This window comes from Sceloporus occidentalis, unplaced genomic scaffold (genome assembly GCF_023333645.1).
Source record: "Sceloporus occidentalis isolate IW3139 unplaced genomic scaffold, rSceOcc1.0.p SCAF_96, whole genome shotgun sequence".
In the NCBI taxonomy this organism is placed as follows: Eukaryota; Metazoa; Chordata; class Lepidosauria; order Squamata; family Phrynosomatidae; genus Sceloporus; species Sceloporus occidentalis.
This window is the reverse complement of record NW_028317076.1, coordinates 2,815,169-2,881,439: the sequence shown is the minus strand read 5'-3', so window position 1 is coordinate 2,881,439 and position 66,271 is coordinate 2,815,169. Positions and strand designations below refer to the sequence as shown.

The following is a 66,271-nucleotide window of genomic DNA, read 5'->3' as shown; positions in this document are numbered from 1 at the left end:
TATTTTTGCATACGATCGTTTAGTAATTACAATGAGGTGACCAAGGCATGAGTACCGGTAGAACATATATTGATCAAATTTTTCCTTTTTCTTTTCGGGCAGAGACAGCGAGTGCATACAGAGGGAGGCTTGCTTACATCAGTTTTGTAAACCCTTTGTATACAAAGAAACTGTCATTTAAACCATGCCTACATATTATATAAATATTATTAATCAATAATAATAAATATAAATAATAAGTAGCTCTCCAGTTGGTATAGAGCTATAAATTATTTGATGTATGGCAAACTGAGCATCACTTAAATTGCCATAGGACTAGGACGGCTACTTATATGGCTAGATCACCTTATTTGTAGGTGCCTTTCTTCTTGAAAATGTTCTCTTTTCATATAATGTCAAATTTTTACAAAAAGTTTGAAATTTTACGTCACTACTACTTTCAGTAACATTGTATACATACATAAAATAGGGCTTAGATATAATAAAGTTGTTGTAGTGGAGTCACCATAGTAACAAATAAAAAGCTCTTGCAGACTGCTCTACTTTCCCTTGATTTCCACTACAATTGTGTTTCTATACAGAGCCCCCACTGTGCATGTAAGACCTCCAGAGAAAGTGGTGACATGACACATGCCATTTATAAAATGGTGTTTTTGTGGTGCACTACCTATCCTTTTTCTCCACTCCTTATGTTTCTAGTCTTCCTATTCTCTCTGGATTGTAAGCGTGTGAGCAGGGCCCTCTCTACCTGATGTATCAGTTTTGTTATAGTCTGTCAATTCTCGTCTTGTCATACCCCTTGAATATACACACTGTAAAAAGGGCTAAGTAAATTGTTGTCGCTATATAAATAAAAAAAATAATAATACAGCAGGACAATCAGGCTCAATGCAAGCTTGGTTGGCAGGATCCAGAGGACAGCAGATCAACTATCTAACTGGCATTCATTTAACCAGGGAATAGAGACCAGTGCATCTTCCAACAAGGCTCACTAATAATTAGATCCTTCACGCTGCCAACAATTGTCCTGTTTGAAGAACTGCAAGGGAGTGAATTGTTGGGGTCTGCGCTGGCAGATAAATGCTTCTATATGTAAATACTGAGAGAAGTGGGCACTGAGAACTGCCTCTGGTCAGGCATTGGACAGCTCAGTAGATTAATATATCACTGGCTACACAATTCAGCTTGTAACATGGCTTGGATTACTCTCTAGATCAGGGGTGGGCAATTAATTTTCCCATGGGGCCACATGAGAAATTGGAATGGTTTTAGAGGGCCAGACCTCTACAAACTACAAACTCCGAAGCCTTGTCCATTTTGTTAAGTTATGTGCTGTTTAATAAAGTTATTCAAGCCTACGTCATTGGTAGAGGTGCTTGAATAAGTAAGGCCTGAATAACTATTAGCACAGCACAGAAGTGAACAAAATGAACAAGGCTTCGGAGTGCATACCGTATTTTTCGCTCTATAAGACGCACCTGCTGATAAGACGCACCTAGATTTTAGAGGAGAAAAAAAAGGAAAAAATATTTTGAGCTAAAAAATGGGCTAAAATATTTATTACAATAACTGAATAAGCTATGAACACAGTAAGACACACGCAGTAAGACACACACAGACACAGTGAGACACACACAGACACAGTGAGACACACACAGACACAGTGAGACACACACAGACACAGTGAGACACACACAGACACAGTAAGATACACACAGACACAGTGAGACACAGTAAGACACACACAGACACAGTGAGACACACACAGACACAGTGAGACACACACAGACACAGTAAGACACACACAGACACAGTGAGACACACACAGACACAGTAAGATACACACACACACAGTAAGACACACACACACAGTAAGACCTCCCTCCCTAGACAAACGCTTCCAAAACAGGAGTTTAAGGTAAGTGACCGGGGCGGGGGGGGACACCGGACTCATTGGTGAGTCACCAGGACACTCTTTGCGGGCCGGTCCGAGCTATTCAGCGGGCCGGATGTGGCCCGCGGGCCGTGCTTTGCCCAGGTCTGCTCTAGATGCACTGGTGGGGTTGACCAAGGTGGATGACAGACGTTGGACAGTGTCACACAACTACTAAGACTAACCACACGTGGCCAGAAAGCTCAAAAGATTTAAACACGTCACAAACCTGAACTTTCAACTTTACACTGTACTGAACCATGTAAGGGTTATGTATGAAAACAATTCTGGTAAATGGGTTGAAAAGTGATCTTACTGGGAGCAATCAATCTTCAGCTCTTCATGTATTAAACCCTATATATACACACACTACTGTTAAAATGCTTGAGGTCACTTAGAAAGCTTTCTCAATCAAAATAGCATTAGATGGATCCGATGTTCTAGACATTAATGTTGTAAATTACTATTGTAGCTGGAAATGGCTGATTGTTGAACAGTAGCGTGGCATACAAAATTCTAGCAATAAACTGAAAAATCTCCCAAATCCAAATAACCGAAACAAACAAAATGACAAATTTTTACACTTTAGCGCAGTCAACACTCAACTATTACTAGGCATTCCGATACATTGTATGCCGTTACCCGAGTGTCATTGACATTCCTGTAACTAAATATTCAGTGAACAAATCCAAAGGTAAAAGCCTCCTGACGCTGCTTTGATGCCCTTGACATTGGAGCTCATCGCACGACCACTACTAGAACCAGCCAAGGATCATAAAAGCTAAACAGGCTACTATTTTTCAGGGAAGGTGATTCAAGAATGCAGGCTTCGGTGAAATCTAAAGACACTTTTGAAAGCAATAATCAATCAAACTGAATGGGAGGAGCGTGAACATCTTTAGATGATCGACCAAATCATGCCGAGATCAGTCCAAATGTCCTGTCCTGTAAATGAAATAATTCCGAGGGACCAAAAGTCTAATCTGAAGTATGCTGATGATACGCAACACAGCAATTTTACCTTATTCTACCGCCTTTCAGCTTGCAACAATTTTATTAATACACCTAAAGGGCTGTCCAGTAGTTTATGTGTGTGTCAGAAAAGACACAATAACCTAACATAAAAACTTTATTATGAGTGTATTATGGAAAAGTACGACATAAATGCATTGATATGTAAATAAATATACATAAATATATATATATAAAAAAATAGTGATTATTGTACTCTTAAAGATCGTCACACCTACGTCGCCACAAAAGCATGATAAAACACACTTGCAGAAAGCAAACAGTGAGAGCCTATGAATATACCATACCCTGTGGCTAAATACAAACAACGCACAGTGGAATGTTAAAGGTCTTTATATATCGCCATTCACTACCTGACAGATCGGTGTAAGACTACCTTCCGTCCTGCTCACTCGTGCCCTGTCACCACCAGGACCTAAAGGAAGTGAAGCCGTAAGACGAAGAACAAAAAGTTCATAAAGCAATAAAGCTTTACTTGTTCAAATGATTAAAAAAAGGCCGCCTTCGTCTTTAGCTTAGGCCGTTCTAAACCTAGTTCTAAACACCCGAGTTACAAACTACTAGGTTTATTTAGGAGTCCCTTTCTCTTGAGAAGAGCACGCACCGGAGAATCGGTGCTCTGGGCTCCAAAGCAGTATATGTGCCGTTATTACCGCACCCAAATGGTCCCTTTAGAGCAATATCGATATTAGGATGTTTCTTGTAACGTGGGAGAGGATCTCTTTGTCTTACCACAGGCTAAATCTAATTGGTGGAAAGTAAAGACTATTTATCAATGACGGCGAAGCTTCAGGATCTGATAGAGCGATGTTTGTGATCTGCTAGAAAGCCTCAGACACTATCAGTCTTCAAATGTACAATATGCCTGAAGTCGAGGCCTAGCTAGTCTTATATGCTTGCAATCCAGTGGAACAGCAGCTTTGATAGTTTTTAACCTGTGTGTAAAGTTGGTAGCTTTGGACAATGGTCTCAAACGCTCTAAAGAGATAGTTGTGGTTCCATCTCCTGTAATTCACTATTCCCAATCCTTATGAAGAGCCATCCCTAACAAATGTTTCCAGCATGAAGGACTGAGCTGGCCCTCTATAATGCACAATGACATCAAGTCATTATAATGTACCGTATAATGACACCAAGGAGTTAAAATCACAACTCTCCTTTTAGTGAATCGGCCACATAGAAAAATGAATGGGTATTAAACAGTATTAAAAACGTTTAGTTCTATCCTCTGATTTACCTTGTGAAGCTCCATAAGTTTTTTTTTAATTATATTTTTTTTTGAATCTACTGTGGATTTTCTACACTTTCTTCTTGGCTGCACTTTGGTAGTTTCTTTGTTTCCAATTGAAATTACCCGTATTTAGCTATTATTGTAATAATATAGTTAGCAACGTTTTTTCAGTCATGGTGTGTGGTCTGGTGAGCCACCATCTTATAATAGTCAAAAGAAATGTAAACAGCCATTATCACAGTTCTGCCGTTACAACCTGACATTATGCCATGTCCGGTTACTTGTATATAATCATAAGATATACAGAGCTATGCAGCCCTGCTGCCGCAGAATGGATATTAACCCCTTAACAACCCTATGGAGGTAGTCTTACATCTGCCAAAAACTAGTGATGATGACCCTTTAGTAATATCAGTGCATCTACACTTTTTGGAGTGGCAGGGGGTTTTCTTACAGCTGCATGGGAGATCAGGCTGTCAGGATCCCTGTCTCGGATGGCTGCTGGGTGTAAAAGTGCTCCTTCACCATTCTAGAAGGTGAACCTCACCGGTGTCTCCAAGATATAAAAGAAGTAGAGGGGTGTACCAGGGCCCCACTCTTTTACGCCAATGGGAAGCTGATGGCACTGCTGGACATCTACTGATTACAAAGCATTACGTGTCTTATTTGCTTTCGTTGGCTGACCGCTGCATCAGTGGTCCTCTAAATTGCCTGTTTCTTCTTCAAAAGAGCTTAGACGGAATATCTGGAACTGCTTGTCTGCCATAAAATTTCTGCCTGGGAGAGACCTTGCTGATGCAGTATAACTACTGTGCTCAGTGTTGGTATATGGCTTTTGCCATTAAACTGTCTTCGAAAGCATTCTCGCTTTACAGCATTTCACACCTGCCTAAAACCTTTGCACAGTACTGTATGTGATATTTATGTAATAAGTAAATGTTGCTAAACGCGAATTGGGTTATTTTTCAAAAGCAGCATGTACACCATAGAAAAAAATAAAGAAAAACACATTTGCAAATACGTTTCTTTTCCCAAATTTAGCATATGTTTTAAATAAATCAATAAAAATAATAGTACTAATAATTCTTGCAACATAGAAAAAGAGAATTACGGAACTATGGTAAAAAAAAAAGTGGCCTTTAGGGTAGGTTAAAATACTTTAATATGCATTCTACAACCTGTAAGAAAAATAAATACATACATAAATAAATCACGTTTAGGAGAAGCAGACCACCTCCCTCCATGGTCCTATTTTTCACGTCACTGTTGGCAGTTTGAAGCAGGCAATCGGCATTGGGAAAGCACTCCCATTGAAATCAATGGTATACCCTTCTGCACATGGTCAAGGGGCATGTCCTCGGACCACCTGGAACTTATCACCTACAAACAAAAGAAGATGGGGGCTTGGAAAGAGGCGAATGCGTATGGTGAGATTCTGCAGAATCCCTCCATGCATTTGCAAGGGACTGCTCAGCATTACATTGAAAAGACAGGATTACTATATTACTAATTACGTCACTCTACAATGATTATTGCCCCAAACAGAAATATGAATTCACTTTAACACGCATCATGACTTTGTTTAAAAAAAAAAAAAAAGCCACTTACCTGGTATGGTAACTAACAAGGCATTGTGCCTTGTTAGACCCCCTAATAATCGCAAAAGAGCCAGATCTGAAGCTGGCTGGTGGTACCCTGCGCATGCACACGCCTGAGCAAGAGATGTATTTAAGGGAACACATTGCCTCCTAGGCAAATAGCAGGGCGTGCAGCGAGAAAGTAAACGCAGAGAGGGGATTTTGATGAATTCATCTATGAATTTTCATTTAAAAATGTTAATGTCATGGTTACGCTATTATAGGCATTAATGTGCCCATTAGGACTGGAGTGTATCTTTACATGCGCTCTTCGACTCTAATACAGGGAATGTTACAGTTACCTCTAAGTACATTGCTTTAACCCCTTCATGTCTTTATGACAGGTTAACTCGTCATATGTGTCTCGACGTTAAGTGGGAGCAGAGTTCTTGGACCCAAACAGTAAACATGGAGTCAGCTGATTGCTGTGATTAACCAATCACAGCGATCGCTGACGCTCACATGACAAAGTCAATGTTTTCTCTACCTCTCACACAGATCGTGAGGTACAGAAAGTGAAAAACACAATCTATTAAAATTGCTGATCACAGTAATGTAAACTCTTCTTTACTTTGTGGCGCTCGTTTTTTTTTTTTTACTTCCCCTTTTATTTTTTTACATTTAAAAGGATTTTTTTTTTTTGCTAATTTAATTTAACTCTTGCAGCCCTGTTCTATTGCTCAGATCTGTTTTTCTTTTACTGTAGGAATCTGGTTTGTTTTATTTTATTTGCTAGTTATGTGGGCAAGTGGTTGGGTTAAGTGGGTTAGTGTTATAGTTGGAGGAGGCTTACATCAATTCAGGCACTGCATTTGAAATAGCTTGGGTTGTCTAGTTTTCAAGAATATATGTTTTGATGGGGGTAAATTGAATTGGCCGGCTTCATGGACGTCCCAAATAGGATGAATTCTTGTCAAAATTCGTCATTGTTCCAGGAAAGGTCCGGGTCCTTAAGGGGTTAATTACAAACAATCAACATTTTGTCTGCTGTGTGTGGGGTCTTCCCATAATACACAAGATATAATTTAGAACTAAAATCATCAGGCTCATTACTGTTTTATGGGTAGATTAAGCTTTGAATTTGGAAAATGCGTCCACAGGCAGGCCTATAATTTTCTCATGAGAAAGGTGTTTGCAAAGGGAACATAAATTTAAAGGGACCAGACAACCATCATATAAATTGAAGTACTGGAGTGTCCCTTCAATAAAGCGAGGGAATTTTAACATTTTTGGGATAGCCATGGGGCTACCATGACTATAAAATAAGACCAAGGACCTAAAGGTGTTGAAGAAATCCTAAATGAAATTCCAAAAAATATCAAGAGAACATTTTATCTGAGCCTTCCTCCTCTGAATGTTTCTCCAGACTTTTTTTTCATTAGTGATCTCATTATTTTCCTTTTCTTGCGCAAAATCATCAATCTATATAAGATGTCAACATGACTAGGAGTCTGGAAGATAAAACAGGCTTTCGGAAGAACAGCTACAGCTAGATGTGAAGAACAGGTTCATATCTCAGAACCATCGTTCACTTAATGAAGTTTAAAGGTAACATTATGATTAATAGTCATTTTAATTGTAAAGCCTCCCTTCTGCATTAGCACCGGCTGTTGAAAGTGCTGCAGGTGTCATTGCTTTCATTATTCAATTTCCTTAGCTTTAACTCATTTACTCTTGTTGTTTCTATGGTGGCTTATTCTCTGAGGGGCTAACATGTTTGTACTGCTGGTAGAAGAGGGTAATGGAGATAAGAGAGGAGGGCTAGCTTCAATAGGGGAAGAGAGTGGGTTGAACCCAAGAAGTGGTCACAGCTGAACACTGCTCTCGTACATGTAGATTAAATATACTGTCCCGAAGGCCCAGTAATCAACTTTATTGGAGTATTTTGGGCAACATCTGGAGAGTTTTAATGTATGCCGATCAATACAGCACTGCATTATATTTTGCTGCCCACAATTCTCTGGGTTTGACCAGGAATCTCTTGGTCACTGCTTCCCCGGGTCACACTGCTCCTTCTCTGGGACAGGGGAGTGGGCATAGGCACAGTGATTAGACCTATCCCTCGAGGGGCTAGACCCACCCTTGTGAGTGGATAGCCACACCCACTTGCAAAGCCACTCCCCCATAAGATGGGGCGCTCTAGGTATCTTGCCGTCTGAAGGTCCTGTGTATGACTATAGTATTTCCCTCCAGCATGTGGGATATATAAACTCATAGAAGGAAATCAAGTAGCCCTCGTCAGTCCACCAGCCCAACCAGCATCTGCCCGGCGTGCCAGATGGCCAGTCCAGGCTTAGTGTTTCGCAGATTGCTAGTCAAGTCCTGCTTATATACATACATGCACTTACATATACATGCATAACTTACAATATACTTTTTTTGTACGCCCTTCTCATAATTGTTGTGCATCGGACTCATATCTAGAGATGGGAAGGCCTGGGGGAAAAAAAAGGAAACATTGGGGGGAAAAGGGTTTTTTGGTTGTTTTTTTCGTAAAAATTTGGAGTGTTGAATTTGTTCTTTTACAATGATAAATGATGTGTTTATGAAATGGTATTCAAACCTTTATAACAGGAAGACCTTCTCAAATCATTGCTTCTGTCACCTGAAGACAAGCAAATCCTGGAATACAATTCAAATATAGAATGCAATTCTCAAGTAAGAGCAATATGCGTTTCTGTCTCTAGGGGCGCTGCAGGGAAAAGGTTAAGTTTGTTTGTGGTCGGACTCCATCTTGTTGGTACACAGAAGCTGATAACTTTGTGACCTTTATCTAAATGAATGTATGGTTGACATGTTCTTAACATATACAGACCTTGTTCCATATGTAACAAAAAATGAAGTTTTAAAAAGCAAATTTAGTTTATTATTTACTGAATAAGCTGTACTTTTATCTCAAGCATAATACTTTTATATACACTGCATTTCATGTTCTCAGTGTAACAAAATGATTTTCCATTTGTAAAACTACTCCGCTCTGCATTTTTCTGAAATTTTCTGGGGAAAAATAGCAGCAGAAAAATAGTTGAAATTGATTTAACATATCCTGGAGAAGTCACTAGTTGAGCTGCCCCACAACAGGTTGCCTTCACCGGCAGATGTAGTTTTACTCCCCCTGCTATTGCTGTTTGCAGCCTTTACTACCGTTATATTTCATTACAGGACACGACACAGTTCTAGAACAGAGTTTTCCAGGACATGGGACAGCTCCCTTGATTTAGGGACTGCCTCAGACAATCAACGAGATGTGGTCACCCTAGTTTACCCATGCTTACCTTGGCTGGGGTTCCAGGCTTAGCCTATTTTCAGCCCCAATGCCCAAAATTCCCTGCTCAGGCAGAAATTATTGCAGTAACCCTTCCCATATTCAGTCTCAGGTTTCAAATCTGTTTGTATTGCAGAGCTAATATTTTGTCAGTCCATCTCAGGATTATACAGGACTGGTCCTGGGATTTGCTGGGTCAGATGATTTGTGGGAATTTTTTTATATTTGACTTCTTTTCCAAATCCCTAGATCCATAGACTCCAGGGTCCCGTCTTGAAACTAGTATAACCTCAAGCGGTTTGCTTTGAGTATTATTTATTTCTAATTTATTTAAAAATAATTATTTTGGGATTTTTGTTTTTTTTGTTTATCCTTTTTTTTTTTACTTTGTTTCCCTGGTCTTCTCACTATTAACCTCTCTGCTTGCTTATTAGATATTTAAATAAACTGACATTCCATTAAATTATCTGGGGAATGGTAAATATGGAAAAATATGGAAAAATACATAAATAAGCAGTTTTTTTAAGACTTTTCTAATTTTTTTTTTAATAACCAATCACTTTTTAGTCCTTAAGTGTAAAAAAGGAAAAATAGCCTTAGTCCTTAAGTTAAAAAAGAGGGACAAAATAATATTAAATATAAAAAATAGTAAAAACAAAATGTACAATAAAATGATAAATACATGTATTTACCAAACCTAAATCTGTTGAAGTAAAATTCCAAAAAAGAGTTGTTTTTTTTTACTCATAATAGTGTAAAAGAAAAGCCCTATTCCTTGAAAAGGAATAATGATCGAACAAACGGTAAAAATGGCAAAAACAAAACCTCTGGTAACTAGGTTGTGGAAAAAAAGCATAGCCCTGAGGTGGTAATTGTTTACTGTTTGGGGAAAAACCTTTTTGTTTAGATTTTTTCATTTCAGACAAAATATGCCAGTTGGATTAACCCCTTAACGTCCATTGCCGGGTCAGGCACGTCATGCAAAACGGTCACTTAACGACCTATGACGTGCCTGACACGTCATCAGACTTAAACAAGCTTAGAAAGTGATCAATGATCACTTTCTAAGCTTAAACGGTGTTGCTGTAATGCCTCGATGTCGAGGCATTCAGCAACACCGAGATCGGCATGATGGGCCATGTCTGGCCCCTCCCCGGGGCGTCAACAGCCGCCATACATTGTATGGCGGCGGACGCCCGTTTTAAAAGCGTTTAGGAGGCGATCAACGATCACCTCCTAAACTTCAATGGTGTCGCTGGAATGCCTCGATCAGGAGGCATCCAGCGACACCAAACACTTACCTCTTGATGGACTGTGACCGCTCCGGAGAGCGGTCACAGCCGCAGCTGCACGCAGTCTTCACCATCCGCAAGATGGCGGCGGCCCGGGAAAAAAAATAATAAAGTTGAAAAAGTTCGCTAGACGGTCTCCTGACCTTCTAGAGAACTCTGGCTCCACTTGCTGGTTGAATACAGGTACTGCATTCAACCATACAAGTCAATGGAGGCCAGCTTTCTAATCACTATGTGATTAGTAAAATATTTAAAAAAAAAATAAAAAAATTAAAAAAAAAATTAAAAAAGAAAAAGCTTAAAAAAAACATGGTAACATTTAAAAATTATTATGCTTTAGAGGAACTATCCAGTTCCAGCAAAATGTAAAAAAAAAGTCCAAAAAGAGTAAAATAAATAAAATTAAAAAATAAAGTTTATTATTATGAGCAAGTGCTAAAATTAGCGCTGTATCTTCCCAAAAATCCTGACGTGGAAAAATTTAAATAAAAGCATTTCAAATACCCAAGGGGTGTCTAATTTAAAAAAATGAATGGTTTGATGGGGTAAATTGGAGTGGCCGGGCTCAAAGATAGGGCATAGGCACAGACTGACCGAAATGGGGGGAAAAAAAAGCGCACTTCCAAAATGTGGCATTTTAACCTCAAACACCAGACAAACCCATACATGTGGGGTATGACTGAACTCGGGAGATGTTCCTGAACGCATATTAGGGTGTTGTTTGATAGTGACGTATACCTGAAGCTATAAATTTATACCCAAAATACAATTTGTGTGAAAAAAAAATTAAAAAAAAATACTACCACAAAGTGTGGCAAAGGCTGGTGGTAGAATCTGATGCATGGAAAGGGTTAAATACTACCATTTTAAGTACCTTGGGGTGTCTAGTTTTCAAAAATATATGGTTTTATGAGATAAATTGTAGTGGCCAGGCTCAAAGATAGGGCATAGGCACAGACTGACCAAAATAGGGGAAAAAAAGCGCACTTCCCAAATGTGGCCTTTTAACCCCAAACAGCAGTCAAACCCATGCATGGGTGGTATCACTGTACTCGAGAGATGTTATTGAACACATATTAGGGTGTTGTTTGATAGTGACGTATACCTGGAGCTATAAATGTATACCCAAAGTACAATTTGTGTAAAAAAAAATACCAAAAAAATACTAACACAAAGTGTGGCAAAGGCTGGTGGTAGAATCTCATGCATGGAAAGGGTTAAAATACTAGCATTTGAAATACCTTGGGGTGTCTAGTTTTCAAAAATATATGATTTGATGGGGTAAATTGCATTGGCCGGCTTCAAAGATACCCGAAATGGCACATGGGGGGAAGAATTACCAGATTTGGAAAAAATGGTTTTGAAATAGCAAAACGCTACCTGTACTTAATGCTCCATAACGTGCAGAAAAAAGCAAAAAAACATAAAAACATTGGGTATTTCTAAACTCAGGACAAATAGTAGAATATATTTAGTAGGGTTTTTCATTAGCTTTTTTGGATGAGTAAAAGATTTTTGGGGTAAAAGTCAGAAAATGTGGGTTTTTTTTACATTTTTCATCATATTTTATTACTTTTTTTATGGGAAATTAGATAATATGATTAAAACAATGGTATCTGAAGAAAGCCCTTCTTGTCCTGAAAAAAACAACATATAATTTGTGTGGGTTCACTAAATGAGTGAAGAGAAAATTACATCTAAACACGAACACCGCAAAAGTATTAAAACAGCCTCGGTCCCAATGGTACAAAAGGTAAAACACAGCCTGGTCCTTAAGGGGTTAATAAATGAACATACCGTATGAGAGGCCTCTTTAAATATCATGTTGTCTTTCTATCCTTGCTACTATGTTTCTCTAAAGATACTATACTTTTTGTATCTTCTGGATGTCTGTATCCTGCTGGATGAAAGAACTTTTACCCAAATCTGGAAAGCTTTGTGCCGTTTGCAGTGTATTCCTCAGTTGATATATGTTTGTATGTAAACATGAATGCTTGTAAAACATAAACCAGCGACACCTTCAGCCTAAAACCCTAAGAGTCAGAAATATTGGTTTTCGCGGTCTGTAATTACCGTATATTCCAGGGGTGTCCAAGTTGTTTCTGCAGTGGGCCACTTCATCAGAATTGTATACGTGCAAGGGCCGCACTCATTTTTCACTGAGAGAAAATATGGCCTTTAATAAGATATGCAGATTAAAATAAAGTAAATGACACAAAACCTTTACTTTTCCTCTCACTGATTTCTGGGATTTCTGGGCCTACAAATTCAGGATTCTGGATAAGTAAAAATAAAATAGTTCTATTTATTTTAGCGATGCACTAAAATGAAAATTCTGGACCAAAACCAAAAATTCAGGGTTCACTTAGCCGAAACTGAAGGTGACCCCCCACACACTTTTAATAAAAGTAAGTTACACACCAAAATTGTACAAAAAAAATATATATTATGATTGTTAACAGCAATCTCAGGCATACCCAGATTCCAGCATGTACTGGTTGGCTGGGCATTGTATTTTTTGTCCAATTTTAGCGTGTAACCACACTTTTATTAAAAGTAACACAACAATATGACTTGGCATGATAGGAGTGTGATTGCTAACAGCAAACACACTCTTTTTATACCCAGGCAACCAGTAAATGCTGGAACCTAGGCATGATGGGACTGTGATTGCTGTTAGCAGATTGCTGTTAGCAATCACACTCCTATCATCCCAAGTCAGCCAATACATGCTGGTACAGGGTGGCTGTAAGTGCAGACCCCATACTGCTGGCAGCATCAATACACAAGGGGGGCAGCTAGCCAGGTTTCAGCATGTACTGGCTGACTTGGCATGATAGGAGTGTGATTGCTAACAGCAATCACAGTCCCATCATGCCTAGGTTCCAGCACTTACACATCCATGCTATCACACACACACACAAATTCATTCATTCACAGATTCATTCCCTCAATCAGACATACTCATTCACACAACCTTCCCCACCCCCTTACCTGCTCCACAGCTCTCGATGCCGCTCACCGACTTCAGCAGGGGGCGCGGCCTCCCTTGTTCTCCCCACAGAGGAGGCAGGACTGGAGCAGAGAATAGACCCTCCCACAAGTAAGCAGCAAGGCTCTTGTGATCCTGGCTGCCGATCTCACGCGGGCCGCATGTTGGACGCCCCTGAGTATTGTGTACAGTTCTGGAGATGTGATAGAAACAAGTCAACTTTACTTGACATGACGAGAAATGTTGAAGAAGAGATCATAGTCTAGAACAGGAGGGTCAGAGGCTTAGATGTTCTCTAATGAAGTTTTACTTTACTGGGTGGTAGATAAGTGGAACGGTCTCTCATCAGGAGTGGTAGAGGCTAATGCAGTAAAGTCATTTAAACATGCATGGGATAGGCATACGGGTATCCAGAATATAAGACAAGGATCTGATTAAAATCTGCATCTTACATCAGAAGAAAAATGGGCAGACTAGATGGAGCAAACGATTCTTTTCTGCTGTTAAACTCTACGTTTGTATAGTGACATTTTACCTTAAGGGCCCTCACGCTGAAAAAAAGTTACAAGAGACAAGTCACAGTTTAAATATATATATTTTTTATTGGTTTCATCATATTCAACAACGGCAGCATTATATAGACGACTGCACCATCTTAGATTTCCATCGATGGTGCCAAACCCACACATTTGTCCATCAGGTAGGTGACCTGGCCATGCCAGCACGCAACAAGTCCATTGATGTCACACTATGGCATCTTCCGGTTCCTTTAAGGACCGCCATGAAACCTACGCGTTGATGGAGTCCTCTCGGGGAGTTTAAATTAAACAAACTTTATCGGTGTAATACGAGGAAACAAAACATGGTTGGAATGTACATGAGCCATTTCATTAACACAAACATTCTGGGCCAGTACCTCTCCCAGCGGTGTTGATTATAAATCCTAGGGTTTTAACAATCTATACATGCGCGAGGCCTTGTCGTGAGAAACCCATGCACATCGTTAACCCATAGCTGTGCCTTTACTTTGCATGTGTCCCCCAGGCCCAGTCATGCAAGGACTAGAAAAGGCACAGAGACCTGGGCAGTGCTGGGCTTGGCAATCAGCCTATTCTAAATATAAAATCAGTGGGGAGGGATAAACGCGATCCTCGCCGCACACGTACAAAGCTAGCGTGGTGACAGCCGGTTAACCCTTTGCTTCCTGCGCCTAGAATGCAGTGTTTCTATACGTAGCCGGCCCATTTGTTTACAACGGATATCACGATATCGTGCCGTAGAACGCTAGAAGGAGATAAGAAGAAAACATCAATGTCTCCAGCACAGGAACTCGAGTCATCCACACCCATTAGCTCCTCCCTCTGTTAGTACTACCGGTGAACATGGCTGCAGCTCCTTCTGCTGCTGCCGCCGCGCAGGACGAGCTAAGTAAGTTATAAAGGATCGTTAGATGGGTAGGGGCAGTGTGGCAGGGCGATCGGTGCGATCACTAAACCTGTATAGTATTACACGTGATGCCGTGTTGCGGTGGTCACGCGTGACACTGGCTGATAGGGGTTAATGAGCAGTGGCTGCTGCCGCCCTTAGTAGTGCCGGGTATGTGTGTTCTCTGTGTCCGGCCACCAAGGAGCATGTATGTTAACGTGCCGATCAGCGGTGCTGCTGCTGTGTATGAATGAAAGAAAAGGCGTGTGAAGTGTGTGTTGTTTCCTGTGTGTTTTTCCCAGGCCTGTGTGCATGACTTGCACAGTCATTGCCAGCGCTGCCAAACTAGGTTCTATGACTAAAGGACAATGACCTGACATCTTTTCATGTATTTGAGTGTAGGTGTGTTTGGTACATTTGTAGGAGGCAGAGGTAACCTACCCACTGTAATACCTGTTATACAAATCAATGCCAACAGGCTTATTATTTTTGGTTGGGTAAGAAGATATATATACCGGTGTGTGTGTATATGTATGTGTATATATATATATATATATATATATATATATATATATATTAGATTCCATAATGCTATTATGATCGGGCAGAAAAGATCAGACATTCTGTTACATAAGGAGGAGAGAGTCTTGCTCTTGTGAGCTTACAATCTATCAGTTCTCCTTAATTGTAAGGCGATAGAAGTAGCGTTTAAAAATTGCGTTTTCTTTTAAACCTGTAAAAACGTACTTGTTTAGGATCTCTGAAAGTGAAAGTATATACTTGTTGAGCAACCTACAAATTATGTGTGTGTGTGTCATAGGAGATGTTATAGAAACATTTATATACTTAACTGGGTTTCACGATGTATAGGAAGGAATTTTATTTCATAGGAGGTAAAATAAATGAAATGGAACAATAGATCATTATCTAATACTACATTGCCAGATGCTTAGGTGTAATGTATGGAAGTTTAGCTTTCTGAGAAGGTGGTGGATAAGTGGAACAGCATCCCAGTTGGTAGATATGTATGTGGGATATTGGTCATATTTTCACAGATGCCATTACAGATTGTTAAAAAAAAAATTAAATAAATAAAACAAAACCATAAAGTTAAAATATTGTTTGTATTAAAGCTGGCAAAGAACAGATGCTCATACTTGCTTAGGATGGCTCATACTTCAAGCTACCCTGTTTGAGATTACACAGTGGCATGCTAGTTTTTCAGATAACTTTATTTATGAAGCCTGTTATGTGTATTAGTTTTTTTTTTAAATGTATCCAAACACATTTCTATTTCTTATATGCTTAGTCAGGCACCGTTACAGTTATGATGGAACACTGTAAAACATATGGAAGCCTCTGCTACGACTTATCACCAAAGATAAATTCAGATACAAGACATGCCAATCCCTTCATTGAAAAAAAAAAATTACATTTTGTATTCGGAAACAAATATTGCACGATACAAATTAAGTTAAAGTCCCAAAATCAACTATTCTGGAGAATTAATACAACTGTCCATTGTAGAACCCTGTGCTTCTTGTAAACAAACCACATCATGATGATCAATGAGCTGTTCAAACAATGTACGGATAGTGTTTTGGAGAACTTGCAAAGCAATAATGATGGTTGGGTTATAAAATAATTTCTAAACTATAAGCACCCTTGAAATCATCATTAAAGAATGAAGCGCTACTTCAAACTGCTTAGAGAAGGCTGTCGGTTCTTGTTGACCCAATTAAGAGGGCATTTGCCAGAGAAGAAACTAAGAGGCCCCTCGTAACTGTCAAGGTGTCGGAAAGCTCAACATTGGAGACGGGTAACCAACCGTTACCTGGATTCTTCACAAACCAGTACTTTATTAGCGTATGGCAAAAAAAGAGCCATTCATAAGAAACCCGTATCAAACCTCATTTGTATTTTGTTAAAGGCAATGCAGAACATATAAATACACACCAGCAAAATGATTCTCTTCCCTGATGAGACCAAAAATACTTTTTTGTTCAGTTCTGTGATTCACTCAAAGCCAACACCATCTCAAGGTGAAACACTTGGGTGGCGTCGTTATTTGGCGGTGTCCTGCCGTGGAAAACTTGTCGGGACTGAGGGCAACCTGGATGAAGCCAAATACAGGGCAGCTCTAGGAGAATATGCTCCAGCTTGCATTCTTTGGGACCATGTTTGGAGCAGTGGCTCCTCTTCCAATAAGACATTGACCCTGGTCACACTGTCAGCTTTTGCTCATGGGTTGTTTAAAACAAGAACCTAAAAAGGTGATTTTGAACTGCCCAGTCAGGCCTCAATCCAGTTGTGAAAACAGCGGTTCTAATTGAACTTGACAAAGATTAGATATGTAGTTCAAGAAGAATGGAAAATGTTTGTTTTGGTTTCATTTTGTTGTGTTTATGTTGTTGAAGAGAGAGGATGACCTAGTACAGTATGACCTAGTACAGTAATCGTTTCAGTAGTCCATCCCCCTGCTCTAGTAGGTACAATGAACAAAATACGTAGCCTTGGCTACTCTGACGTCTAGCTGGGTCATAGCATAGCTTGCTAAGCATTTGAAACTAACATTAGAAAACGTTTCATCACTGGAAATATGAGATGCTCTACTTCTCTATGGTATAAAACAAATGAAGCTGTGCCGTGTGCTCTGAAAATGTCCCAGCTGTCTCCTGTCTTACCATTCATGAAAACGTAGCAGAAGCGCCGTGATAAAATTAGCCTTTAACAGGCCTTAGACTGGCTACTAACTTGCTTGCTTGCTAGCTGTCGTTCATTTGGCCTTGTTTGTTGCTCGTGTGCTGTAATTTATATTTAAAGGAACACTCCAGCTATCATATAATAGTTGAGTTTCATCTTTTTCTTAACATTTCATGCATAGAGGGTTTCATAAGAATTGATTGCATGTGCGGTGTGACAGAATGAGCTGTCATACAAGGCCCCAAGGCCCCATTGTTAAACTAATCCCATTAACAGGATGGCTACCAGGGGGATATTCAGTAGCTAAAGGGGATTAAAGGTTGGGTTGTCTACCTGTTTATCAATGTTAATTTATGTTAATGAAGTTCTGTGGCTATATCAGTCTATGTTTTACATCAATAAACCGTTCATTCCTGCTGTACTCAGTTCAAGGTAGTTGTGTCTACTTATTGGGTACACATAGCAGGGTTCCAAGGTGCGCATGCTGACTGGTGCTGGAAGTGATTCCGGGGACAACAGGAGGATACATGTGGGTGATCTCTGGGAGTTACTACAGCTCTCTTGGTGAACCCGTTACATGCGGATACTCCTCACCAGTCAGATCCAGCTGTGGCTTTTATAGGAGCTCATAGGGGTTTAATCAGACTCCCCACATCCATGTATTTAAAGGGCTTCCATTGATTTCATTCCTGATAGTGAAAGTCCTCCCAATGAAATGCAGATAGATTAGAGGCAATTCAGCAACACCGCTTGCAGCATCTTCAGCAAGTGCATATCTGAATCTTTTTTTTTTTTTTTTTTTTTTTTTTTTTAAAACAAGGCTACTAAGTAATTTTATATGCATTCATCTTTATTGTAGTTCTATGGGGCATTAGACTGTCCATTTATGACTGATATTCTCTATCATTTTAATTTGAAGTTCTAATTACAATTCCGAATCACAGGCTAGGATGCTGAAACATATGGTGAATGCAGAACTTGCAATTTTGCTACCACATTGAAGCGTAGGATACAGATTACAGTACATTAACAATGTTTGTCAGTGATATTGTCTCAGCAACCTCAAATGTTATACACCATTTTAACTGAAATGTCTTGTATTCACAGACCAGTTAGAGCGGGTGTTTTTACGTCTTGGCCATGCAGACACCGATGAACAGCTGCAGAGTATCATCTCCAAGTTCTTGCCACCGGTTCTTCTCAAGCTTTCTAGTGCCCAGGAGGGAGTACGGAAGAAGGCAAGTCCTCAATACCAAGAGAAAAGATAGTTACAAGTCATAATGATGCTGGTGCTTATTTATGGTTATAACCAGATGTTTTGGCTTTACTAAGTGGTTTGTTTGGTGGTCGGGGAAGAGTGAGCCTCCATGTGCCCGTTTTGATATTTTTTTTTGCTTGCATCGTTGGCAAATCTAGCGAAAAAAGGACAATATCACATAGCATACTGTTAGCACCACTATATACAGATGTCTCTACAAGGGACTTTGAGAAGTCTTATATTTCTTTGTTCTTCCTCCAAGGTTATGGAGTTACTTGTTCACTTGAACAAAAGGATCAAGAGTCGTCCCAAGATCCAGCTTCCTGTGGAAACACTTTTAGTCCAGTACCAGGATCCTGCAGCTGTGTCTTTTGTGACTGTAAGTCGTGATGGTATTCATTTAATTAATCATTACTTATGTACCCTCCATAATTGTCTGCAGACTTCACACCGTCACATACATAAATAATTGTTTTCTCTCTTGGTGGTAGAATGAATAAATACATACAACCACAGGATTTGATAGGTTGTTACCATGGAAACTGAAGAAACTTTTGTATTGTTCTGATGTGATTTACATTATGAGATTAAATATTTAAAATAACCGATCTAAGGTTTTTTGGCTAACAGTGCATTTATTATTTTGTCTAAATGGAGTCCTCTTAATTGTGTTGTTTTTCACAGCTCAACGTATCGGGCTACTTTTTTTGTATGTTGACATTCTCCAATCATTAACTTATGGATAATAAAAAATTTTAAGTTAAAATATTTGATTAACTTTTGTGGGTACGGCCATCATAGTTTTTCGTTATTACCAGTATTGGGTAAGAAGACTTTTTTTTTTTTTTTTTTTAAATGAAAGGGAGAGATTGCAAAGTGTTACTTCACCATTCATTATAAAGGGTCATTCCTGGCGGGTTTCTCAAGGAGGAAGAGCCTGTATAATGCATAGGTAAATTGTTAAGGAGACCTGCAGATTTAAGCATGCTTTGTATAGGGCCAGCCAAGCTCTTCTTGTAGCAGAACCTGGGGTAGGCCCTTCATAATACATAGCAAATTCAGGAAGCTGAAACTACATGTTTCCCATAATTTCTCCTGCCAATGCTTCCTTCAGTGAATAAACCTCAGTGTTTGTAACCACTTTTTGTATAATTTATAATGCACTAAATTCCTATAATACTGCTTTGTGGCAAACAGAATGTCCCAGTCATAATCTCCTAGACAGACCCTCTATCTAACTAGGGTCTGCAGGGAAATGGACTTCATTAGCATATGCAGTACTTAATTAGCAAAGCCCTGCCTTATTTATTGCTATGCAACATTACTATGTACAGCACTGTATTAAAACACCCCAAAAATATGCATGTTTTTCATGTGATGTTACCTTGAGGCTAAACTTCATCAATACTTGCTTCCCTACAGAATTTTACAATAATCTATATAAAAATGGGCTACCCCCGGTTGCCAATCGACAAACAATGTGAGTTGGCCCCAAGCCTGCTAACAGCGATGGAAGGCAGACCTCAGCCTCAGCAAGACAGGTTGGTATGGTCCCTTCAGATGTCGCACAAAAGGGATGCTCTTAGGATGCTCCTCAATTACCACCCCTTACAGAACTTGTTCAAGCGAGGGGGATCTTTAATGGTCACTTATCAGAAAGGCGCTTATTGATGATTCATTCACCTGTGCTCACCTGAGGAGATACTGAAGACATGTAACAGTGGGGAAGATTGGGAGCTATGCCTTGGTGGCTATGTACATGAATCCATGTTAGAAGTGCTGTTATGATGCTACGTGTTCTTTTTTTGATTGGTCCTTGTTTGGTTTGTAAAATAGTCCATGGTGAAGACTAGTGTGACATCCTGAACATTATGGGAAGAGTAACCGTAACTTCCTGCCTTTGGGAATTCCATGCCTATTTCTTCCCGTTAGTTGTAGCCTTCTGCAGGGGTCATGACAAGAAGACTGTGATCTATAGGGGGGGGGGGAGATATTATACAGGTTTAGCCATGCAAAGTCACTGAACTAACAATGCTCAGGTAAGATCGTCTGACATTGTGCTTTTTTTTTTTTTTTTTTGACAAACTATAGATTTTTGGATATATGATACTTCTAAAATGAATTGTATATGGGTTTTTTTTGTTTTTTTTTTACAATTAAGATATTTATAGGCACATTTAGTAGATGCAAATGAATTTACAGATTTAATGAGGATAACCAGGAGACAAGTGTAACAGTTAATAGCCAAGTTTATAATGAAGGCTTTGAATTACATGTTACACTACATTGTTACAGCATTGAAATTAGAGATTGGCTGAGCGATAATGTGATGTTACATTCCCCCTCTCTCTTTGAATTGTATATCTTTTTGATAACTGACTGATTTATTCTATTGATATTTTATTTCAGCCTAATGCACATCCTGATTCCCACCCTTTATCATATGAAGTACCCCAGTGAATCATATAAATCCACATCTCTTTTTAACCTTACTGAGAAGCCAAAGACTGTTCAGCTCCTTTTGGATTTTATGTTGGATGTTCTCCTGATGCCGTATGGGTAAGAGCGGCTGAGTGTGTTCAAAGAAGAATGCTTCCAATTTGTGTCTACTAGTGTCTAAACATTTTGAATCTTTGCTACGTAAATGAAACACTGTGGTCATTTCTGTGCCCAAGACTATGTAAAGCCTTGGAGTTAGTCCTAGAACTTACCAAGATGCTTGTCTACAGGATCTTGTCAACACCAATAATTCTGGAATTATACGTTCAGCAGGTTTCCAAGTAATTAGACTGTGTACTTTTAGACATCTTTCCTGAAAATACATTTCTCTCTTACCGTGTATAGATTTGTATTGAGTGAACCTCAGAGTCGCCAGATGTCCTCACAAGGTTCTTCGACAAGTGGTGGTGTAGGAATCCCTCAGCCTCCCCCTGGCTTAAGCTTCTATGCTGCCAAGCGTGTGGTGGGAGATAACCCATGGACCGCTGAACAGCTAGAACAGGTAATTTATTGCTTTATTTGGGCTACGAAGGGTGTTGAAATGCCCCACTCTCTTGTAATTATTATCATCTTGTATTTATTAAGTGCCAACAAATACATAGATACATCAGGAGTTGAGTACCCTGGCCGTGAGCTGCCATCTAACTTTATTTTACTCCTACACAAAGTTCCTGGCAGAATGGTGGGCTTTTGAGGGTTCTGCTTGAGGGTTCTATTATGGGTAATTGAAACAAAAGGAGGCTGAAAAGAGGGCCTACTCTCTCTCCTATAGCAGTAATTAAGGCTATGTAGCTTCAGGATGCAGAAGAGGATATATAAATTAAAATAAACAGAGGGGTGGGTTAGTGCCTGCACACTGTGTGAGGAGACTCTTACCCGCCCAGGGGAAGCAGGAACCTGGACAGGACAAGTTTCCTCACGCAGTGTGCGAGCTCCACAGCAGTAAGCTGCGAGCCCATGTTAGGCCCGGGTAAACATCTGCTCGGCCAGCCCACCGGGCAATCCCCTGATGAGTGGCACTCCGTGCGGACCGCTTCCCTTAGGTACGCTACTGATACCTTTTTAATCCAGCAGGGGCCCGGTTTCAGAAGGTAGGTAGCACACAGCTTGGGATGTAACCGAAATGCTCTATTATGCCTTTCATGTTTCTTCCTAAGAACTTAACTTTAATTGCACCAGTAATGCTTGATGGAAGTTCAGTATTAGTGTAGGATTTTTTTCTTTGATTTCTTCATGTTGCAGAATAACACGGTTTAATATAATGCCACCCTACTACTTTTCTTTCAGTGCAAATTAGGAATTGTGAAGTTTATTGAGGCTGAACAAGTGCCTGAGCTGGACTCTGTCATACACCTTGTAATAGCATCCAGTGACACACGACATAGCGTGGCTACAGCGGCAGACCTGGAGCTAAAGAGCAAACAGAGGTGAGAAACACAAGATGGTTCCGTCACAGAGAAGTTGGCAGTAAGGTGCTTCTGCTCATATTTGCCTTGATGGACTTGAATGCATTGGAGTATATCCCCCAATCCTCCACGTTCAGAAATACGTTTTTCTGTAAACAAAGTATGGCTGCAGTGGCTTTTTACTTTCAGGTCTAAGTGATACTGATGTCCAATTGTGCAGCGTGGATTACAACATACCGTATTGGCTCGGATATAGGCCGCCCCCGTATATAGGCCGCACCCTAAAAGTTTTTTAAAAAGCACCAAAAAAACATGCTGCCACTCTGTCTCCCCCCCCCCGAGATATGCTGCCACTGCCCCCCCCGAGATATGCTGCCACTCCCCCCCCCCCCCCGAGATATGCTGCCACTCTGCTCCCCCCCCGACCTACCAGAGCAGACTCGCGGGGCTGGCGGGGGACATCTACGCAATACGCGTATACAACTTCCGGTGCCGGGACTCAGCGGATGTGCAGGCACCGGAAGTTGTACACGCGTATTGCGTAGATGTCCCCCGCCGGCCCCGCAAGACACCCGGGAGTCTGCTCTGGTAAGTCTGGGGGGCAGAGGTAAAACGCATCGTGTGGACGGTCACCGGCTGCGGCGATGCGGGTAAAGAACCTCCGCAGCCGGTGACCGTCCGCACGATGCGCTTAGACAACCTCCCGTGCCGGCACCCCCCCAGTGGAAAGTGCTGGCAGGGGAGGCTGTCTGAGCGTATCGGGGAGTAGGATGCAGGTCCCCTGCACCGCTGCGGGGGATCTGTATCCTAACCCCGATGCCTGCCCGGCGCCCGGGACTGCATGTCCCGGGCGTCGGGCGCTAGACCCCGAATATAGGCCGCACCCCCACTTTAAGTCTTTAAGGAAAAAGTGCGGCCTATATTCGAGCCAATACGGTATTTAAAATGAAAAGCGAAACAAAAACTTTCATCTACAAAGAGTAGATCACTGGGCTAACAGTGTGGTTATATTGGCGGCATATATCTAATACTGTAAGATGAAAAAATATGTAATGTATAATTCTTTTTTTCTCATATTTAGCTTGATCGACTGGAATGACCCCATTATTATCAACAAGATGTACAAAGTTTATTTGGGAGACATACCACTTAAGACAAAGGAGGTAAGATTCAAACATGACCAAAATACTAATATGTAAATCAATCCGTTATTCAACATATATGCAATTCTACCTTCCGTCTTCGAATGACCCCGTAATGGGGAACTCTAGCTAACCATACATAAACAGTAGGGTAACCCTTTCTTTCCAAGTTAACTGCTGGGTCTGAAATAATTTTGTCCTGGTGTAGTCCTCTAGTTCTTCGCTTGGGAGATGTCACTGCAAGTTTCACTTGAGTGCCACCCATAGAAAGTATAAGGCTCTGTAGGGGTGGCATCGCCCAAGTGAAGAAACAGAAGACATTTGGAGAACTGCAGCTGGAAAATTTCAGACAGGGCACTTCACCGGGATGGAAAGGTTAGCGTTTTCTCGTGCTCTCATTTACACTTGCCTTCTCTCTCTCGCGCTCCCATTCACATTTGCCTGCTCTCTCGCGCTCCCATTCACATTTGCCTGCTCTCTCGCACTCTCATTCACATTTGCTTGCTCTTGCACTATGTGTCTCCCTAACTTCTTCGCCGACCTCTTTGCTGTCCCTTTGCCCTTCTCTGCAGCTGTTCGTCATGTTATCCGCTCCGTTAACCAGGTCTCTCTGAGCACTCCCCCAAAAGGAGTCTCTTGGTACACTCTCTCCCCAGATTAGAGGAAAGGGGAGAGGTTGTCGCCATGGCTCTGCCCTTTTGCAGAAAGGCTTCATGAGGCCAGAAGAATAAAGACGGATTCATGAAGAAAGACAGGTGTTTCTGCACCTCTCTTTCCCCTGCAAATCTGGATATATGGGGCATTCCACGGCAGGTTTAACCCACTGAGCTCCAGGATAAAAATGTGACTGACTATATATAAACACTCAGTAAAGTGAGGTTATCCTTCGTAATACCTGAGGATCAGTCACCATCGTATAATGAATGTGGATGGGTGAGATGCTTGGGTTTGATAAGGCCTACAGTAGGGACACAATATGTATATAGGTTGAACTTGATGGACTTTGGTCTTTTTTCAACCTTATGAACTATGTTACTATGTTACAGCAACAAAAAACCTAAATACAGCACTACACCGTGCTGTCATTATATCATGGAACTTAACCCTTTGAATTCCATAGTGGTAAAGAGATTTCAGTATGTGTTTGGGAGTATCAAAATCGACTTAATTTAAGTGCACTCTCTAGATGGATGTTCAGTTTAAATGTTATGTTTCCTCTGGGTTTTTTTCCTCATGTTTTTGTCCTAATAAATGCTATTTAATTTTTTTAGGGACACGTGATAAAGCCTGAATTGAAGCGAGATCCTGTGAGCACGAGGGTCAAATTAAAGATTGTCCCCCATCTCTTGAGATCCAGACTTGCAGCAGAGATATTTCCTCCTAACATACAGGTATTGTGTCCATACTGACTTCTCAGAATTTGCTGCCTACTAATTTCACTATATATAGTATGCAAAACCTCAGAATATTTTAAGTTCCAGTGACAGATCACTTAATAAATACAGTTTTTCATATTAAAATAGAATTCATTTTTTTCATAGAAATAAAAGTTTGTCACTTTCTTACATTTTCATATTGAAGCACTCCCTACCTGTGTCAGAGCATATAGTTTCTATTCCAATTAGTACTGATAAAATGCTGAAGAGGTTATTACTGAACCCAGTCGCACAGGGGAAATGCATATATAGATACATAGGCTTCCAATGCCTGTGCATGCACATTGGACCTTTCTGGCTGATATAAGGAGGCAGACGGGGGGCATGCAAATCAAATATAGTGAGGAAAAAAACACTGTTTCTAATTTTCTTTATTCGTAATTTTCATTGTGGTTAATAATTCATAATTATTTCAATCATTAATATACATGAGATTCTGAATAATGGTCTAATTTTCTGTTAAAGGTGGTTTATGATGGGCTCTTTGGAGGAAATACAAATGCAAAATTAAGAGTACTATCCCTACAGTTTGTACATCATATCTGTAGCACGTAAGTAACGGTGTGAGCTTCCCTTTTGGTCATAATTTGGGATTATTATAAAGTGAAATTCTGTTGGAAAATCAGACATCAGAAACATTCCACTGACTAATAATATGGTGAGACCACTCTTCATTCTTTTAGTAACCCTCAAAATGCACGTATGTTGTATTGAATACATTTATATTATACATTCTCTTTAGTGGTTTGGATGAGTTAATGGTGGTGTATGCTGAGCTGATAACAAATCCCGCTTTATTGGTGGGTGTCTTGATAATGCATCCTTGTGCTACCTGGGCACTTTATGGCAAACTTAGAAAACCGTGTCTTTTGATTGGCTCAGCTGGCTATTATTAACATGTCCCATTATTTTCTTAGATGCTCCGACAGTAAAATAAAGCCTCTTGGCCCAATGCTGCTGAATGGACTCACCAAGCTCATCAATGAATACAAAGAGGTAATAAAATCGTATTACTGTATGGAGAAATTGGATATACTAGCATATTTAACTTTTAGAATTGTATCTAGTTCATAGTTTTGTGGAGAAAACTGAATTATTATGTCACCGAAAGGGAGGCACTATTAGATTGTTGCCAAAGAAACTAAAAATGTAAATGCTATGTAAATTAACTTAAGTAGAAACCATGCACTAAACGTTAATTCTTGCTATCTGCATGAGTTTGCCCTCCGATAATTATCAGTAATTATGGGATATCCATTTTCAGTTCATATTAATCATGTGATCTCTAGTATCATAGTAGATGCTCAAGGGCACTCACCTTCTTTAAATGGGGGGACTACATGGGCCAGATGTCATGCTAGAAGTCTTACTATCCCAATGCATGTAGTACAGACCAGAGCTATACGATCGGAGTCCTTATAAGCCAACCAATTTTGATACGGCTCCAGCGGTTTTCCCATTAATGTATAAATAGCCTAGATTCTGTAGGGAACTGTAACCTCCAGGTAAGCAAACATTACTTTGCACCCCTATGAATGAACTGTAAGATTGTATGTAGGGAAATAATTATTAATATTAATTAATAATCATTAACAATAATGAATCCATTGTTTGGATAATTACATTCCCCGGCTGAATTATGTTACAAGGAAAATGTAATGTGTGTTTTTGAGCAATTATGTTCAAGTAGGTTTCAATAGACTTTTAAGTAGAATAAATATAGAACAAGTATTCTTTTTTATTTGTTATATAATAAACCTGTCTTAATTTTTTTTTTCCATTGTATGCTATTATCTTGCCTACTTAAGGATGCTGTCTCTTTACTTTTTAAGGATCCTAAATTGTTGTCTATGGCGTATTCTGCTGTCGGGAAGCTGTCCACGTAAGTACATGGTGCATTGGCTGTTGTGAAGGGCCATTTAAAATGTGCATCTACAAAGAGATATTTGTGCCGAGCATTCTACAAGCGTCCCCAATTGTGGCAATACAGATCTTAAAGGTGCTGTTCGACTTCAAGCAGGTGATATCATCAGATATGCTGCTTCATGTAATGAGGAGAATAAAAAAACCTGTCTTTTTACTTCTTTGCTCAATGGTCACCATCAAACGGCATTTGAAGTTTTAGTAAGATACTGGCGTTGCTTGGCAACAGGGCCCTGACATTCATCTCCGCAGGCACTCTTCCTATAATCAGCCTTGCGCATGTGAAGATTATCCGCGATCAGCAGAATAATATGTAATTGTAATAAGAAATTCCAAAATATATTTTCTTTAATTACCGCTGCTCTATTCTGAATAGTGCAGTCCCCTTTTAGTCTCTGTTGTCAGAAATGTGTGGTTATACAGGAGCAGATGGCTCTGAGTGACGGAATGACATATTCATGGGGAATAACATTTCAGGAAGAGATTGCATGATAAACTTGTTGAAAATGTACATATTACAAGTATTAACATATTAAAGTAGTTTGTAATCTTAAAAAAAAAATAAATAAATATATATATATCAAGTGGAACATCAGCTTTAAGTAAATAACAACCTAGTTAGACATTTTAAAACCTAAAGTGGGGGTGGATTAAGGGATTAGTGATGTCCATTGCATGTACATATTAACCCATAACAAATCAATAAAATAAATAGAGGGACGCTCGCTCAGCAACAGCTCCTTGAAGATTTTTCTTGAGATGAGTTTAATCTCCTTGCGCGCAGCTTATTTATTTATTTTAGAATTGTCTCGCGCCGCGAGCACAGCTGATTGCACCAATCAGCTGTGCTTATTTTCCCGCCGCATAGAACGCTCGCGCAAACGCTCGTGCTGCAGCACAGCTGATTAACCAATCAGCTGTGCTAAATAAACTACCTGCCCAGCAACCTAGAATTAGATTTAGCTAACCTAGCCCGCCAAAACTTTATGCCTTATCTTTCCTGACCTTTTAGTGACCCCTGTTATATAACTAATGTCCAGCAACAGACAATTAGCGTGCCGCTTAGGCAGCTTGCGCTTTCAAAGCACACTGTTCATGTATTTTTCCTGTAAAATGAGTGTCTCTTTGAGATGCTGCTTATTTACACATCTGGTGATTGCATCCTGGCTTCAATCAGAGGTTGACCAGATGTCCTCTTAAACCTGCGACACACATAAGTTTAGGGTAAATCACAATTTTTATTCAGTTTTGGTAGTTCAAAGAGGGGTGGGGGAGAACAGAAGGAAAAAAGGGAAGAGGGAAGGTACAAGTCAAAAATACACAACATCCATGAGGTATCCCCATACAATGCATGAAATAAATAGCAACAGTAGGAATGGCGAGCAATCGATGTCTTAAGCTCACGACATGGCGCGCATTCCAAACCAACAATAATGGCCCAGCACACTGAGGAAGCGGCCAGAGAGGACGCAGAGGGGCGAAGGTAATGGAGAAAGCGCGGCAATGGAAACGCACCCTAGGACGCAGGCTCAAGTGGAGACCTGGCACATATAAAGCACCAGACACATAGAGGCAAGGGCAAAGAACGAGGAGGAGAATAGGGGTAGGGAAGATAACGGGGAACAGGGGGAGGGAGAGAAAAGAAGAAGAAGGAGGAGGAAGAAAGGGAAAAGAGAAAAAAAAAAAAAGGGAAGGGGGGGTAGGGAAAGAAAGAAAAAAGAGAAGGAAGAGAAGCGCGCAAGAGGGAGGGGGAAGATCTAAGCCAAGAGGGGGCGGATAAGAGGACCAGACACAAACTCCAACCAATAGAACCAGGTGGACCTGTAGCGCTCAGTCGCCCCAGTTGCCAAGAGATGTAATTCCTCAAAAATCCGTATCCGCTCCACGCGGAGTACCCACTCCTGAAAAGAAGGTGGATCAGGGCTACCCCAGTGTAGGGGTACCAGAGCCTTCGCCGCAGTCAGGAGATGACGCAACACAGACTTCCGGAACCAACGCACAGAGTAAGGCATATGGAGAAGGAGAAAGAATTCCGGGGTGAATGGGATGGACTTGTCCGTGAAGCGCTGTATCTGTGCATGAACAGAGGTCCAATACGGGACAATGCGCGGACAGTACCACCACAAATGAAGGAGGGAGCCCGGGGTGGCATCGCATCTCCAACACCTGTTGGGGACATCAGGGCGGTAAGCGGAAGTGATGCTCGGGGGCCTATACCAGCGAGCTAACAATTTGTAGGACATTTCCCGGTCCCCATTACTCCGAGAACAACCATGCGTGAGGAGGCATATTTTCTCCCAATGGTCATCCGAAAAGGTGGCCTGAAGCTCCAATTCCCAACTCCCCATGAAGGAAGGTGGAAGCGTATGAAAGGCCTCAAGGAGGAGGCCATACAACCTGGAAATGCCATGCGGCGGAAGTGAGGAAGCCAGACAGAGGTCCTCAAATCGTGTGCGGCTGCGCAACATAGCATGCTTCCAGGGCTGAGACCGGAAAAAACTACACAGCTGGGCATAACGGAACCTATCCAGTAGGGAAGGAGGCGAGCAGACAGCCAATTGCGTTAGGGGCTTAAGACCACCCACGGACAGGAAGGATTGGATCGTCGGACCCACAGCAGGGCTGGAGGCCGTGAAGAGGTCGCAGCCCATCCCGGGTGGAAAATCAGGATTGTCCCGGACCGGAGTCAATGGAGAGGGGACAGAGGAGAGCCTCGTCTTCCGCACGATCTGGTGCCAGACGCCGAGGGTGGCCCGGATGAAAGGGTGTGGTAGGGATAACGTACGAGCCGTTGGAATCGAGAGCCAGGGCAAGCCCTTCATGGGGGGGCCAAGCAAGGCCGCCTCGGCAGAGACCCACTGCTTGTGGGCGGGGCTGTGAGACCACTCCAAGACCCGAAGCAGATGGCAGGCCCTGTAGTAAGAGCGGGGGCAGGGCAAAGCCAGGCCCCCAGCAGCCTTGGGGAGGATCAGGGTAGCAAAGCGAACCCGAGGGTTCCGTGAACCCCACACAAATAGCAGAAAGACAGACCGTAGCGTATCAAAAAAGGAGGGAGGTATCGCAATAGGGAGGGTCTGGAAGAGATACAAGAGACGAGGCATAATGTTCATTTTGATCGTGTTAATCCGGCCAGTCCAGGAGATCGCCAAGTTCTTCCAGGAGAGTAAATCAGCCTGGAGTCGCGCTAGTAAAGGCGAAAAATTATAATGGAAAAGCTGGGAGAAATCAGGAGAGAGCCACGTCCCGAGATACTTTATTTTGGGGCTACGCCAGGCAAAGGGGAAAGAAGCCCCCAGGGAGAGAGCCTCCTCCTGAGGCAGAGTAACATTAAGAATTTCCGATTTAGAGGCGTTGAGCTTGAAATTAGCGAGAGCGCCATACGTCGAGAACTCCCGAAGGAGAACGGGGAGGGTGAGTCGCGGACGGGTGATGACAAACAGAAGGTCGTCGGCGTATCCCAAAACCTTGTGGTGCGCGGACCCCAACTGGAGCCCACAGATATCAGAATGCAACCTGATGGCCTGGAGGAAGGGCTCAAGGGAGAGCACAAAGAGTAGCGGGGATAGTGGGCAACCCTGGCGAGTGCCATTACGAATAGCAAAAGGATCTGAGAAAAAGCCATTGACCTGGACACGAGCCGTGGGAGTGGAGTATAGAGACCGAATCCAAGTCAGAAGACCAGGGCCAAAACCCATGTGGGCCAGAGTGGACAACATAAAAGGCCAGTGCACCCTGTCAAAGGCCTTCTCCGCATCAGTGGAAAGTAGAATAGTCGGGGTAGAGGTGTGTTTAGCAGAATGTATAAGCGTGAGGGCACGGATAGTGCTATCCCTGGCCTCACGACCAGGGATAAAACCAGTCTGGTCAGGATGTACTAACGAAGACATAAAAGGTTTGATCCTGTTCGCAAGGATTTTAGCGAACAGCTTCAAATCCGTGTTCAACAGGGAGATGGGACGGTAACTGCTGCAAAGTTCAAGATCCGTGCCCTCTTTAGGGATCAGAGCGATGGAGGCTGCGAGAGTATGGTCATGAACGCGACCCCCCTGTAAGATAGAGTTAAAAGCAGCCACTAAGCGAGGGCCTAAAATGTCCCGGAACACAGAGTAATACCGCAACGGAAGCCCATCCGGACCAGGGCATTTGCCAGAGGGGGAGGACTTAAGCGCCAACCCGAGTTCAGACACAGTGATTGGGGAGTCAAGAAGAGCCGCGTCATCCGCGGTGATCTTCTTCCGAAGCGTAGAATCCAGATACGAATTAATGGCCGCCAAGTCATTAGCGGAAGGTGGGGCAGTGGGGTCTGGGCGAAGGTTGTAGAGGCCTTCGTAATAGCTCCGAAAACAATGGGATATATCCAAAGGATGAGAGAGGGTCCGGTTACCGGAGGAGCGCACCCTAGCGATATAAGTAGGCTTCCGAACCGCTCGCAGGGCCCTAGCTAAGTACTTCCCGGGTTTATCCCCATGCTCATAAAACAACGCCCTGGTTTTCAACAGGGAACGATGCATCCTACCGTTGAGGATAGAGGCAAGTTCTCCCCGAAGAGTCAAGAGATGCTGCAAGTCGCTTCCTGATAAGGAGGCTTTATGAGCCTGTTCAGCTGCGGTGATCTGGGCATAGAGCTGATCGATCCGCTCCGTCTCAAGGCGCTTGCGCCGAAAGCAAGCACTGATAAAATGTCCCCGAAGGACACATTTGTGGGCTTCCCAAACGGTCAGCAAAGGGGTCTCCGCGGATAGATTTTCCTCAAAATAGCGCTGGAGGACCTGGGAAGCTTCGGCGCAAGCCAAGTCGTCCGACAGGAGGGACTCGTTTAACCGCCAGGAGCGCGCAGGGGGCCGGGAAAGGGAAGAGGCTAAGGAAATAGAAACAGGGGCATGATCCGACCAGGTCACCGTTCCAATAGAGGAGCGACGTAGAAGTGAGGCAAAATGGCAAGGAAGGAAAAAATAATCAAGACGGGAATAGGAACCATGTGGAGTGGAATAGAAGGTATAGTCCCTGTCAGTGGGATGAAGAGCCCTCCAGCAGTCCACCAACTTGTGTGCCGTGAGGAGAGAGACGATCTTCCGCAAAACGTGGCGGGGAGTCCGCGTGGTGCCCGTAGAAGTGTCAAGGGAGGGATACAAAGCAACGTTAAAATCCCCACCCAGCACAAGGATCCCAGACTGGAAGCCAGAGAGCACCCGGAGGGCGGCACGCAAAACAGTATGTTGTCCCCGGTTGGGAAGATAGACATTAGCAAACGTGTAAGTGCGGTCGAGAATCGTTCCCTTGACAAGCAAGAATCGACCCTCCGGGTCAGCCCTCGTGTCCACAACCTGGAAAGGGACACGGGCAGAAAAAAGAATCGCCACCCCCTTGGTCTTGGCCGTCGGATTATTGCCAAAGAAGCCAGAGGGATACGAGCGGCACGAAAGCTTAGGGGCCCGCGGGCCATGAAAGTGAGTCTCCTGGACGAAGGCAACATCCACCCGGTCCCTCCGCAGATCCCTGAACAGAGAAGATCGCTTCTCAGGGGTGTTAAGGCCGTGGGCGTTAATAGAGAACAGAAGGAGCGGACTGTGCGCTGGTGAAGACATGACAAAGAGAGAAGTGGACCAAGGAGGGCAAGAGAAAGAGCAAAGGGAAGAGAAGGAGAGAAAGAGAAAAAAAAAAAAAAAAAAGGGGGGGGGGGAAGGATGAAGAAAAAGGAGGACCAGGAGGGAGGGAAGGGACAGAGGGGAACAGGAAGGGCAAAGAGCAATGAGAGGGAGGGGATAGGGTAGAGAAGACACACACTACGCCAGACGGGCAATACAAACCCGACAATACTACGGCGTCACCGTGTAGGGGAAGAGTCAACCGCGACAGAGAGGCCAAAGGAGAAACAAACCAGAACAGGTAACAAGAACGAAAAAGAAAACAAGAGAACCAAAGGCGGGCCGCCGCCCGCACACTCCGCAAAGAGGCGTAAAAAACAGCGGAGAATAGCCGCAAAGGCTGACAGGATAGGCCCAGAGCCCACTCCGGGGAGCTCAGAAGCACACCAAAAACCGTAAGATAGCGAACGGTACGAAAAAAAAAAAATAAAAAAATAAAAAATATAGATATATATATACAGATACCCCGTCATACAATAGCATACGCGGCATGAGGAGGATTCACCGCAGGTGAACGGCAGTACACAATATGAGACGAGGAACTAGCACAGATCCACAGTCCACAATACATTCAATATGATACATGACACGAGCCTAGGTACGTAACATACATATGTAGAGGGTATAAATGTGAGCAAATGAGCAGAGATAGTGAACGGCGCAAAAAAAAACCAAAAAGAAACAAAAAAAAAAAAACCCCTTTAGACCCCCCACCCGGAACCCCCCCAGAGCCCATCGAGAACCCCCCCCCTAGCAACCAAGTAGAAAACCACAAGAGACATACAAGGAGCCCCAGCAAAGGAGCACCAACAGATAGATGGGCAGAATCAGAAGAGGCAGGCAAATGTAGGGGAGGTAGGATCAGGCCGGGCAAAGGCGGGGCAGAGAGCCACGTCAAATGGGTAGAACATAAGCCCAGCCGAGGGATTGCGGTCCATGACATGAGCAGAGGAACCCAATATAATGAACGGCGCAGAAAAAAAAAAAAAAAAAAAAAACACAAACCCCCCCCCATACCATAGCATACGAGACAATAAAATAAAATTAATATAAACCCCTTAGACCCCCACACCCGGAACCGTCCCCCCCCCCCCCCAGCACGTAAGAATAGAACCAGATGGGCTAAATCATAGGAAGCAGCCAAATGTAGGGGAGGCAGTATCAGGCCGGGCAAAGACAAGGCAGAGAGCCGTATCAATCATAAGCCCAGCCGAGGGATTGCGGTCACAGCGGACAGCAGGCAGAGAAAAAAAAAAAAAATTTATAAGAATAATGCAAAGCAACAACAAAAATAATAACATGTAAGGTACATAACGGTTGTGCGTTGGCAGGCAGCGATGTCTGGAAACGACATGCGCTAACCACCGGAGTGAGAGGCAGGGCATCTATTCCTCTATAGGACCCAAGCGTCGGGAAACCGAGACCGGCGATGGACGTGGAGAAGAGTCTCGAAGAGAACCACGGGTAGGGCCGGCACGGGGACGCCCGCGAGGGCGAGGTGGTAGATCCAGACGCCGTCCCGGGGTGACAGCAGAGTCGGCCCAGTCGGAGATCTGCACATCTGGGAGATCCAAAAAACGCAGGACGTCAGGGATGTCATCGTAATGCCGGATGGTGAGCGGCCCGCTCCCGTGTCGGATCACCAAGGCAAAGGGGTAGCTCCATCTGTAAGGGATAGAGAGCCTCTGCAATGCTGAAGTCAGGGGGCGTAGGGCCCTCCGGGCCTGCAGGGTCAGGTCAGAAAGATCCTGAAAGAAGGATACCCGGTGACCGTTCAACTGCCAGGTGCCCACCTCCCTCGCACGAGCCATGATTGCCTCCTTAAGCCGAAAATCCGTCAGATGACAGATGATGTCTCTCGGCGGGGCCCCCGGGCCGCCGCGCTGCCGGAGAGCGCGGTGCGCTCTATCAACGGGAAGCGGTGTGTCAGGTGCGCGGTTCAGGAGGTCGTTGAAGAGGCCCATCAGGAGAGCCGGGATATCCTCAGGGGCGTCAGACTCGGGGACTCCCCGCACACGGACATTCTGGCGCCGACCCCGGTTGTCCATGTCCTCAACACGGCGGCGGAGGTCCCTCAAGCACCGTGCATGGCGATCGCTCTCAAGTTGAGCAGAGGACACAATACGGTGCTGTTGGGCCTTCGATTCCTCCAAGGCCAGGACCCTCTGCTCCAGGGAGGACAGGTCCGCTCGAAGCACCGACACCTCGTCCCGGACCACCTGTCGGAGTTCGGTAATGAGCAGGGAGAAGTCCGACTTCCAAGGCGCCGATTGGAACAATTGAAGTACCTCCGGTGGGTGAGATGCGGAAGGTAAGTACGCGAGCGAGGTGGATTCCTCCGCGGACGAAGAGCTGGCCGGAGATGCAGCCTCGTGCGCGCTTGAGGCCCTTGAGCCCCGCGTGGTCAGGTCGGCCGGGGTGCCGAAATATTCCCGGAGGGAAGATGTGGAGGACCGAGGTCGACCCCCGGGGGTCGAGGAGTCAGATCCCGACTTTTTGGAGCGACCCATAATGGGCATGCGGCTATGCGGCGGCGGGTAAGTGCAGGCGGCGGCGGAGCAGTCAGCTCAAGCGGCCATCTCTCTCGGCGGTCAGACACGCCCCCACACATAAGTTTAAAGTAGGTTCAGTGTGCTGAAGTTAGCACCGCTGTAATACAAGTGCATTGAACTGATTAAACGCTTCCATAAAAAACTAGTGTTCATGACAGTAATTATTTAAATGCTATTCACATAAATGGAATTTATATATTAGGCACAGCTACTCCTTTTGGTGTCTTCTGTCAGTAAATTTTTCACAGGGTGCAAGCTACACGTCCATAATGTACTAACATGCCTCTCTTTCGGCTGTGTCCCACACTAATAAATAACGGTTATTTTTTTCCCCAGGCGACTGCCTCAGTTATTTACCAAGGATCTCGCTCTGGTGCAACAGTTCTTTGAAGCCATGAGAAAGGTAGGGGCCTTGTCGTCTACTTTGTTGAATTCAACACTTTTAAACTTTAAAGAAAGATTAACTGATTATAAATTAAATCTATGCACACTCTCACCGTATGGTGCCCAGCCGTCCCCCAACACTTTCTTACCAAGGCGCTTGTCCACTATTGTACCAACCCTAAGTAACATCTCCAATCTGTACCTCCACTGCTTCCTTCCAAATGTATTTAAAGCATGCTTTCTTAAGTCCAATCTTGAAGAAAACTGTCCCTTTGTCGTAGCAGTTTGTTGAACTGCAGCTCCATCTCTTTATTTCCTCTTGCCTCCAAGATTCTTGAATGCCTTGTATGTACCTGGCTTACTGACTTTTGATTCCAACTCCTTTAATTGACTCTCTTCAAGACTGCTCCTTCCAAATGACCAACAATTTACTTGCCACTTAATCCAAGGGTTGTTACTTTTCGTTCTAGACCTTTCTGCTACTTTTGACACAGTTGACCACAGTTTTCTTCAAGCTCCATGCAGTATTGGTCTATTTGTTCTTCTCTAGTTCACATCCTGCCTCTTTAGTCTCACGTTCAGTGACCCTATCTCTTTCTCTTTGTAGGAGGATACAGATGTCAGGCTTTCTATCCAGGAAGCTCTGTCTATGATGGTTGGGGCTTACAATAATCTAGAAGGAGCACAGCTGACGCTCATGGAGGCCCTTGTTGGTTCGTACTTAGTTAAGGTGAAAGAGAGCGCTGTATTTCCTAAATCTTTATGTAACACACATTCAAATATGTAAATTAGTTTATAAACTCATAAATGTATTAGCTCCATGGACTTGTTCTCTAGGTGACTACCAGCAACTCTTTGTGTTAATTCATAGCACTCATTACATTAAATATTTCTCCTCTTCTTCTATGTGACAACATCAGCTTTTGTCTCCCGATTACTTTTCAGCCTGAAGTTCAAGTTCGACAGGTTGCTGTGAAGTTTGCCAGTAGTGTTTTTGCTCCTGACCACATCCCATCAAGATATTTGCTTTTGCTCTCCGCTGGAGATCCGTAAGACTTGTATTACTTCTTGGGTTTATGACAATGCATGTGTTTTTTTTTTTTTAGTTTTGGTTTGCATTGTAGTGAATAATAACCCCTTAAGGACAATGGGCTTTGTCATTAAGGGGTTAACTACTGGAGCAACATAGATAGCTTAAAACTGTTTTTACTATAAATATAGTTTTGCATTGCATTTCTTTTAAAGTTTTAATATATTTGCAGGAGAGAAGAAGTGCATGGAGAAGCCCAGAGAGCCCTTCGGATGGTCGTGCCTGGCAAAGATGAGAAAGATGCCCCTCCACAGAAACTTCCCTCTTTCCCGGTGATGGTCAGTCACATCTTGGAAAAGGTATTTAGAATGGCTGATATATCCGTTCTATGTCTTTGAATTGTGTAGTTATGCCCCTGATCATTGCTGCTGTAGAACCATGCACATATTATGCATTCCTTAGGTTCATATTGCTTCATAATGGAGTATATTTTTTCCATTCTAGGCTTCCAGCCGGATGAAGATGCCTGTAAAGTTTGTGACTACAACGTCAGTGCTCCCATTTAACCCTGCTGCTTTTTTAGAGGTATGATATGAATACATAATCTCTCTGAACTCATTTGCTAAACTCTATAATCTAACAATTTAGACATTTTAATGTTGCTGTTTTAATGTGTTTTTTTTTTTTCTCTTATCACCCAGATAATCTTGTACTTAAGAATGTGCCTGGCTCACAGCGCTGGGGTTTCACCTACCTGCCAGTCTTTAGCGGATATGCAAGACCAAGCTCCTGCTCTGGGGCGCTACATAAGAGAACTAATGTCCAGTGGTCTCACTGCCCGAGAATCCTCCTCTACAAAGAATGGTGACATGAACCCGGTGGAAATGTACATAAACCTAATCCAGCAATTGCTAACTGCAGGTGGAGGTAAAATATTTCCATTTTTTTTTTCTCATTAAAAAAATTTTTTTTTTAATTAAGGTGTACGTATACTTTAGTGATATTCTGAATCTTTGTATGTCTTGCAGGGCTGCCTGTCATGTACTGCCTTCTCGAAGTAGTCTCTGTCTATCCACAAAGACTTTCTGCCACACTAATAGAATCCACCGATTGGATAAAGGTATGAGGCATATTGTTATATATACTCTTTCTACGACGCTGAAAAGGATACTATAAATCAGAAGAATTTGTTTATCTTGCTTCGTCTTTAATATGTAAATTTAAAGTTACCATATTAACCCAAGAGAAGATGGTCAAAGTTTCATTAAGCCAAAATAAAAAAAGTAGAATGGCATAAGCTTTCTAAGACAGCATAAGTTTATTCATTAGATGGAGTTGCTCTGCCTGAGAAATATATCTGACGTCCCTAAAGTTTGTGACTTTACATATCATCTTTCTTTGTTGGCCAAATAAACGTTTTTACCATTGACTAAAGACTCCACTTTTCTTTGACTAGAATGTCTCTAAAGATGGTCACGTATGTGGAGGGGTGTCATGTTTTGCCCAGATTTTTAATTAGTTTCAGTATTGCCATTTTGAAGGTTGTTCTTGGAAGGAACCAAGTATTAATAAACTGCTAGTGTGGTTTAATGTGTCTCTTTGCAGAGTCTGATGGTTTCCAATAAGGAAGAGATGCGAGAGCTAGCAGCTCAGCTATACGCAGTAGTAGTCTCTACCATGTCTGGACCTGAATTAAGATGTAAGCTGCAGAGTCTTATTAAGAGTGCCAAGGACAACCATGTAAGTGAAGGAAAAAAGTTTCATTGTGTCACCTTTAAACTGCTATTAATAGAAGTACTTTCTATTTTTATTTATAGTAATGACCCAACTTATAGTGCCTATTCTACTAGTAACATAGCCTTCTTTGAATGTCATTTACAGACCCCTGAAGCTCAGCATGGGTCTCTTCTTGCCCTGGGCTACCTGATTGGGAGGTATCTGGCCAAAGCGCACAGGGCTGATGGAGAACTGCATGATCTGGAGAAAGCTGAATCTGCTACTATGTCTGAGCAGGATGAAATCATCCAAACCTGTGTAGAAACTATTGGTAAAATAGTATTTTGGGTTTTTTTCAGTCCACGGCACTCCGCTCTTTCCACAAACCATGTTTAATATCTTTATTGTGAGACACACTTGTACAGGTAGAAAGTTTTGGGTTTTTTTCTCTTCCCCACATTTATTTTTTCCTTATTTAAAACTGGTGCTTTGACTGCTTTAGTTAGGTCTTAAAATGTTTTATTATACAATATATACATATTTATGAAAAACATAAACTAAAGCACCAATGATATACTTGCTTTCATATGGCTTGCAGTTTTTCATATGTTTTCTTTTGCTTAGGCTTGTTTTTGGACAACCCTTCTCCTCTGTTATCGGTGGCAGCCATTACAGCTTTGGGAGAGATTGGAAGAAGTGGAGCCCTGCCCATTCCAGACAATGGTTCTGGTTTTACCAAGAAGCGACTTGTGGAAAATTTGCTGGCACGGATACCTTCTGGAAAGGAAACCAACAAGGCAGGCTATATGTTTTTCAGAGTTTCTCTTTTTTTTTTTGTAGTTTGGATTTTTGTACACTTTTGAAAAGCTCTATTTGTATCATTTTAGGGGCCAGCTACTGTCACAACAAAACATTAACCAGGACTATTTTTACATGGATATAAATTGTTCACAGCTTAAAAACAATGTTGAAAAAAATGCTGAAGTATATTCATTAACTTGCCCTGATTAAGAATTGACCACATATACCTGGGATACTTGTCTATTTTGGAAATTATAGGCCAAATATTACAACAATTACAAGCAGTCTAATGTCAGTAGTGGTCACAGATCATTTTGCCACATTTCAGGCAGCCATGTTGTCACCAATCTCTGTAAAAGTTTGATAGTTCTACTTATTTGTGTTTTTACACAGACATTGCCATGTTAGCTGACTCAATTTAAATTACCTCCGTAAAAAGTAGTCAACCCAGCATATGTATTTTTTTAAGGTAACTGGGGAATGCTGTAGTGGGGTGAAAAACATATTTGACAGGCACATAGAGAACACGATGCATACAGCTGAGGATACTCTGAATAGCCGTCAGGGGATTCCTGTGGTGAGACCCCTGGTTGCTGTTTGCAGACCCATGACTGCTCTGTCAATGGGGCTGCAACACACACACGCACACACACACACACTCACACACGCACACATAAACACACACACCATGCATTTCCTCAGTAAGGTATTGTAGCAGGAGACCCGATCCATGATGTCAGCAGTGTTGTCACTGGCGGGAAATGCCCTTTTGAATGTGTTCAATCTGATGGCTCTGAGCCACAAATTGTGCAAAAAGGCCATAGAATAGGATATGTGTCTGGTCCTAAAGGGACCAGCATTTTGTGAGGTATCGCTACGTCCACATTTTTTTCCCCTGTTAAGTACAAGCCTCTTAAATTAAATATAGCCTTAGCAACTCAACTGCCCATTGTCACTTTGCTGGAACATACCTTCCCTGTGCTGTGCACTATACGTTTCTCACTTCTAACTGGTGAGGATCAGACTATGTCTTATGGATAATTAGGCAGTAAACATAGTGACAGACCTGTTCCTCATACAGCTTTCCATAAATATTCTATTTGCAGGCAAAAGAGAGAGCTATTAGGACACTTGGTTATTTACCGGTCGGAGATGGTAACTTCCCTCATCAGAAAATGCTGCTTCAAGGTCTTATGGAGTCGGTTGAAGTAAGTGATTTATTTGTGAGCTGTTTGATTTTGTTTGCTTTATTATTAATATTATTATTTGCACTGATTCATTCAATTTAAAAAATAAAAAAAATATTTTGGTTCCATAATACCTAATTCCACTTGCATCAACTTGCAATTGTTAGGCATAACTTACGTTCTCTCTAGTGGGCTATAGAAGCCTAACTAGTGTAACTTTACATGTGAGGGTGCAGTCAACGGACTCATATACCTGTGTAGAACATTATGGCTCACAAGGAGACCAGCTCACAATTAGCTTTTTAGTTTTTTGTTATGATGGCTATACACTTTGTTTTTTGTTTTTTTTCCCCCGCTCTAGTAATTTCCTCGTATTTCGGTTTTTATTCCAGGCAAAACAAATTGAGCTTCAGTTCACTGTTGGAGAAGCCATTACAAATGCTGCCGTTGGTACCAAATCATCCGCCACTAGGGATGTTTGGGTTGTTGCAGAGGAGGATTACAATCCCCCAGCAGGTAACCAATTAGAATCTTTCTTCTAATAGCATCGGAAATCTATCATTATTTGTAATGTGTGCAGAAAACGTAACTTTTAGAGAATACACCCAGATTTCTCTGCTGAGATTTCTTTTGGTCTTTCTTTCTACTTCCAGGTTTCTTAAATGCAAAACGTTGTTCTTGAATTTGTTGAATTATGTAAATTTTACAATTGTCCTGTAAAAATTAGCAAATGCAGCATTTTGGAAAATGTGTCTACAAATTTAAATAACCATTCCAGTATTGGAAAGCTGTATGTTATTGAGTGAGGGCAGTTATCTTAATTCATTCTTGCTAGAAATTGGATGACTAGTAAGACTATCTCTCTTGTTTTGTGGAACGTGCCCGGTATTAATATATCATTTAATAGTTATTTAGCAATGTTAAGCTGTGCCTTTGCCAGACAAAAAAGTTCTATGTAAGAACATCTGTTTCACATATAAAGGGCAATCCTGGAGAAAAGTGAGAAAAGTGGTGCAATTACAAAATCAACCATTGGAATGTATAGACTCACTGACTGGCCAGTTTTAGTACTTTAGGTATAACCCATGATTGTTTTTTATTTATTTTATTTTTTGGTTAGATGTGAAAGTGAACGACGAGGTTCCGTGGGTTTTGGATCAGGTTCTTAACAAGCATGTAGTCAGCATCAACCCACATGTCAGACAAGCATCTTGTATATGGCTACTTTCTCTAGTGAAAAAGCTGAACAAACATCAAGAAGTAAAGGTAGGCCTATATTCACTTCACTCTTAACTCAAGCTGGTGGCTTAATTTACCCCTTCAGTCCTGGGGGGGGGTTTCATAACCAAAGGGCCAAGATATTTTTTACCATATTTTTGATTCCCTTTTCCATGTTTGATGAACCCAAATTATACAGTACATCATTTTGTTCAGGAGAAGTAGGGCCTTTTTAAATTAATAGAAATGCATAAAACATAATAATTAGTGGTAATAGATGATAAAACCTATACTAAAAATAGTACATCCATGCTTTACTTATTTCTCTATATTATATACTTCATATCCAATTATTGACTTACAGGGTTTGGGACTAGTGATTTTTTTAAAATATTTTTTTTATTGTGGGAGGGCTGAGGGGCACTTTATTTATTTATTTTTTGCACTGTTTCAGAAGCAGTATGGCTCAAGATCCCTTTCGGGATCTCTCATACGTTTGTTATGCCAGTGATGTTATGGTGACATCACAGGGCTCCAAATAGATTTTTTTTTTTTTTTTTTAATTTTTATTTAATTTCTCATTTTGTCAGCAGTGACACCTACCAGAAGGGAATGCACGATCGGGCATTCCTTGAATAACAGTGTACCGGCGCTCTCAGCAAGTGCTGTTACACACCATTAGTCGTAAGGAACATAGTGAATGCTGGCTTCTGCCAACGGGGGGGGGGGGGGGGAAGGCTCTCAATAGATACATGGGAGATCAGGCTATGTCCCTGTCGCTGCAACAAAGTCAGGATTTGCCTGTATGTCCTAATGAGCTTCTTGCCACATGTTTTAAGGATGGACAGGTACATCCTAAGGGGACTGAATAGCATAGCTAGACCTCATACAAATGATTAATGCAACTGTATGAAAGCATTAGATTATGTGAAAACAAGAACTGTTTCCAAAAATTTAACAAATATATACGTAGAGGGTATTTGATAACATTCTTTGTTGTCACATACCTAACATGTCTTCTCACCAAATCTATTTTACTATTTTACAATTCTTCTGGTGTTTTCGATTTCTTCTTGTAGTCTAAGCTGAAAGAGACCCAGAGTGCCTTCATATCAATCCTTAGTGATAGTGATGGTATGTATTTCTTTGTCTTCAATAAATATTCTCAGCACTAAGATTATAACATTTCAGGATTATTTACTTTTTTGTGTGAGAAATGAGAAGTTTGAAGAGATTGTTTTTGATCAGAATTGTATGAGGAATACATGTGTAATTGGTACAAGGGCTTTCATTGCTGTGAAATGCATGGTATATAGACTGTTCAGAGTGTATGTAGCTCTTTTCTGTTACAAGGATTTGAAATGGCTTTTTGCAGCAGGCACTTTTTACACCGTTAGGCTGATAAATGGACTGAGATATTTATAGCTTAACTCCTTTGAACTTATTATATAAATATTATGGAATGTTTGTCTTTGATCATCGCCTAAGAACCAAAAGAAAAATTGGATTGCTTATTATACACAATCTGTTACAGAACTTAGCCAAGATGTTGCATCAAAAGGTCTTGGGTTGGTATTTGAACTGGGCAGTGAGCAAGACCAACAGGAGCTGGTGTCCATACTTGTAGAGACGCTCATGACTGGGAAAAGGTAGAGTGATTCCTTGTCTTTTATGGTTTTTGACATTGCTTAATATCGGTTGATATCCATATAACTTTTTTTATTACAAATATTTTTTTTTTTTTACCATCAGTGGCAGTGGCGTCGGTACAGGGGGGCAAGGGGGGGGCAATTACCCAGGACAGTCCTTGACTGCTAACGACGGCACCATGCCGTCACTAGCACTATCTTACCTTGATGGAGGTCTGTGGACCTTCATCACCACCTACCCCGGCGATCTGCCCCTCACACAGAAGGGCATCACCGGGGCCACCCAATCTGCCCGGTGACGTCTCGCGCAATGACACGATGACGTCACCGCGCAACTTTATTAACAACTGACAATTGTCAGTTAAAGAGGTATGGGGGCATGCTGCTTAGATGCCTGTATCTCAGGCATCTAAGCAGCTACATACCCCCAACATATACCATTGGAAAGGTAATCGCCTCACCTTTCCAACGGTATATAGATTGTAAAAAAAAGAATAAAAAATATTAAGTTAAAAAAAATAAAAGTGTAAAAAAAATGATTTGGGGGTCTCTAAAGGCAGATAAAAAAAATCAAAATTGCCTAGAGACCCCCAAATTAAATTATTTAAACATAAACTACTTTAACTTAAAAAAAAAAAAAAAGTTTAAGTATTCTAGCTAAATGATCACTGTGGTAGCCAATGTTACCACAGCGATCATATAGCTATAAAAAGTCACATTCCCTTTTTAAAAATGGCCGATACTAATTTTTAATCCTATGATCCCTTTGATCATGGGGTTAAATTTAGCCAACGGTAGAGGGAGGCAATTTTTGAAATCCTGATGAACTGCAAATATTATTAAAATCAGCCATTTAGCCTGTGCGGTACGTGAGTAACCATCTCATCCCTGGAGCGCCTTGCATTTTTACTGCAAAACTTATTTTTGCTGTAAAAGTGATTTTTTTTTTTTTCTCCTTTTACCATCATTTCTTTGGGCTTGTAAGGGAAAAGAATGGTGTGTGCTACTGTGAGTAAATGTATGGAAAGAATGGCGTGTGCTTCTGTGAGTGAATGGAGATATGAAAGGCGTGTGAATGATCAGTAATTAGGGTTGAAGCCTTGACGTGGCATTACTGCTCACGTGGGAAGTTAAATTATGGCACAAAAAGTACACATTTGCAAAAACGACATCCCTTGGCGCATCAAATGAGGGGCTGCATGTATTTCTAGTACAAACCTGGAGTGCGCAAGACACAAATGAACATGTCGTTATGGTTAGAAAAAACATATTTTCAAGCCAAAGCGACATATTCCATCATTATTTGTGCACTCAACTTTTGTCCTAGAAATACATGTAGCCCCTCATTTGAAGCTCCAAGGGGTGTAGTTTTTTAAAATGGATGAATTGTCTGAATGAGGGAGAGCATGAGTTAATATGTGGATGAACTGTCTGAATGAGGGAGAGCATGAGTAAATGTGATTGTGTGTATCATAGATGTATAATTGTGGAAGGGCAAAGATGGCACTAGCAGGATGTTTGAGCCTTGGGGAACAGGATGGCACAGGCAGGGTGTATATGGGACAAAGATGGCAAATCTTATGTGTGTTATCTGGGTGCTTGCCAGGTTCTATGTGGGCAGCGTGGTTGGGGTGTGCAACCTGTGATCTATCCCTGTAATTTAGGGGGTTTTAAATATACCTTTAATGCCGTGTTTTTATGTGAATTCCGATTGATCTGTACATGCAAAGCTTGGTTTGTGTGTTCTTCTGTAGATCCATATCTGCTATGCTATGTTTGCATACATTATTTATGTATACCTGCAAATACAGGGTTTGTCTTGTCTTGTTCAGTTGATTAATACCTGCAATGCTGTTTCCATGTATTGATTTGATCTATACCTGCAATGCTACATTTCATATATTATTATTGTATACCTGCAAATACAGGATTTGTATGTCTGATTCTGTTTATTTGATATATACCTTCAGTGCTGAGATCACAAGTGAATTTCAATTGATCTATACATGCAAAGCTGGGTTTGTGTGTTAATGTGTTGATCTATACCTGCTATCGGCAGCAGGGTCTAATATTTATATATATATATATATATATATATCGGCAGCAGGGACTAATATTAGGCCCTGAAATCATTTAGTGGAAAAGTTAAGGCATTGTGTTGTTTAAAGGATTTCAAGGATTAGTCGTACTAAGCTTCAGGCTTCCCATGTTGAATGATCAAGTATTGTATTGTCCAATAACAAAAGTATCATTCCATAGCACATTACTTTTGGCAATATATATATTATGTATGTGTGTGTTTTTTCAGTGGTATGATTTAATGGTGGAAATTATTAATGCCCCCCCAGTTTGACTGTGGTATCTTGTGTGCCCCCCCTATATATTGTTTCTAGAGTCGACACTGATCAGTGGGCACAAGTTAGGTCTAGATCATAGTCTAATTTGCCAAAAATACCGTGGGACTAGCTCAGCCATGACCAAGCGTGGTTTACATAGCTGGCCTTGTGGTGAATCCCCTGCCAGGGGAGATTCCAACTTTTAGCTCTCTGCTGCCTTATGTCACAATATCAAACTGACTTAGCCTCTAAGGGCCATCTAGAACTGAAATGCAATGTAGATTTCCTCAGAAGGAGGGAACCAACAACTCCACATATCTCTGTCTGACCACCACCTTCTTACCTACAACCTCGCTATACTTCCTACCCCTCCTTTACCTAGAAAAGCATCTGCATACCTGTAGAAACTTTCTGGAGAAAATCACAATTAAAGAAGGACTTTGCACACTATAAATTCATGCTCTGTTTCCCTGCCCTCCACATCGCCAACCATTAAATGTACTTTGTTTCATCATCAATTCCTTCTCTCCCATCCCTAAATGTCTGTTTTATTATTTTAGCACCCTCCTCTATTCCACAGTACTCCCTCCTCTTCTGACTTCTTTGCCCAAGACCTTGCTAGCCATTTTAAAAATAAAATTGCATCCTGAATAACGCTCCTAGAGAGTGTACTTAGCCCTACCCTAATCCATCTATTAACCACTTCCGTTTAACTGTGTTGCCATCCCTCTTCAAATAACCCCCACCTGCCCCGCTCTAGATCCCTCATCCCCAACTAAATACCATCTTATATCCTTTCTTACACTGGCCTCCAAACTACTAGAAAGTTCTACAATCTCTGTATCAGTTGAGAATTCCGCAATGTACCCAACAGACCAAGTTCACTCAAATCCACCCTCTATTTCACCACTTGGCTCACCAAATCATAACACCTTCATTGGTGAAATATTTCCAGAATTTGCCATTTCTTTGCACAAGACGCGGAATACCAAAATACTAATCCGTTCCCTTGTGTTATCCATCTGGATTATTGCAACTACCTACTATTTGCCCTCTCTCTTCTGCCTTTCACCTCTCCCATCCACTGTGATGGTCCTCCAGAATGAAAGTTAAACCCCCTAAAACTGACCCACATAGCTGTTATCTCCAAATATCCTCTTAATTGCCCTCTTCGCACTTCCCACAACATGTATCTCTTCTACAACATCGGCCTCTTATCCATGATTTTACTCAAACTGCCCCTAAAATCTGTTACAGGGGCAGTTTGCGTAAAATCATAATGTTATCTCCTGTTAACTCTAACTTTAGAGAAGCATGGAACCTTAACTCCTTAATACCCTCAACCTGCATCCTAAGAAACCATCCATTTTCTCAACTTTCAAGATCGCCACATCTCCCTCGATACAAATAAAGAATACTCACCCAGGCAGTCTTATGCTAGTGTCCAACTTTATGGTGTATTGTTTTGTTTTTTTACAGTTCGGTAAGACATGGACCTATGAATATTAGACACTGTATATATTTGCGTTTTGATAGCAGAATTGTCAAAATACCTGTTAGCAGCTGCTTCATTTTCATCCTGTGCAGGTGTAACTAGGCATATATTTTCTTACATCTAATTTCACATTATAAATAAGAGTATTTATTTATTTTGTAGAGTGAGGCATGAAGTTGCTGGAGATACAGAGGTCTTTCAGGGAGTTTCTCTTGGAAAAACACCAGATGGGTAAGTGTATAGCTGTACCTTTTTTTAAAAAGTAAAATCAGATACAAATAAATTTCTAGCAGAGCCGGAGTTAATGCTCGCTCCAAATGGCAACCAGATCGGCCAATGCACACAACATCACATACAATTATTTACTCAAAGTACCTTTCGTTTGTGCCTTTTTGTTTTTTCAACCATTTTTCCTTATGTAAGTCTTAATTAGGGCTGAAACAACTAATCGATCATGAAAATCGTTGTCAACGATGGGAGGGGGGAGGAGGCAGAGTGGAGTATGGGAGGGGGGAGGGGCCAGAGTGGTGTATGGGAGGGGGGAGGAGGCAGAGTGGTGTATGGGAGGGGGGAGGAGGCAGAGTGGTGTATGGGAGGGGGGAGGAGGCAGAGTGGTGTATGGGAGGGGGAGGAGCCAGAGTGGTGTATGGGAGGAGGAGGAGGCAGAGTGGTGTATGGGGGGTATTATGAATTTCAGGGCATATAGGGGATATTAGGCATATCAGGGGGGGCATAAAACATATCTGGGGGTAAAAGGTATATCAGGGGGCTCAGTTGCATATCACTGGCATATAAGGAGTATAAGGCATATCGGGGGCACAGTGGCATATCAGGGGGCACAGTGGAATCTCTGGCATATAAGAGGTATAAGGCATATATGGGGGCAGAGTGGCAAGCTGGGGGTCAGATGTGCATAACCGGGGGCAGTTTGGTAAATAAAAATTTTTTTTAACAAGGCTTTCTTCTCATAGTTTTTATTAAATATGAAAATAGTTAACATATGAATTAATATTTACTAATAACTTTGCAATAAAACCTAGTTTGAGAAACACTGTGTTTGGGTTCTTGTAGCTTTTATTATTATGTCAGTAAACTAAGAAGGTGAATAGAGAGAGAGAGAGAGAGGCCATTGCAATAAAGAGATGAAAGTGTAAATTGTACGTTTTTTATTACATTATTTTAAATAGAAAAAAAATTATCCGATTAATCGAAAAAATAATCGGCCAACTAATCGATTATTAAAATCGTTAGTTGCAGCCCTAGTCTTAATCGCTCCTTGATCTTGTTTTATCTTAAGGATAAGACTTGAAACCATAGTAATTGGTTTTATTTTTTTAACCACAGACAGGGACTGTCTACATACAAGGAGCTGTGCGCGTTGGCTAGTGACCTCAGCCAACCAGACCTCATCTATAAGTTCATGAACCTGGCTAACCACCATGCCATGTGGAATTCGCGAAAGGTAATTATTTTCAAGTGGGTCTGTACCCCCAGACTTTCTTTGTACTGACATGGTTTCAGAAGTTCTATGCAGTATGTTTTTCACACTGGCCAATTCAAACTGGACACTTAGGATTTGTTGCACTGTTCTTATGTTCTTACAATAACACGGAAACCACAAGGCTTTACATGGAAATGTTGTGGATTTTAACCTTTTTTTTCTATGGTCCTTAGTATGGTCTTGTGTTTAGGAAAGCCTTATGCCTATCCAAAGCATGTTTAAATTTGCTCGCCAAATAAAATAGATCTACCTTCCAGCAGAAGTTATCTACTTCTCAACAATCCTATGCTACTTTTACTGGTCAACCCGCCATCTGATGCAAATTAATAACATTAAAGAATCATATTGGTTAAGTATGACAACACATCAGTATAAATAAGTAACTTTTTTTTCCTGTCATCCAGTGGCAGTACAAGTGGGTAGTAATCTTACTCGGGACAAGTAGAACCTAAAAGTGAATAAACAGTTAAAATATCCGAAGCCCCTCCTCCTTACCCATAAAAACCGGCACCTCTCCAAAGATGGCAGTTTTTTTCTTGTCCCTTTCAGGGACGGACGGTAGAATCTTCAGTTCTGGACGGACTTGCTGGTGAGGCGCATGGGTTGCTGCCTGGGGGTTCCTCTTCCTCCGATTGCTCCCCGGGTGGTGAGCAGAGAGAGGCTTTTCCTTCCGTAGCGGTTCGCGTTACGGAAGATGACTGTTATGCATCCTTTTGTATTTGTGATGCGGGAGCATGCGCATTACGGTGGAACGCACGCCCGGGTGTCGTTGCGTTCCACTGAAGATCCGATCGCGCTACTGAGCATGCGCGAATCGGATCTTCCGGAGGGCGGCATTTTTGAATGTCTAACTGCAGGAGCATTGCCAGTACAGGATTACCGTGTCACCAGCCCCCCCACACGGTTCAGAGGAGTTTAGGGTAAGATATTTTATTTATCTTGGCTCTATACTTTCTCTGCCCTCATATAAAAAAAAAAAAAAGATTTTTTTTTTTTTTAACCTCTGTTTTCTTTTATCAGATGTCTAGTCCGGTTCCTATAGAAATTCCGGAGAAAGATAAAAGGCCACCGGCTCCCAGAAAAGCTACTTCTAAATCCAAGCATGTGGCTTGTTCAGAGTGTGCTACTCCTCTCCCGGATGGTTGTCGTAAGAAAATGTGTAATTCATGCTCGGCGGAACAACTTGCTACTGAAAAGCAAAAAGATTTGCATTCCTTCCTGGGTTGGTTCCAGGAGAATTTGGCCCAGACCTTTGAAGCTTTTCAACTTTCTGCTGCTCATTCCCAGGAGAAAAGGAAGGAAAGTTCGCATAAACGCAAGAGGTCCAGATCATCATCTAGATCAGACCTTTCCTCCGGTGAAATCTCTCACTCATCTCTTTCTACTTCAAGTAATAGTTCAGAAGATGAGGTTTTTTTCCCTCCTCAGGAGCTTCGTAAGCTTTTTAAGGAGGTTTCGCGTCTGTTACTAGAGGAGGATTCAGAGAAGGTTAAAGGTTTTCCGGTTCTTCCGAAATTAACAGAACTTATGGAAAGAGAATGGAAGCACCCAGGTAAAAGAGCCTTTATTTCAAAACAGTTCAGACAACTGTTTAAACTTCAAGGGGAAGACACATGGGATGATCCCCCTAAAGTGGACTTCCAAATTGCACAACTTTCCAAAAAGACGACCATTCCAATTGGAGGGGTGTCAGGTCTTAAAGACCCCATGGATAGAAGGGCAGAAACTTCGTGCAGGCGCATATTTCAGGCTGCAGGTTCGCAGTGTAAGGCAACGGTGGCCAGCGCAGCGGTGGCTAGAGCCCAGAATATTTGGATTCACGCCTTGGGAGAATGTCTCTCCGATGACTCAGATTCTGAGATTTCCAGACTCCTTAACAGGTTAAAGCTCTCCAATAGTTTTTTGTTGGATTCATCTCATGAATCTCTTAAATTATCGGCCAGAACTATGGGATTGTCCTCAGTGGCACGAAGAGCCCTGTGGTTACGATCCTGGACAGCGGATTCGGCATCCAAGGCCTCTTTATGTGATTTACCTTTTGAGAGGAAAAAGCTGTTTGGAGCTCCGCTAGAAGGATCAAGTGGAATCGTAAATACCCTTATCGGAATGCCAGACCTTTCCAGTCTTCCCGCTCTCAGAATTTTCGTCGTCCCTACGGAGATAGGAAATTCCAAGAACGTCCTGGTAAGCAAGAAAAGAGGAAGTTCTGACAAAGTAGGAGGAAGATTGCTATGGTTCAGAGACGCCTGGGAGCAGACCACTCAAAATATTTGGATTCGGAAGATCATTGCGGAGGGATACAAAATCAAGTTTTTTCGACCTCCTTTGAGCCGCTTTCTCATCTCCTCATATCCTGCGGAAAGCAAAAATGTAGCCCTGTTTTCAGCATGCCTCACGCTGCTACAGAAAGGAGTCATAGAGAAGGTCCCAGTTCGTCACAGATTCCAGGGTGTCTACTCTCGTCTCTTTCTGGTTCCAAAGCTGGACGGTTCATTCCGTCCGGTTTTGGATCTAAAGAGGGTCAACAGTTGTGTACGCTATCAACATTTCCGTATGGAGAACCTCCAATCTGTCACTCATATTCTGCAAAGAGGAGATTTTATGGTTACACTGGATTTAAAAGACTCCTATCTTCATGTGCCTATGGCCGACGCGTCCAGAAAGTTCCTCAGGTTCTCGGTTCGAGTAAACAAGAGAATTTATCACTTTCAATTCACAGCCCTCCTATTCGGTCTTTCGTCGGCTCCAAGAGTTTTTACCAAGATCCTGTGCCCATTGACGGCAAGCCTAAGACTCCGGGGTGTCGCTATCATACCATACTTGGACGACTGGCTCATCAAGGCCAACTCTACAAAAAAACTTCTGGCAGACTTGGACACCACGGTTCATTTTCTAGAACAACATGGCTGGATCATCAACAAGGAGAAATCCAATCTCCTTCCCTCCACCAGGATCCAGTTCCTGGGGTTGATGGTGGACTCAGTTTCCCAGTGCATCTTCCTCCCGCAATCAAAGATCAGGAAGATAAGACAGGAAATTTCCTTTCTTCAAAGGAATCCTACCTGCTCTGTCAGAAGGGCTATGAGTGTCCTGGGTGTTCTTACAGCGTCCATCCCTGCGGTCCATTGGGCAAAGTCTCAGCTGCGTCCCTTACAGTGGCAGATCCTTTCCAAATGGTCAAGAAGGGAAGAAGACTTAGACGCAATCTTCACAATATCACGCCAAGTCCTATCTCAGCTGAACTGGTGGAAGAAATCAACCCATCTTTCCGGGGGTCTCTCGTTCCAACCCCGACATTGGATAACTAACCACGGATGCCTCCAGAATCGGCTGGGGGGCGCATTTAGGTTGCCTCTTCAGGCAGGGAATTTGGTCTCCGGAAGATTCTCATCAGTCTTCAAATTACAGGGAATTAAAGGCAGTCCTTCTGGCCCTCATGGCTTTCAGGCCCCATGTAGAGGGTCGTTTTGTAAGAATCCAGTCGGACAACGCTACGACAGTGGCTTACATAAACAAGCAAGGAGGAACGCGAACACGAAAGCTTCAGATTCTGTGCTCTGTTTTAATGAAGTGGTCCCAACAACATCTGCAGGACATCTCGGCAACCCACATCAGAGGCTGCTACAATCTTATTGCGGACGACCTCAGCCAAGCAAAGTGGTCTCAGGCGGAGTGGTCCCTGACCGCGCAGACCTTCTCCATCTTGGTGGCAAGATTCGGCCTCCCGGAGATAGACTTGATGGCTACCAGAAAAAACAGGAAAGTGCCGGTTTTTGCGTCCCTCAACAGGCTGGATTCTCCTCAGGTTCTGGACGGCCTTTCAATTCAATGGAATTTCCGTTTGGCCTACATATTTCCTCCGGTAGCCTTGATCCCGAGAATTCTCCAAAAGATTTGCTCAGACAGGGCCAGGGTCTTGGCCATCATACCTTACTGGCCAAGTCGAAGTTGGTTTGCCCTTCTCAGACAACTTACCTTGGCATCCTGGGAACTTCCGACGTCAGAGCCTTTGTTGGACAACAGGGAGCTTCGTCCAGACCTCCTTCGGATGTTTCGGTTGACGGCCTGGCTTTTGCAAGGATGATTCTGCGGAACCAAGGTGTTGACGGTGACCTTTCTGATCTTCTGTTGAATTCTGTGAGACGCTCTACGTCCAGGATATATTTTCGTATTTGGAAAAAATTTCTTCTGTGGTGCTCTGCTCGAGGTTTGACTGTCTTCCCTCAGAATATCAGCTCTATTCTGCAGTTCTTGCAAGATGGTTTGGATTCAGGTCTCAGTGTTTCTACCTTAAAGGGTCAGGTCTCGGCACTTAATCATTTTTTTCTTTCAGACTTGGCCTCTCACCTTCTAGTAAGACGTTTCTTTAAAGCCGCGACCATTCGGCGTCCCCCGTCAAGGTCTCCTTTTCCTACCTGGGACCTTACTCTCGTCCTGCAGGCTCTTTGTTCGGCTCCTTTCGAACCATTGGAGGAAGTTTCATTGAAGATCCTTTCCCTCAAGACGATTTTTTTGGTGGCGATTACTTCAGCCAAGAGAGTGGGGGAACTTCAAGCCCTCTCGTCTTCGGCGGATTTCACTGTTTTCCATCAGGACAAGGTCGTGTTGCATTTGAAACCCTCGTTTCTTCCAAAGGTCATCTCCAGGGCGAGTATCAATCAACCATTGGTTCTTCCCTCGTTTTTTCCGTCTCCTTCCTCCCCGGAAGAATGTAAATGGCACTCCTTGGATGTTAAAAGGGCTTTGGACATATATCTCAAGCGTACTTCATCCTTCCGCACCACCGACCACCTTTTTGTCAATTTTTTTGGTCATTCTGCTGGTAAGGCGGCTTCAAAGGCTACCATTTCTCGATGGCTTGTTGACACCATTCGTATGGCCTACCAGGCCAAGGGCGAGTTGCTTCAATGTCCCGTTAGGGCTCACTCCACTAGAGCCATGTCTGTTTCTTGGGCTGAAAAGGCTTCGGCTTCTCCTGAAGAGATCTGCAAGGCGGCTTCCTGGTCCTCGTTCAATACGTTTATACAACATTACCGGCTAGACGTCTTTTCCTCCTCTGCGGTGGATTTCGGGCGCAAGGTGCTTCGAGCTGTTGTCTCCTAGGCATTTCCCCCCCCCCTTCTCCGGGATCTTGTTACATCCCACTTGTACTGCCACTGGATGACAGGAAAAACGGAAATTTTTTACTTACCGTAAATTCCTTTTTCCTTAGTCCAGTGGCAGTACAGATTTCCCTCCCTTCGTTGAGAATAAACTTTACTTTGCATCCATTTCTGTGTGTCTTGTTACTAACTGCCATCTTTGGAGAGGTGCCGGTTTTTATGGGTAAGGAGGAGGGGCTTCGGATATTTTAACTGTTTATTCACTTTTAGGTTCTACTTGTCCCGAGTAAGATTACTTCCCACTTGTACTGCCACTGGACTAAGGAAAAAGGAATTTACGGTAAGTAAAAAATTTCCGTTTTTTTTTTTTATTTAGGCCCGCGTGACTTTGCATTGTGTTGCTTACTATGGTTAAGTGTTTCAAAATAATGAAACTGACCGCTACACTTATTTTCCTTTTAGGGTGCTGCATTTGGTTTTAATGTGATAGCTGACAAAGCTGGAGAGCAACTTGCTCCATTCCTGCCCCAACTGGTTCCACGTCTATATCGTTATCAGTTTGACCCCAACACTGGAATTCGTCAGGCGATGACCAGCATATGGAACGCCCTAGTCACAGACAAGACAACCGTAAGAACCTGCTGCGAGAAACAAAATGATATTCTCTATATATTCAGTTTCAAGGTGTTGCTGTGTTTTCCATGGTTTGAAAAGACCCTTATGTCCTGTTCTGTGCTGAATATGTTACACACCTATATATATATACTAGCATGTACTAAAGTAAGGATTTTTTTAAGACTGCCTATGTCAGATTTGTGTTTTTATATTTGTAAAAATGAAATATTGTGTGATATTCTGGGTTTATATTGCATACTAGTTAAGTCCTGTCTTTTTTTTTTTTTTTTATATTATTATTATTTAACAGGTAGATAAATATTTGTCTGAGATTCTGCAAGACTTGATAAATAACTTGACAAGCAATATGTGGAGGATCCGTGAGTCAAGGTAAAATGAAATGAAGCTTGAAACAGCCGCAGCTTTTGAATGGGTTATACAGTATAGTTTTGTGCTGAAGGGTCCATCCCTTTCCTCACATTCGATAGTAGACTGCACAGGCGTACGTATATTATCAGGTAATAGTAATATAGTAATTTATGTTGATTCTGTAAAATCCACCTACAGAGGTTCAGCCACCAGTTTTTTCCTTGGTGGGAACAAAAGAAAAAAATATTTAAAATATCTACTTTTTTTTTTCCTGTCCTCACTTGCCGAATCTCCTATTTCCAAGCCTTTGGTTTTTTTTCTGCTTCCATACCTAAAAAAAAAAAATAAAAAATTCCAATTTAGCCATTTTAGTAGCATTTTTGTAGGCTTTATTGGCATCTGTACTCTATAAATGATGCCACCGATCCCTCACTTTTATAAATTGAATGCCATTTTATTAGTTTTTATTTCCTTATACCACATTAGTTTTAGTTTGCTTCTTTTGTATTTGTGTCCACAAAGTATACATCGATGTGTGTAATTTTTATAATGTGTGCGTAAAGCTATTATAACTTGACTTGTAATTCTTCATTCTAACTACTGTTGTAGGTGGTACTCAATGTTAATATTGGTTCTTTCCGACTTTTATCTTGATGGTAGACTGCTTAGTTTTGCCTACCAGTGTCTGGTCTCAGAACTTAACCTATTATTTAGCTGTTTCCATGCACTACAGTTCACATTTTTAGTAGTCTAGTAATGCACCTTAAAGACGGTAACATCCCCTTTATCCTCTTTTATATTACTTAATGGGTATGACGATGATTTCTCTGGAAGTATTGACTTAGGGCTTCATATATATTACGCACCCCATGTCCTACATTCTGAGTGAAGAATCTTTCATTTTATTTCTTGGCACTTACGTTAAATTATGATGACCTCGTATCTGTCTATCTTCAGCATTGTCTGTTTCTAAATTTCTGTCCTTAAGGATGCATAGAATCATTAAGATACATTTCCCCCCCTATGCCTATACCAAAATATAATACCCCCCTAACATGTTTTACAATTCCATAGGACAAAGTCATATATGTATTATTGGCATATAAGCAAATCTATTGAGCCTGTACACATATTAATAAATATCACGTTTTCTGAAAATGATTTATTTCAGCTGTTTAGCACTTAATGACTTGCTACGTGGCCGGCAGTTGGATGATGTTGTAGACAGGCTTCCTGAGATATGGGAGACTCTGTTTAGAGTCCAGGATGATATAAAGGTAAGACTGCACGCATTACACTGCATTTGTGTTTGTTATATCGGCTTCTGCTTGGGGATAAATGACGTTTGTTGAAATATTTCATATAGTTTTGGTAAAGAAAAGTTATGCTCTATATAAATATATTAAGGACATATTTTCTTCCGTTAGTGTCTTTGACATTATTCTTTAAGCACCTGCGAGCTGCCTTCATGGTTGTTCTAGCAGACCTCTGAGAGCAGGCCTTGAAAGCAATATTAATAAGATGATACCTTGACTGCTTAAGCCCATAGCCAAGATTAACCCCCACCTTCCCCCCAAATAAAGACACTGGACACCATTAGTGGGGTAGGGCTTTTGGCCAGCAGTAATGGCCCCCTTTCCTATTGGTCCAGGGGGCCCCCTTTCTTTGTGTCTTGTGGGTATATTGCATTGGTTGTGTGCTCCGCTTTTGTGTGATTACATATCATAACATGTCGTCTTTGCCTTTTTTCTACCAGGAATCTGTCCGGAAAGCTGCAGAGCTAGCTGTGAAAACGTTGAGCAAGGTAAATGCCTTGGGTAAAGGGGTTAAAGGTAAAGGGTTAAAAAAAAAAAAAAAAATACTGATGAAACCAGAAAAACATGGTGGCCTGTAGTCTTAGAATGTCTAACTGCCCACTCCCAACTCCCCTTTCCATTGTTGATCTATAAGCCCACCCTACCTGATAAAATATAAGTAGGGTTAATGCTTATAATCCCTTATCTGCATTTGTCTCTTAAAGGTCTCTATAAGGATGTGTGATCCCAGCAAAGGAGCCGCAGGCCAAAAGACAATCGCCGTACTTTTGCCGTGTCTCCTGGACAAGGGAATGATGAGCACGGTCACCGAAGTCAGGGCACTAAGGTAATCCACCCTGGTTTCTGCTCTTGTGTTGTTGTGTAGCCAATTTCCTTTTGCTCAGTAGGTTTCCCACAGAGATAAGAGAAGAAGTGGACAATGTTAGCTGAACCCATGCAAAGTTTCAGATGTGATGATTTGTAGACATAAATTTGTAGTTTTAAAACATCACAAAGAAACCATTTTATTTTCAAAACATTAGACTGAAAAATGTCTTGTGTTTATTGTCTGGTCTCTGTACGTCTACCAGTATTAGGGCCGTATTCTTGCTTAGACCCCTTTTAGTTAGCTATTTTTTTTTTATATATATCCTATGAATTATACGAATGCTTGTATAACGTTTTGTATGCCATTTCTCTGTGTGCATCGCAGTGTCAACACGCTTGTTAAAATCAGCAAAAGTGCTGGGGAATTGTTGAAGCCTCATACTCCAAAACTAATCCCTGCGTTGTTAGAGGCCTTGAGCGTCCTGGAACCTCAAGTTCTCAACTACCTCAGTCTGAGAGCGACGGATCAAGAGAAGGTGAGCAGAAATATTACTGTGTAGAAGTATACACATTTACTGTATTCAGTATTATTTAATTATTTGCACATTACTATGGCCTTCACAATGACCTTGATTGCCAGTTGAGATTATGTATTATGATCTATGACACTAGACAAGAAGCTGACATCTGAATCTTATCTTATATGTGTATAATACCACGCAATGGACGATGAATACATGCACGCAGCCTGTCATTTTACATTTCCCACTTAGTATTCAATCACTATATTAAAGGAAGGAAGATACTATAGTAAATGAATCTGAAGGGGCATTAAAAATGTGCAGCACTTTTGATTGGGATAGTGATGAATGCCTATGTGCATTTTCATACGAAAAACTATAAAGGTGATATACAATGGTGGCTGGAGTGTATATTTAAATAGATCTAAATAGTACTAATTTAAATGTCAGGGAGAATCCTCAAATCAAGACATTGAACAACATTTCCTTTATTACATTTTTTCTTCTTTTTCCTTTTATATGCAGGCTGCAATGGACAGTGCAAGACTGAGTGCCGCCAAGTCCTCTCCAATGATGGAAACAATAAATATGGTAATATCTTTTTTTCTTTTTAAAATATATGTATTCAGGTAGATATTTTTGTCCTGGCTGTGTTGAAATTGTGATACTTTTTCTGGAATTCTCCTTCAAGGGACACTCCAGCCATCATATGCACTTTAATGAATATGGTAGAAGAGTGTTCCATTTAAATGGTCATACAGATAATTACTGTCCATGTACTCGGTGCCACAGTTGGTTAGGACATTCACTATACTCCTGCTTTTGCCCTTCAGTGTATACAGCATGTGGATGCCCCTGTCCTGGCAGAGCTGGTTCCAAGATTGTGTGACTTGATCAGGGGTGGACTTGGCCTAGGTACTAAGGTGCGTATTCCATGGTGTGAAGGCTTTTCACCCTTTTAAACCATTTTTTTTTCTTTCTAGGCTCCTATCATAGTGTAATATATTTTAGTCAATCCTGACAAACCTATTTATGGACAACTTGTAAGCTTTTTGCACGTACACAGTATAAAGTTTCTTTTTCATGAATTTTCTTTTGTCTTAGGGTGGATGTGCCAGTGTCATTGTATCTTTAACTACACAATGCCCTCAAAACTTGATGCCTTACTCTGGTATGTTATGACTTTGTGCACAATACGTTGTCTCATCTATTTGAATCAGACTGGTTGAGTAGCACTTGCTATGGTTAATAAAGAACAGCACAAAATATTACACCCATTCATGATCCGTAGCGATAGATTTAAATTTTGTGCTGACTTAGCCCAGAGAAATGGTGTGCATCGCATTAGCATATGTTCCTATGGTCTCTTTTAACTCTAGCCTATATAAGGTAAATAATCCTTATACAAGTTTTCTCAAGCGTGCTGTAATCAGACCTGGGAACGTCTCATATTTTTCTAGTTAATCCAGGCAACATATAATTTATTACTGCTAAGCGATATGTGAAGCCTGTAGTAGGAATCCACTGATATTTACTTTAGGTAGGGGTTAAATGGGGTACAAGCACAATATAATGGGGAGAATTATGCATGCGTGTTCTAAAATATAATATCAGTTCTGGTGATTGCCTGGTTATGATTTTTTTTTTCTTTCTAGGGTTTTTTAAATAGTATATTTACTGTTTTGCTCAATAGATGTTCTTCTGTTTTTGCCTAGGCAAACTTATGAGTGCATTATTAAATGGACTAAATGATCGCAATAGCGTGGTGCAGAAGTCCTATGCCGCTGCTTTGGGCCACTTAGTTCGGGTGAGTCTTCTTTCTCTGGATAATTCTTCCTTTTTATATTTTTAATTCGTAATAAGATAATATTTAGTTTTCAATTCTTACAGACGGCAAGGGATAGCAGTACAGAGAAACTACTACAGAAAATGTGTGCTTGGTACATGGAGAAAGAGGGTAAGATCAACTCTACCATACACATTGCCGTTTGTCAGTAACGCAATAAAAGACCAGACAATGGACTGAATGCCGTCTGTTTATGTTTTTGGTTTTTGTTTAGTTTGTTTTCCTACAAAACGAATAGCGTCTTTTTTTAATACATACCATATTATGAAACTTAATGAAAGGTGGGTCTCTACAATAAGCACTTTGGATAGTCCCACTGATATTTAAAGCATGCATTTATCATATGTATTTAATTTACACTTTTTTGTACTCCATTAAAGAGCCAGCATACAGAACTGGTTGTACGTTAACAGTCCATGCCATCAGTCGCTACAGTCCAGATGTTTTGAAGAACCACTCTGCAGTTGTATTGCCTTTAGCTTTCCTTGCAATGCATGAAGTTTCTGATGAAGAAAAAGGTGATAAAGAAGATTCCAATCTTTGGAAAGAAGTGTGGCAGGAAAATGTTCCAGGTACACATGTTGGTCGCATAGCTTAACAAACTAGATATTGCTGCTAGGCTTACCTTCTTTGCACACAGCTCTTCTTCTGCTTCCCCACTCTGCAAAATCCTCCACTGGCTCCCTATCACCTTAAGAATTTGTACTAACAAATAAGGCCCTCCATGACACTGCTCCTCCATACATTTCTGCCATACATTTCAGCCCTCATAAAAAAAAAATTAAAAAAAAATACTCCCCTACTTGATCTTTACATTCTTTCCATGGGCTAAGGCTCTCCTCACTCATCACCTCTTCCCTTTCCCCTCTACAAGACTTCACTAGTGCTGCCCCGTATCTCTGGAATCTACCGAACCGTCAAGCTTTTACCCTCCCTCCCAACATTCATGATCTTAAGACTCGCTTCTTCAGAAGCACACCATCTTAGTTGCTGGAACTTCCCTTATACAGCCCCCCACAATACCTCTCACCTTTCTCTGTGCCTTATGTCTGTCACCCCATTCCCTCAAGATTTTAAGGACTCTCTCCACCTAATGTATCGGTTTGTCTTAGTCTGTCAAGCACTCCATAACTTGTTGGCACTATATAAATAAAATATCATGAGCCTCCTAGAACACGAACCCATCAACTTTCCCAAATAGTGTCCTTGGTTATAAAAAGACTTATGCAGCTTAAGGCGTTAAGGCATTACTCGGTATTTATCAATCATTTAAAAAATACGCTTCAAATATTCTAGGCATCTTTAAAATGTTCTTATGCCCTTTAATGTTCTAAATCAGTGTGGTTGAGTAGCTTAACCTATATGAAACATTGAACACCTATAGTTTGTTTGCATGCCTTCCCCTTGTGTAGATCATAACAAGGCTGAAATATTTAATTGATCCTCTTCGGTTTATGTCTTCAAGACAGACACTTCAGCTGCCCAACATTGCGATATTTGGCATGCAGGGCAAGCCCTAGTGAGTATGTCCTGCAAGATGAGCGAATAGTGAATTTTTGTAATTCATCTTGCAATACACCTCACCAGTAGAATTATGCCTTATGGAGAGCCAGCTTAGGCTTTGTGGTCTAATGAGTAGGTGACGTCTATAGTCTTGTGTTAGTATTCTTTTATGTAGTCTGTAATGTCATTCTTAACATGTAATTTTACGTTTAATTATTTTATTTTTTTTATTAATCAAGGAAGCATCAGTGGTGGCATTCGTTTGTACATGAAGGAGTTGATCAGTATTACCCAGAAAGCTTTGCAGTCACCTTCTTGGAAAATGAAAGCTCAGGGAGCAGCTGCCATGGCATCAATTGCGAAACAGCAAACGGGTTCCCTTGTGCCTCCTCACTTGGGACTGGTGATCAATGCCCTTCTACAGGGTCTGCCTGGAAGAACGTGGGCTGGAAAGGTAATATCCTAACGATAAACAAAGTCCATTTTATTTGCATAATCTCAACAATTGCGTACACTTTTAGAATGACAAGTACTTATCACATTTTTTTTTATACTACACTAACATTTATCCAGAACATAATAAAAAACAAAAATGATAGAGATTAAGTCGTGACAGCAATGTATCTGTGTATAATTTTAAATATTCATTAGCTCAAAGTACGTTGCACAATTTATCATACAGCATATAGCTAAATTAGTCTGATGTAATACTGTGGTCTGGCCTCATACTATGCACAAAATATAATGAAAAAAATAAATACCTTTTTTATGGGACAGCCATGTTTTCTCACATTTTAATATAAAACAATCTAGAGACTGTAGATATATTTGGCACCTGATCAACCTATAACAAATAGCATAAAAGTCTGTGTACATACACGTGTTCATCTTAGGATACCATGACATTTTATTTCTTATTTTATTTCTTTATTTTGGTTTTTTTTTTTACTTCCAGGAAGAATTGTTAAAAGCTATTGGAACAGTTGTTTCAGCTTGCAGGTTTGTATTTATACACTCTGTCTGCACATCTTCTGCACAATGGCTTTAGGCATGTGAATTATTGTTCACCACTATGGAAAATAAAATGTAAATAGATGCCCAGTATCTGTTAAATTTTTAAGAGATTTCCTGCATGCTTCTCCTTAGTTCTTAATTTTTTTAATGTAAATTTACCTTTTCGTGTATCTCTCATGTGGGAGATACAAGATTTCTTACACCCTTGGATAGTAAAGGAATTGGTTTGTTTATATCCAAAGTAACCATAGGTGGTAGAACGAAAGTAAGTGTGTTTGTGCCTCCCTCTGGATATAAGGTGTAACACTAAAGGAACTAGCAACTTCATAATTTCTAGAGACAGGGTGATTAAAAAACATCAGAGCCATGGAATTAAAATAGAAAAAATAAATAAATAAAAAATACAAATTCCCCACAGAACAAGAAGGGGCATCCTTCTCTAATCAGTGTCATTGAGTAGTGGTTGTTTTAGGAGTGTTGGTGCATCTCTAAGCAGCGCACATAAATCAAGAGATTAGATGGAAGTGCAATGCCATCAGCAAATGTGTTTTCCACCAACAGAGTAGGTAGATGGATATAGATAGTTGGGCTAGAACAGTTAGGCTTTGTGACTGTCTAACGTGATTGTCTTCCCTTTCCAGCGAGAAGTTGCAAGCGCCCACCCCTGATCAGCCAAGCGTGGATGAGATAGTGCAGGCCGTGCTAAAGGAGTGCCGCAAGGAAAATGTCAGCTACAAGATAAGCGCGCTAAAGTGTGCCGCCAATGTGCTGGAAGCCACCAAGGTGGACCGCTTTCGTGACATAGCAGATCTCTTATTTCCGCTCATAGAAAAGGTACTACGAATGCACCAGCATTGTTTGGAAACTACAAAATAAGCAAACATTTGTCGACGGTTAAAAGGAAAATACATTTGCTGTCAAAAAGCAAGTCATTGTCCATCTCCATCAAATTAAATTTTTACATCATAAGATAAAATATTATTATTGGTTGATTTACCTAGTTATATTGGCATTTGTGGATGCTGCCAGTGACCATTAGAGGAAACCTCAGCACCTCAAATTGTGCAGCACCTATACTTTCCTATGGCCAACTTAATGTTCTGATACACAGAGACAATATTTTTTAACTAGTGTCTTTTTGATCTTCTCCATCATTTGATCTAGACTTCTCTGGAAACAATGGGAGCCCGCTCACCTAAAGACGATGATGAAAATGAGGATGATAAGATAAAGGAGTTGCATATGGAATGTCTATTGTGTGCCTTCTCAACGCTAGGAAAAGCCTGGCCCAGAAACCCTGAAACACAACGTGAGTTATGTGGAATAGAGTCAGCCCTTTGGTGTTTGGTACCCTTGCTTTATGATTTATACCTAAAAAAAAAAGTATATGATTGAAACAAAGAGAGCTACTCGGGAGAAAGCGTGACATAAAAAGTACTGAACACTTGCAGGAATGGGTATAATAAAATAAAAGCTATTTTTACTATTGCCGCAACAGGTTGCTACAGACTTGAGGTGTGCAAGCTGATGTCTGGAAGACTGAAACTCAGCACTTGGAAGGTCCAACAGGCAGTCCTTCAGTCCATGAATACATACTTTCAAGGGTAAGGTTCTGATTCCGAGCCCATTTGTTTGTAACACAGTTAGAATTATAATTTGCTTTAGTTACTGACCATTAGAATACTTTTACTCTTTTCTTAATAAAAAGTCAGAGAAGATTCCTGTTCTCAGTGACATGTCACTCCTGAGTGGTTTTTTTACATTGTTTTTGGAGATGGGGTGCATCTGTTCTCTTAAAGCAGAATGAACCACAAGAAGGTTAGGAAACAGACCTATATATTCAGAGAAGTAGTAGTTATGTTTGAAAACAATTTTGCTAAACCTTGAACTTGAAACCTCGATAGGCGCTTGTTTATAATTATTTACTGGCAAAATGACAAAACCACGTTATGTTTCAGGTTACTGCTTTTGGAAAAGGAACACTCAGACAGCGCTGCCCTTACAGAAATCCTTACAGAAACGTGTCCGGCAATAGCACATTCTCTTGGTATGTCTGCCAAGATTGACTGGAACTGCATTCTCTTATTTCTCACGTTTACAGTACATGTGTAGGGCCAAGTTGTTACTTTAGTTCTGAAACTATTCTGACAAAAGTTGTGTTGCAAAGGAAGTATTACAAAACATGTAAGAGGATGAAAATGCTTTGGGATTGTTTATGACATGACTCTCATGCAGATAGGAATGTGTCTATTGTTACGCCTGTTGTACACCACACGTGCTTATGGCCAAGTTCTTGCTACTGCACTTCTCCTATTTCTCAATGATGTCCCAGGTGCTTACTTTCCAATCTTTACCAGTCCCTTCCTTGCCTCATCGGATATTTGGTCTGCATCACTAATGGGATCGTTGATAGGATAGTTGTGGTTTTAACTCTATCACTTCACTATGGAGGTCCAACCCCAGAGAAATTCTGCTACAGGGAGAGCTTTGCTGGCCCTACAGAATGTGTAGTTAAATCGCCAAGATTTTGTCAGCCTTACACGTTGAATTTTATTATTATCTTTTATTTATATAGCGCCAACAATTTAAGCAGCGCTTCATACGGTACATATATTCAAGGGGTATGACAAGACGAGAATTGACAGACTAAGACAAACCGATACATTAGGTGGAGAGAGCCCTGCTCACAATATTATGCAGGGCCAGCTCAGAACACCTAATTATAGAAACTAGTATTGACCCTTCAGAATGAATAGTGGCATATGGGAGTTAAAACCACAATGCTCCTGTCACCTTTCCATTTAGTAAATAAACCCAACCGACTCTGCTATGAAACCTAATTTTATCCTTTACACATCAAAAAGACACTTTTTTTTTTCTTTTTTCCAAAGACCAGGTATTTAGCATCGATACTTCTGCCAATATATATAAAAAATAGCCAATAGACCATTGCTATCAGTAACTTCATTTTATGTTATTTACAGAAAATAAAAGTTATTCATCAGTACGAACAGAGGCAATGTCGGTATTAGAGCTACTGCTTCAAAAACTAGAAGGTGAGTTGATGTTTAGAGAAACCATTTTTAGATGATACATAGACTTGTGCATCTGGATTCATATTAGTTACAATGCTTACGAAATTTGCCAGTTTCTTCAATTTGTACAAATGAGGAGGGACCCCCCAATGAAATAAACTAATACGAAGCAGATGGTCTCCTTACCCCGCAGCTTCGCTTCTTCTCTTGCCCCTATTTGTTCTTCTGCCTTTGTCCTCCTCTCCCGATGTCGTCTTTCTTCATCTGCGGCTCCGTGAACCAGGCCTCCCGAGGCATTTCCACAAAAGGAATTCATGGAGAGAAAAAGACTGTCTGCATTATTCTGACCTGTCAAATGACTTCCGCAAAAAGACAGAGCCATGAGGGCAGCCTCTTAAGTGTTCCTCTAATTGGGGAGAGGCTCCGTCCTTTTGCAGAAGTACCTGATACACGGAGATGCAGAAGAAGACGTGTGGAGAGGTGGATGAAGAAAGAAGACAGAAGGACATGAAGAGCCAAGAGATAAGCGGAGCTTCCGGGCAAGAAGACAGGAACACAGAGGTGGTCGATGGAGAAGGTAGGAAGACGGAGAGAGAGTGTGAGTATGTGTGTGAGAAAGAGCATGATAGAGTGAATGATGGTTAGTGACAACAAATTTCATGTAAAAAGCCATCCAGACTTCATCCAAACTGAAAGGGCAAGAAATGAAATTTGTTGTCCAAAAATGAAACTAAAACTTAAATTTGATTCAGTTGGAAATTTGGTAAAGCTTTAGTAATTACAACAATGTATATTTAGCTTTTTTTATTTTTCTCCAAATTTCCAAATTTGATATTCTATTTGTAGATGCAGAACAGTGGAAATGCCTGACCGTAGACAACAAGAACATACTCATAGCATCATTATCCACAATGGAAACAGACAACAGGCCTGATCTCAGAGAAAAGGGGTTGTCACTAAAGAAAAAGCTGGAGAACTTAGACTATAAATAGAAAAGGATATAAATAGAAAAACGCACCCTTTGCATTTCAGTCCCAAACACACAGCTGTCTGCTCTGGGAAAAAAACAATGAACACAAGATCCCACCTCTTCTGTAGCATGCATCATTCCATGCCTAAAATAAATATTTACGTGAATTATGTTCTCTTTATCATTGTCATCTATTTTTATATCCACGTGCCGCCTTGCTGCGGTTTTATTTTTGCTATCAGTCCTTGGTAAAAAATAAACTAAAAATAAAACTGCTTTGAAGAAGACCCAAAGAAAGGTTGCTGTTTTGGTCATGGGACTAGATAGATTGGTAAATCTATGATCTATTGGGCTCCTACCTGGTTTAGTCATAGAAGTGGTGCAATTATTTAAAAATGGAGCCTCAATATTCTGTGGAGCCATCATCAGCCAATAGGGGGAGCAATGAAAATGTGATTTACGCCAGCAATCCATCAATACAATAC

At 41.4% G+C, this 66,271-nt stretch overlaps 1 protein-coding gene across 1 annotated transcript; it reads left to right on the top strand.

Annotated features, from left to right (window-relative positions):
• The first annotated feature begins 14,764 nt into the window (after positions 1 to 14,764).
• LOC149284274 (proteasome adapter and scaffold protein ECM29-like) lies at positions 14,765 to 65,808 on the top strand. Its single transcript, XM_089496964.1, has 49 exons — positions 14,765 to 14,810; positions 18,618 to 18,748; positions 19,031 to 19,147; positions 20,191 to 20,309; positions 21,178 to 21,327; positions 21,613 to 21,769; positions 22,555 to 22,694; positions 23,755 to 23,836; positions 25,087 to 25,206; positions 25,717 to 25,802; positions 26,169 to 26,247; positions 27,084 to 27,133; positions 35,708 to 35,774; positions 36,363 to 36,485; positions 36,701 to 36,804; positions 37,018 to 37,144; positions 37,290 to 37,370; positions 37,487 to 37,712; positions 37,814 to 37,905; positions 38,391 to 38,525; positions 38,667 to 38,832; positions 39,126 to 39,298; positions 40,409 to 40,510; positions 40,882 to 41,005; positions 41,610 to 41,755; positions 42,787 to 42,841; positions 43,242 to 43,356; positions 47,350 to 47,418; positions 48,532 to 48,649; positions 54,253 to 54,420; positions 54,716 to 54,795; positions 55,946 to 56,051; positions 56,531 to 56,578; positions 56,795 to 56,916; positions 57,283 to 57,433; positions 57,944 to 58,009; positions 58,252 to 58,341; positions 58,523 to 58,589; positions 59,134 to 59,225; positions 59,309 to 59,375; positions 59,645 to 59,836; positions 61,007 to 61,221; positions 61,723 to 61,766; positions 62,423 to 62,615; positions 62,946 to 63,090; positions 63,280 to 63,385; positions 63,740 to 63,828; positions 64,766 to 64,837; positions 65,663 to 65,808. The coding sequence occupies exons 1-49, from the start codon at positions 14,765 to 14,767 to the stop codon at positions 65,806 to 65,808; spliced, it is 5,559 nt and encodes a 1,852-aa protein (XP_089353090.1).
• The last annotated feature ends 463 nt before the right edge of the window (positions 65,809 to 66,271 follow it).

Excerpts from the sequence above, each read along its gene's own strand:
- LOC149284274 (XM_089496964.1), top strand. The coding sequence starts at position 14,765 with ATGGCTGCAGCTCCTTCTGCTGCTGCCGCCGCGCAGGACGAGCTAA. Across the intron at positions 14,811-18,617 it reads CGCCGCGCAGGACGAGCTAA|ACCAGTTAGAGCGGGTGTTT; the intron begins GTAAGTTATAAA and ends TTGTATTCACAG. Across the intron at positions 38,833-39,125 it reads AACCTGTGTAGAAACTATTG|GCTTGTTTTTGGACAACCCT; the intron begins GTAAAATAGTAT and ends TCTTTTGCTTAG.